This window comes from Lichenostomus cassidix, chromosome 22 (genome assembly GCF_008360975.1).
Source record: "Lichenostomus cassidix isolate B80296 chromosome 22, HeHo_3.0, whole genome shotgun sequence".
Taxonomy (NCBI): Eukaryota; Metazoa; Chordata; class Aves; order Passeriformes; family Meliphagidae; genus Lichenostomus; species Lichenostomus cassidix.
Window position 1 is genome coordinate 3,835,065 of NC_139502.1, and position 65,135 is coordinate 3,900,199.

The window sequence follows — 65,135 nt, forward strand, 5'->3', positions numbered from 1 at the left end:
TTTCCCCTCTAAATCCCATTTTTCCCCAAACCCCATTTCCCCCAAAATCCCATTTTCCCCTCTAAATCACATTTCCCCCCAAAAAATCCTATTTTTTCCTCCCAAAATCCCATTTTCCCCCCAAAATCCCCATTTTTTCCCCCTAAATCCCCTTTTTTTCCGCAAAAAACCCCATTCCCCCCCCACAAAATCCCATTTTTCCCCCAAAACCCCATGTTTTTATCCCAAAACCCCATGTTTTCCCCCAGGGAGGATCCCCGAGCTTTGGCCTCTCGCCTGTTCCGCCTGCAGGGAGTCAGGAAATCCCAAGTGGCTTCGTTCCTGCGGAAAAAGTGAGCGTTGGGGGAAAAATGGGATTGGGGGAAAATTGGGGATTTGGGGTGGAAAAAAATGGGATGTTTTGGGGGGAAAATGGGATTTAGAGGGAAAAGATGGGGATTTGGGGCAGAAAAAATGGGATTTTGGGGGAAAAAAGGGACTTTGGGGCAGAAAAATGGGATTTTTGGGGGAATAAAAATGGGGATCTGGGGAAAAATGGGATTTCAGGGAGGAAAAAATGGGGATTTTTTGGGGGAAAATGGTGGTTTTGGGGGAAAAATGGGATTTTTGGGAGGAAAAATGGGGATTTTTGGGAAAGAAATGGGATTTTGGGGGAAAAAAAAAAAAAAAAGGGATTTTTGGGGAAAATGGGCATTTGGGGCAGGAAAAATGGGATTATGGGAGGAAAAAACGGGATTTTGGGGAAAAATAGGATTTTTTGGGGGGAAAATGTTATTTTTTGGGGGGAAAATGTGGATTAAGGGGAAAAATGGGATTTGGGGGAAAATGAGATTTTGGGGAAAGAGGAGTTTTTGTGAAAAAATGGGATTTTTGGGGGAAAATCAGGTTTTTGGGTAGAAAAGTGAGGATTTTGGGGAAAAATACTGAGGATTTTGGGGGGACAGGATGATTTTGAGAAAAAAAAACTGGATTTTGGGGGAAAAAAATGGGTTTTTTGGGGGAAAAATGGGATTTTGGGGAAAATGGGATTTTTTAGGAGGAAAAATGGGATTTTTTGGGGGTAAAAATGGGATTTTGGGGAGAAAAATGGGATTTTCAGGGGAAAAATGTGGGTCTTTGAGGAGCAAATGGGGATTTGGGGCAAAAAAGGGGATTATTTGGGGAAAAATGGGGATTTGGGAAAAAATGGAATTTTGGGGAAAAAATGGGGATTTTGGGAGGAAAAAAATGGGATTTAGAGGGGAAAAAATGGGATTTTTTTTGGGGAAAAATGGGGATTTGGGGAAAAATTGGATTTTAGGAAAAAATTGGATTTTGGGGGAAAATGGGATTTTGGGGAGAAATGGGGAATTATTGGGGAAAAAATAGGATTTTTTGGGGAGAAAAATGGGGATTTGGGGAAAAATAGGATTTGTGGGAAAATGGGATTTTGGGGAAAAGTAAATTTGTGGAAGAAATGGGGATTTTTGGGAAAAATGAAGGTTTTGGGGAAAAATGAAATAGGATTTTGGGGAATAAAAATATGATTTTTGGGGAAAAAATGGGATTATTTTGGGGGGAAATGGGGATTTGGGGTGGAAAAAATCTGATTTTTTGGGTGAAAAATGAGGATTTTTGGGGTGACAATGAGGATTTTTTTTTTGAGAATTGAGAATTTTTAAATTTTTTTTTAATTTTTGAAAAAGGAGGATTTTTGGGGAAAATGAGGATTTTTTGGGGGGGAAATGAGGATATTTTGGGAATTGAAGATTATTTTGGAGGGAATTGAAGATTTGGGGCAGAAAAATTAGGATTTTTGGGGGAAAATTCGGGTTTTTTTGAGGAGGAAGAAGTATTTTATTCGGGAATTGTGAATTTTTTGGGGGATTTTTGTTGGGATTTTCTCCATTTTTGGGGTTTTTTTTGTGTCATTAGTTTTTTTCGAGCAGAATCCCCTTTTTTGGGGTTTTTCTCGTCATATTTTTTTAAGTTTTTTTTTCATTTTTTAGGGTTTTTTGGGGTGGGATTCCATTTTGGGCTGGGTTTGAAGCATTTTGGGGATTTTTGTTGGGGTTTTCTGGATTTTAGGGGTTTTTTGTGTTGTTAGTTTTTTTTGGAGAAAAATCCCCTTTTTTGGTTTTTTTGTCATATTTTTAAAAGTTTTTTTTCATTTTTTAGGGTTTTTTCGGGTCAGGATCCCATTTTTTCTGGTTTTGGGGTATTTTTTGGGATATTTTTTGGGGTTTTACCTTCAGTGGGAATTGTGAATTTTTTGGGGGAATTGAGGATTTTTGGGAGAAAATGAGATTTTTTGGGGGAAATTCAGATTTTTTTTTTTGAGGGGAAACAACTATTTCGTTCGGGAATTGCTGATCTTTTTTGGGATTTGCAGATTTGGGGTGGGGATTTGGGGTTTGGGATTTGGGTGGGAATTTGGGATTTGGGTGAGAATTTGGGGTTTGGGTGGGAATTTGGGGTTTGGGGTCTCTGGCTGAGGAATTCTCCCCAAATTCCCGTTGTTCTCCTCCCCAGTAACGAGTTCAGCTCGCGAGTGGCTCAGGAGTACCTGCAGCTCTTCCAGTTCCGCGGCATGAGCCTGGAGCAGGCGCTCAGGTGGGACTGGGGATTTGGGATTTGGGGGATTTTTTGGGATATTTTTTTGGGGATTTTGGAGGATTTGGGGAGGATTTGGGGGATTTATGCGATTTTGGGATATTTTTGGGGTGGGGATTTTGGGGATTTTGGGGGATTTATAGGATTTTGGGATTTGGGGGTTATGGGAATTTGGGGAATTTTGGGGGATTTTGGGATTTTGGGAGGATTTTGGGGAATTTGGAGGATTTGGGAGGAATTTTGGGGGAAATTTGGGATTTTAGGGAGGATTTGGGAGGATTTGGGGATTTGAGGGAATTTTGGGGAAATTTTGGGGAGGATTTTGAAGTTTTGAGGTTTAGGATTTTGGGGATTTGGGATTTATGGGATTTGGGGAGTTTTGGGGAATTTGGGGATTTTAGGGATTTTTGGGAGACTTTTGGGGATTTAGAGGATTTGGGGGGTTTGGGATTTTTGGGAAATTTTTGGGAATTTTGGGGATTTGGGGATTTGGGGGATTTGGGGATTTATGGGATTTTTGGGAAATTTTTTTTGGGAATTTGGGATTTTGGGGGATTTATGGGATTTTGGGGGATTTTGGGATTTTTGGGGACATTTTGGGGATTTGGGGAGGATTTGGGGGATTTGGGGGGGATTTCTGGGGATCTTGGGAAGGATTTGGGGGATTTTGGGAACTTGGGGGGATTTGGAGGAGGGGATTTGTGGGATTTTGGGAAATTTTGGGAATTTTGGGGATTTTTGGGGAGTATTTGGGGGGTTGGGGATTATGGGATTTGGGGGAATTTGGGGAGGATTTTGGGGATTTGGGGTGATTTATGAGATTTTTGGGAATTTGGAGGATTTCAGGGAGGGATTTTGGGGAGAATTTGGAGGGATTTTTAGGGGGATATATGGGATTTTTGGGATTTTTTTGGAATTTTTGGGAGGATTTTGGGAATTTTGGGGAGGATCTGGGGGGATTTGGGGTGATTTATGGGAATTTGGGGGAGGATTTTGGGGGGATTGATGGGAATTTGGGGGAATTCTGGAAGATTTTGGGGAGGATTTCTGGGAATGTGGGGAGTTTGGGGGATTTGAGGGGATTTTGTGGGGATTTATAAGATTTTAGTGGGATTTTAGTGGGATTTTGGGGGATTTTAGTGGGATTTGGTGGGATTTGGCCCTGCTGACCCTTTTGGGGTGGTTTTGGGGTGTTTTTGGGGTTCAGGCAGTTCCTGCAGGCGCTGGTGCTCTCGGGGGAAACTCAGGAGCGAGAGAGAGTTTTGGGACATTTCTCCAGGAGGTTCCACTGCTGCAACCCCACAGCCTTCCCTTCGGCTGGTGAGACCCTAAAACTGACCCTAAATCCCTAAAGTGACCCTAAAACTGACCCTAAAACTGACCCTGAACCCCGAAACTGACCCCAGACTGATCCTGACCCCCAAACCAAACCCCACAGCCTCCCTTCTGCTGGTGAGACCCTAAAGTGACCCTAAACCCCAAAACTGACCCTGAACCCCAAACTGACCCTAAACTGACCCTAAAACTGACCCTGAACCCAAAACTGACCCCAAACTGACCCCAGACTGACCCTAAACTGACCCTAAACCCCAAAACTGACCCCAGACTGACCCTAAACCCCAAATCCACCCCAAATCGCCTTTGCCTCCTCCCCACAAATCCCCTAATCCCCCAAACCCCAAATCCTCCCCACAAATCCCCTAAATCCCCAAATCCCCAAATCCTCCCCAAACCCCAAATCCTCCCCACAAACCCCACCAATCCCCTAAATCCCCAAACCCCACAGACTCAGTTCACACTCTCACCTGTGCTCTGATGCTGCTCAACACCGACCTGCACGGCCAGGTGAGGGGGGGAAATACCCTAAAAATACCCCAAAATCCACCCTGAAACAGCCCAAAATTACCCCAAAACTACACCCTAAAATACCCTAAAAATACCCCAAATGGGGTGAATTTTGGGGGATTTGGGGTGAGTTTGGGGTATTTTTGGGGTATTTTGGTGGATTTTGGGGTATTTTGGGCTCTTTTGGGGTGGATTTTCAGGTGAACTTTGGGCGATATTTTGGGTGGAATTTAGGGTAATTTGGGGGTGTCTTTGGGGTGGATTTTGGGCTATTTTGGGGTGAATTTTAGAGTAACTTTTGGGGTGGTTTTGGGATGATTTTGGGATGTTCTTTGGGGTGATCTCGGGGTGGATTTTGGCATATTTTTGGGGTGTTTTTACAATTTTTTGGGGTGTTTTTGGGGTGATTTTGGGGTGTCTGAGGAGTTCTCAGAGGTGGTTTTTGGGGTGGTTTTGGGGAGTTTTTTAGGGTGGATTTGGAGCGATTTGGGGTGATTTTGGGATGGATTTGTGGGGTTTTTGGGGTGGTTTTGGGTGATTTTGCGGTATTTTTGTGGTATTTTCAGGGTTTTCTCAGGGTGATTTTGGGATGGATTTGGGGTGTTTTTGGGGTGGTTTTGGGTGATTTTGGGGTATTTTTTGGGATGTTTTCAGGATGTTTTCAGGATGATTTCAGGGTGATTTTGGGATGGATTTGGGGTGGTTTTGGGATGATTTTGGAATGTTCATTGGGGTGTTTTGAGTGTGGTTTTGGGGTGATTTTGGGATGTTTCCATGGTGGTTTTGGGGTGATTTTGGGATGAATTTGTGGTATTTTTTGGGATTTTTTTGGGGTGGTTTTGGGGTTTTTTGGGATGTTTTGGGGATGTTCTTTGGGGTGATCTTGGGGTGGATTTTGGGATGGTTTTAAGGCAATTTTTGGGATGTTTTTGGGGTGGTTTTGGGGTGATTTTGGGGCAGTTTCAGGTTGATTTTGGGATTTTTTTGGGGTGATCTCGGGGTGGATTTTGGGATGGTTTTGGGGTAATTTCAGGGTGTTTTCATGGTGGTTTTGGGCTGATTTTGGGATGGATTTGGGGTAATTTTGGGGTGGTTTTGGGATGTTCTTAGGGGTGATCTCGGGGTGGATTTTGGGGTGGATTTTGGGGTGTTTTTGGGTGATTTTGGGGTATTTTTTGGGGTGATTTCCCCATCCCCAGCGGCTGGGCAGAGCCATGAGCAGCTCAGAGTTTGTGACCAACCTGAGTGGGATGATGGATGGAAGAGATTTCCCTCGAGAGCAGCTGAAGGTAAAACCCCAAAAAATATCCCAAAAAATGCCCCAAAACCGGAAAAAATGGGATCCTGACCCGAAAAAACCCTAAAATGGGAAAAAACCAGGATAAAATATGAAAAAACCCAATGAAAATATACAAAAAACCCAAAAAACTCAAAAAAAGGGATTTCAGCCCAAAAAAAACCCCAAAAAATACCCCAAAACCAGAAAAAAATGGGATCCCGACCTGAAAAAACCCTAAAACAGGAAAAAAAAACAGGAAAAAAGGAAAAAAAACCAAAGTAAACCCACAAAAAACGGAAAAGAAACCCAAAAATACCCAAAAAAATGGGGAAAAAAGGGGAAAAAATCCAGAAAAGAACCAATGAAAAACCACAAAAAAACCCCCAAAAAATGGATCCTGCCCCACAAAAAACCCTGAAAACAAGGAAAGCCCCAAAAAAATCTGAATAAAACCATCAAAAGCCCCTAAAAAACCTAAAAAACCTGGAATTCCACCCCAAAAAAACCCCAACCCAAAAAAAATGGGACCCTGCTCTAGAAAAACCCTAAAACAGGAAAAAACACACCCAAAAATCTGAAAAAAAAACCTAAAAATACCCAAAACACAAGACAAAAACCAAAAAAACCCAAAGGTGATTCCGACCCCAAAAAGATCCTAAAAACAGGAAAAAAATCTGGAAAAATCCGGAAAAAAACCCAAAAAAACCCCTAAAACTGGGGGAAAACCCTTTAAAAAATAAGATAAAAAACCCCAAAAAAGGGGATTTTCCAAAAAAAAACCCCAACAACACGAGAAAAACCCCAAAAAATCCCCAAAACACCAACATAAATTCCCAAAATGCTTCAAACCCCAAAAAATGGAATCCCACCCCAAAAAACCAAAAAAAAAAAGAAATAAAAATCCTAAAAAACCCCAAAAATAAAACCTAACGACACCAAAAAAACACCAAAAAATCCTGAAAATCCCCCCAAAATGGGATCCCGCCCCAAAAAACCCTAAAAAATGAAAAAAAAGACCTAAAAAAAAACCAAAAAAGGGGATTCTGCCCACCCAATACCTAACAACACGAAAAAACCCAAAAAATCCCAAAAATCCCCAACAAAAGTCCCCAAAACGCTTCAAAAATCCCCCCAAAAATGGAATCCCACCCCGAAAACCCCTAAAAAAATGAAAAAGAAAACCTAAAAAAACCCAAAAAAGGGGATTGTGCCAAAAAAAACCCCTAACATGGAAAAAACCCCAAAAAAATCCCGAAAACCCCCCAAAAAATCCCAAAACACTTCAAAACTCCCCCAAAGATGGAATCCCGCCCCAAAAAACCCTAAAAGCAGGAAAAAAACCTTTAAAAAATACGACAAAAAACCCAAAAAAGAGGATTTTCCCAAAAAAACCTAATGATGCAAAAAACCCCAAAAAATCCCGAAAACCCCAACAAAACCCCCCCAAAAATGGAATCCCGTCCCAAAAAACCCTAAAAAAATGAAAAAGAAAACCTAAAAAAAACCCAAAAAAGGGGATTCTGCCCCAAAAAAACCCTAAAAAAAATGTTAAAAACCCTTAAAAAACCCCAAAGTGGGGATTCTGCCCCCAAAAAAGCTAACGACACGAAAAAAACCCCAAAAATCCCGAAAACCCCAACAGAAATCCCCAAAACGCTTCAACCCCCCCTAAAAATGGGATCCCATCCCAAAAACCCTGAAAAAAAGAAAAAAACCCTAAAAAAATCCCAAAAAAGGGGATTCTGCCCCCAAAAAAGCTAACGACACGAAAAAAAACCCCAAAAATCCCAAAAGCCCCAACAGAAATCCCCAAAACGCTTCAAAACCTCCCAAAAACGGAATCCCGTCCCAAAAAACCCTAAAAAAATGAGAAAAAATAAGAAAAAACCTAAAAAAACAACCAAAAAAAACCCTAAAAAAAAAAGAAAAACCCTAAAAAACCCTAAAAACCCCAAATCCCCACAGGCTCTCTACGGATCGATCCGCAGCCGGAAACTGGAGTGGGCAACGTGAGTTTGGGGTTTGGGATTTTGGGGGATTTTGGGGGGGATGCTGTGGGATTTTTTTGGGATTTGAGGGGATTTATGGGTGATTTGTGGGATTTTTTGGGATTCTGTTGGGATTTTTGGCAGTTTTAGTGGGATTTTGTTGGGATTTTGTTGGGATTTTATTGGGATTGGGAGGATTTTGCAGGGATTTGTGGGATTTGTGGCAAATTTTGTTGGGATTTTATGGGATTTTTTGGGCTTTTGTTGATTTTTGTTCTGATTTTTGGGGATTTTGTTGGGATTTGTGCTGATTTTTTGGGACTTTAGTGGGATTTGTGGGATTTTTGGGGATTTGTGGGATTTTTGGGGATTTTAATGGGATTTGTGAAGATATGTGGCAAATTTTTGGCTTTTGTTGGGATTTCATTGGGATTAATGGGATTTTTTGGGATTTTGTTGGGATTTTATTGGGATTTGTGGGATTTTTTGGGATTTGTGCTGATTTTTTTTTATTTTATTGGGATTAATGGGGATTTGTGGGGATTTTGTTGGTTTTTATTGGGATTTGTGCTGATTTTTTGGGACTTCAGTGGGATTTGTGGGATTTTGGGGGATTTTAATGGGATTTGTGGAGATCTGTGGCAAATTTTTGGCTTTTGTTGGGATTTGTGCTGATTTTTTGGGACTTTAGTGGGATTCATGCTGAATTTTGGGGATTTTCTTGATTTTCATGCTGATTTTTGGGATTTCCTGCTGATTTTGTTGGGATTTTTATGTGATCATGTTGGAATTCTGTGGGATTTTTTTTTTATTTTGTTGCGATTTTGTGCTGATTTTTTTTGTTGTTGTTGGGATTCCTGCTGGTTTTGTGGGATTTTGTTGGGATTTGTGCTGATTTTTGGGGATTTTGTTGATTTTCATGCTGCTTTGGGGATTTCATGTTGATTTTTTAAAAATTTTGTTGGGATTTGTGGCACTTTTAATGGGATTTCGTTGGGTTGTTTTGTGATTTTGTTGGGATTCTTGCTGGTTTTATGGGATTTTGTGCTGATTTTGTTGGGATTTTATTGGGATTTGCACTGAATTTTGGGATTTTGTTGATTTTTGTGATGATTTTTGGGATTTCAAGCTGATTTTGTTGGGATTTGTGCTGTTTTTGTGGCATTTTGTTGATTTTCATGCTGTGTTTTTGGGATTTTGATGTGATCTTGTTGGAATTTTGTGGGATTTTTTGGGGATTTTGTTGCAATTTGGTGCTGATTTTTGGAATTTTGTGCTGATTTTGTTGGGATTTTATTGGGATTCATGCTGATTTTTTGGGATTTTGTTGATTTTTGTGCTGATTTTTGGGATTTCATTCTGATTTTGTTGGGATTTGTGCTGATTTTTTTGGATTTTATGCTGATTTTTCGGGATTTTGTGCTGGTTTTGTGGGATTTTGTTGATTTTCGTGCTGATTTTTGGGATTCAAGCTGATTTTTTGGGATTTTGTGCTGATTTTTTTTATTTTTTGGGATTTGTGCTGATTTTTGGGACTTTGATGTGATTTTGTTGGAATTTCATGGGATTTTTTTTAGGATTTTGTTGCGATTTTGTGCTGATTTTTTTTTTTTATTTTGTTGGGATCCGTGCTGGTTTTGTGGGATTTTGTTGGGATCTGTGCTGATTTTTGGGGATTCTGTTGATTTTCATGCTGATCTTTTGGGACCTCATGCTGATTTTTCAGGATTTTGTGTTGATTTTTTGGGATTTTGTTGGGATTTGTTCTGATTTTTGGGCTTCATGCTGGTTTTTTTATATTTCACATGACCCCAAACCCCTCAGGGACGACGAGGATGATGAAATCCCCCAGGAAAACCCCAAAGGAGGATCCCAAACCCCCCAAACCCCCCAAATCCCCCCGGAGCTGTGCAGCTCTGCAGCTTTCCCAACCCACCGGGGAACCCTGAGCAGGAAACTGCTGGCTGAGGCTGATGGCAAAAAGGGTGAGTTTGGGAAAATTTGGGGGATTTTGGGGAATTTGGGGTGAATTTGGGGAGTTTGGGATGGGATTTGGGGTGGTTTGGGGAAGATTTGGGGGATTTGGGGTGAATTTGGGGAGGAATTTTGGGGAGTTTGGGGTGGGTTTGAGGGGATTGGGGGTATTTGGGAGGTATTGGGGTGGGATTAGTTTGATTTGAGGAGGATTTAGGGGATTTTGGGGAATTTTCGAGGAATTTTGGGGTTGGGGTGAATTTGGGAGGAATTTTGGGGAGTTTGGGGTGGTATTTGGGGGATTTTGGAAAAATTTTGTGGGATTTTGGGGAATTTGGGGATTTGGGGTGGGAAGAAATTTTGGGGATTTAGGGGTGAGTTTGAGGGATTTGGGGTAAACTTCAAGAGATTTGGGGAGCAATTTTGGGGAGTTTGGGATGGGATTTTGGGGAATTTGGGGGATTTGGGGCAGGAAGGAAATTTGGGGGCATTTGGGGTGAGTTTGGGGATTGGGGTGGGATTAGGGTGACATTGGGGTGGGATTGGGGGGGATTTGGGGGAAATTTGGGGGAATTTGGAGGATTTGGGAAGTTTGGGGTGAGTTTGGGGGTATTTGGGGTAAATTCAGGGGATTTGGAGGGAATTTCGTGGAGTTTGGGATGGGATTTCGGGGAATTTGGGGGATTTTGGGAAATTTGGAGTAGTTAGGGGAAAACTTGGGAGATTTGGGGTGAATTTCAGGGGGTTTGGGGTGGGATTTGGGGTGCTTTGGGGAAGATTTAGGGGATTTGGGGAGGAATTTTGGGGAGTTTGGGGTGGGATTTGGGGAAATTTGGGGAATTTGGGGGGATCTGGGGTGGGATTTGGGGTGGGAAGGGGAAATTTCAGGCAGTTTGGGGTGAGTTTGGGGGATTTGGGGTAAATTTCGAGGAATTTGGGGTGGGATTGGTGGATTTGGGGGATTTGGAATAGGATTGAATGGATTTGAGGAGGATTTAGGGGATTTGTGGTGATTTTGGGGAAATTTGGTAAAATTTGTGGAGATTTTGCAGGAATTTTTTGGGGACAATTTTTTGCTAACTCAGCCCTACATGAGATCCCCCTTTCTAACTCACATTTTCCCTATTTTTGGGGGTTTTCCCCCATTTTTGGGGTTTTTTCCCCCATTTTCCAGCTCTGTGGGGCCTGCAAGGCTGGAAGCATTTCCAGGCCTCATTTGGGGTCTGAGGGGACAGATTTGGGGCAAACATGAGGAGATTTTGGGAGAATTTTGGGACAAATCTGTGCCAAATCATTCCTATACGTAATCCCCCTTTCTAACTCCCATTTTTGGAGTTTTTCCCCATTTTTTTCCCAATTTTCCCCCATTTCCCCCCACTTCCAGCTCCAGTGTTTCCATGCCTCATTTGGGGTCCAGTGGGGCAGATTTGGGGCAAACACGAGGAGATTTTGGGAGGAATTTGTGGGGAAATTTGAGGATATTTTGAGGGGAATTTGAGGGCATTTTGAGGGAATTTGGGGGCAGATTTGTGTGGAATTTTGGGGATATTTTGGGGTGGATTCTTGTGGTGATTTGGGAGTACTTGGGGTGATTTTGGGGGAATTTGTGAAGATTTTGTAGGGATTTTGGGACAAATTACTTCCAATTCACTCCTACATAGACTCTCCCTCTCTAACTCCCATTTTTCCCCCATTTTTCCCCCATTTTTTCCCCATTTTTTCCCCATTTTTCCCCATTCTCAGTTCCGTGGGGCAGATTTGGGACAGACATGAGGAGATGTGGAGGGAATTTTGGGATCTATTTTTGCTGACTCAGGGATAAATTTTGCTACATGGAATCTCCCTCTAACTCCCATTTTTTTGGTTTTTTCCCCATTTTTCCCATTTTCCCCATTTTTCCCCAGCTCTGTGGGGCTGGCGGGGCTGGAAGCATTTCCAGGCCTCATTTGGGGTCTGAGGGGACAGATTTGGGACAAACATGAGGAGAGTTTGAGGGAATTTTGGGACAAATCTGTGTCAATTGACTCCTACATGGAATCTCCCTATCTAACTCACATTTTTTGGGTTTTTTCCCCATTTTCCCCATTCCCAGCTCCATGGGGCCAGCGGGGCTGGAAGCATTTCCAGGCCTCATTTGGGGTCCAGTGGGGCAGATTTGGGGCAGATGTGAGGAGATTTTGGGAGGAATTTGTGGGGAATTTTGGGAATATTTTGAGGGGAATTTGGGGGCAGATTTGTGGGGGATTTTGGGGCCATTTTGGGGTGGATTCTTGTGGTGATTTGGGAGTACTTGGGGTGATTTTGCAGTGATTTTGGGGGGATTTGTGGAGATTTTGCTGGGATTTTGTGACAAACCTGTGCCAATTCACTCCTACATGGAATCTCCCTCTCTAACTCCCTATTTTGTTTTTTTTTTTTTCCCCAATTTTTCCCATTTTTCCTCAGCCCTGTGGGGCCAGCAGGGCTGGAAGTGTTTCCAGGCCTCACTGTGGGGTCTGAGGGGACAGATTTTGGGGCAAACGTGAGGAGATTTTGAGGGAATTTTGGGAGGAAATCTGTGCCAATTTAGTCCTACATGGAATCTCCATCTCTAACTCCCTTTTTTTTATGGGTTTTTTTCCCCATTTTCCCCCTTTTTTCCCATTTCCCTCACCTCTGTGGGGCTGACAGGGCTGGCAGCATTTCCAGATCTCATTTGCGGTCCAGTGGGGCAGATTTGGGGTGATTTGGGGCAAACGTGAGGAGATTTTGGGGGAATTTTGGGAGGAATTTGGGGATATTTTGAGGGGAATTTGGGGGCAGATCTGTGGGGAATTTTGGGATATTTTGTGGGGGATTCTTGTGGTGAATTTGGGAGTATTTGTGGCAATTTTTTGGTGATTTCGGGGGAATTTGTGGCTATTCTGCAAGGATTTTGAGATCTATATTTTTGCTAACTCAGCACTATGTGGAATTCCCCCTTTCTAACTCACTTTTTGGGATTTTTTCCCCCATTTTCCCCCATTTTTCCCCAGCTCCGTGGGGCCGGCGGGGCTGGAAGCGTTTCCAGGTCTCTCTCCAAGGTCCCTTCCTGCTCTTCCTGCGGGGTTCCCAGCCCGACTTGGGGTCCCACGAGGAACCCCCTGTGGGGTTACCCCACGCCCTGGCCCAGGCTGACCCCAAATACACCAAACGGCCCAACGTCTTCCGGCTGCAGACGGCGGACAGGAGGATGTTCCTGTGCCAGGCCACGTGAGGAACCCTAAATACCCTAAAAACCACAAAAATCCTACAGGAAACCACAAAAATCCTACCAAAAAAACCCAAAATCCTACCAAAAACCCACAAAAATGGGGGTATTTGGCAGGGACAGGAGGATGTTCCTGTGCCAGGCCACGTGAGAAACTCTAAAACACTTAAAAACACTAAAAAACCCTGAAAATCCTAAAAAAACCCTAGAAATTTTACAAGAAATCCCAAAAATCCTACTAAAAACCCTAAAAAATCCCAAAAACACAGCCTGGGGGTGTTGAGAGGCACAGGAGGATGTACCTATGCCAGGCCACATGAGAAACCCTAAAAATCCCAAAATCCTACAAGAAAACCCAAAAATCCTACAAGAAACCACAAAAATCCTACCAAAAAGACTGAAAATCCTACAAAAAACCCACAAAAATTGGGGTATTTGGGAGGGACAGGAGGATGTTCCTGTGCCAGGCCATGGAACATTTTTAAAACACCCTAAATCCTAAAGAAATCCAAAAAACCCCCAAAAATCCTACCAAAAAACCCCTAGAAAAACCCCAAAAGCACAGTCTGGGGAAGTTTGGGAGGGACAGGAGGCTGTTCCTGTGCCAGGCCACGTGAGAAACCCTAAAAACACCTTAAAAATCCCAAAACCCCCTGAAAATCCTAAAACAAAAATCCAGAAATCCTACCAAAAAACCCCACAAAAATGGTGGTTTTGGGGTTGAGTTTGGGGCTGGATTTGGGGTGGTTTGGGGATTTGGGATGAGTTTTGGGGCTGGATTTGGGATTTTGGGGTGGTTTGGGGATTTGGGATGATTTTGGGGGCTGGATTTGGGGTTTTGGGGTTGGGGTTGAGGTTGGGGTTGGATTTGGGGCTTTGGGGTTTTGGGGTTGGTTTGGGGCTGGATTTCAGGTTTTTGGGTTTTGGGGTGGTTCTCTGCTTTGGGGCAGATTTGGGGTTGGATTTGGGGCACATTTCGGGTTTTGGGCTTGGATTTGTGGCGGTTTGTGGTTAGATTTGGGGTTTTCTGGTTTTTGGGTTTTCTGGGATTTGGGGTTTTGGGGTTTTGGGGTCTTTTTGGTTTTGGGGCGCTTCTCTGGTTTGGGGGCAGATTTGGGGTTTGGGGTTGGTTTGGGGTTGGATTTGGGGTTTTCTGGGATTTGGGGTGGTTTGGGGCTGCATTTGGGGTTTGGGGATTTAGGGTGGTTCTCTGGTTTGGGGCAGATTTGGGGTTGGATTTGGGGCAGTTTGTGGTTAGATTTGGGAATTTGGGGATTTGGGGTTGGGTTTGGGGTCAGATTTGGGGTTTTGGGGATTTGGGGTTTTTGGGATTTGGGGTTGTTTTGGGGCTGCATTTGGGGTTTGGGGATTTGGAATGGTTTGGTTTGGGGCAGATTTGGGGTGGTTTGTGGTCAGATTTGGGGATTTGGGGTTTTGGGGTTTGGGGTTTTGGGGTTTTTGGGCTTTGGGGTGGTTCTCTGCTTTGGGGTCGGTCCCAGGTCGGTCTGTAGGCTATGGGGGCTCGGTGACGTCACGATGATGTCACGATGACATCACTCTGACGTCACTGTGTCCCAGGAGCACGGAGGAGCTGCACTGGTGGGTTTGGGGGATCAACCTGGCAGCAGCTCTGAGCTCATCTCCCCCTCTGCCTGCTGCTGTGGGGTCACAGCGCCGCTGCGTCAGACCCACCCTGCCCTCGGCCCCGAGCCGGGCAACACCAGTGAGTGACCCCAAAAATATCCTAAATGTACCCCAAAATATCCTAAATGTACCCCAAAACCATCCCAAAACCATCCCACCCTGCCCTCAGCCCCCAGCAGGGCAACACCGGTGAGTGACCCTAAAATATCCTAAATGTACCCCAAAATATCCTAAATGTACCCCAAACACATCCCACCCTGCCTGCGGCCCCCAGCCGGGCAACACCGGTGAGTGACCCTAAAATATCCTAAATACATCCTAAATACACCCCAAAACCATCTCAAACACATCCCACCCTGCCCGCGGCCCCGAGCAGAGAGACATCCGTGAGTGACCCCAAAATGTACCCCAAAATATCCTAAATACACCCTAAAACCATCCCACCCTGCCCGCGGCCCCAAGCTGGGAAACCCTGGTGAGTGACCCCAAAAACATCCTAAATACACCCCAAAAACATCCTAAAACCATCCCAAACACATCCCAAAACCATCCCAAACACATCCTAAATGTACCCCAAAACCATCCCAAGCACATCCCACCCTGCCATCGGCCCCGAGCAGGGAGAGCCCCGTGAGTCACCCCAAAAATATCCTAAATGTACCCCAAAAACATCCTAAACACACCCAAAAATATCCCAAAAACATCCCAAAAATATCCTAAAAATATCCTAACCATCGCCCCAAGCTGGGACACCTGGTGAGACCCCAAAAAACCCCGAATATCCCAAAAATATCCCAAATCCCACCCTGCCCTTGATCCCCAGCTGGGACCTCCTGGTGAGACCCCAAAATATCCTAAATGTACCCCAAAAATATCCCCAAAAAATCCCAAAAATATCCCAAAAATACCCCAAAAATATCCCAAAAATATCCCAAAGTGTCCCCAATGTCCCCAGGAGCAGCAGCTGTGTCACCTGCAGCGCTGGCTGCACTCAGTGTCACTCTGTCCCCATGTCCCCAGGAGCAGCAGCTGTGTCACCTGCAGCGCTGGCTGCACTCAGTGTCACTCTGTCCCCATGTCCCCATGTCCCCAGGAGCAGCAGCTGTGTCACCTGCAGCGCTGGCTGCACTCAGTGTCACTCTGTCCCCATGTCCCCATGTCCCCAGGAGCAGCAGCTGTGTCACCTGCAGCGCTGGCTGCACTCAGTGTCACTCTGTCCCCATGTCCCCATGTCCCCAGGAGCAGCAGCTGTGTCACCTGCAGCGCTGGCTGCACTCAGTGTCACTCTGTCCCCATGTCCCCATGTCCCCAGGAGCAGCAGCTGTGTCACCTGCAGCGCTGGCTGCACTCGCTGTCACTGGAGCTCCAGCAGCACCTGCGGCTGCAGCCTGAGGGACGCCGAGATATGGAGCTGCACCGCCAGCAGGGGGAGCTGCTGGGCAGCGAGGTGCGACTGGGGACAGCGGGGACAATGGGGACAGCGGGGACAATGGGGATAATGGGGACATTGGGACAGTGGGGACAATAGGGACAGCGGGGACAATGGGGATAATGGGGACAATGGGGATAATGGGGATAAAGGGGACATTGGGGACAATGGGGACATTGGGGACAATGGGGACATTGGGGATAACAGGGACAATGGGAACATTGGGGGACAGTGGGGAAAATGGGGATGACAGGGATAAAGGGGACATTGGGGACAATGGGGACAATGTGGACATTGGGGACAATGGGGATAATGGGGACAATGTGGATATTTGGGATAAAGGGGACAATGGGGATAAGCAGGCACTGGAGCTGCACCGCCAGCAGGGGGAGCTGCTCGTCAGTGAGGTGGGACTGGGGACAGCGGGGACAATGGGGACACTGGGGACAATGGGGATATTGGGGACAAGGGGGATAACAGGGACAATGGGGACAATGGGGATAATGGGGATATTGGGGACAAGGGGGATAACAGGGACAATGGGGACAATGGGGATAATGGGGATGACAGGGATAAAGGGGACATTGGGGACATTGGGGACAATGGGGACAAGGGAGAGGTCGGGGACAATGGGGACATTGGGACAATGGGGATAATGGGGACAATGGGGATATTGGGACAATGGAGACATTGGGGACAATGGGGACATTGGGACAATGGAGACATTGGGGACAATGAGGACAATGGGGATATTGAGGTATCGATAGCTGGGCACAGGAACTTCCTGCTCCAGGAGGTAGGACAGGGACAGTGGGGACAGAGTGGACAATGGGGACATCATGGGACAGCAGGGACAGAGGGAACAGCAGAGACAAGAGGGACAAGGGGACAGCGGGGACAATGAGGGGACCAGGGGCACTGGGAGAGCAGGGCACTGGGGACACTGGGGACACTGGGATGTCCCTGTGGTGGCTGACCTTCCCCATGGGGCACACGGGGGTGACATGGGGACACTGGGGACATTGCTGTGGCAGTGGCTCTGCCCCGACCTGCACTTGTCCGTGGGATGGGCGCCAGTGTGGGACAGGGAGGGGACATGGGGACACGGGGGACAGAGGGATGGGGGACACTGGGACATGGGGGGACAGACAGGGTGGCACTGGGACACTGGGGGTGACACAGGGGTGCCTCAGCAACATCGGGGGGTGGCACGGGGCTGACAGTGACACCAGGTGCCGCAGTGACCCGGGGGGTGACACAGCAGCACCGGGAGGTGCCCCAGTGACCCCGCGGTGTGACCGTGCTGTCCCCATGTCCCCAGCGCCGGCGCTGCCAGACCTACGTGACAGTGCTGCGCTGGTGGCTGCGGGGGGAGCGCTGGCCCGGCGCTGTCACGGGTGACACCGGTGACCCGGATGACCTCGGTGACACGGGTGACACGGGTGACTGTCCCGCTGTCCCCACGCTGGCCAAGGCGCACTCCAGCCCCTCGCTGGCCGCAGAGCCACCAGCGGGTCACTCGAGCCGCGTGCGACGTCACATCTCGGAGCGCAGGGCCAGCAGGAGGGTTGTCCCCAGGAGACACCTGCTGTGACACCTGCTGTGACACCGGGGGACACCTGAGGGTGACAGCTGGGGACAGCTGGGACAGCCCCGGGTCCCTCCAGCTGCATACGGTGACACATCCCTGAGCGCACGGCTGTCAGGATTGTCCCCAAGTGTCACCAGGACCTGATGTGACACCTGGGGACACCTGGGGGTGACACCTGAGTGTGACACCTGATATGCCACCTGGCGGTGACATCCCGGTCCCCCCGCCACCTCTCCAAGTGTTGACCTGTGCTCAGGATTGTCCCCAAGAGACACCTGGCTGGGACACCTGGGGACACCCCCGGGACCTGCTGTGACCCCAGCCGCGACAGGGACACTCCCAGTGCCACCTCCCCCCGGCGACAGGGACATTCCCGAAGGGCTTTAACCCCTGAAGTGCCACCCCAGTGACAGTGACATCCCAAAGCGACACCCCCAGTGACAAGGACATTCCCGATGTCCCCCCTGTGACAGGGACACCCTAAAGTGCCACCCCAGTGACATTCCCGATGTCCCCTCTCGGTACGAGGCCACCAGGGCCAGGGAAACTCAGGGATAATTCCCAAAAATCCCAAAACCTCATCCCAAAATCCTTCCCCTTCCCAAAACCTCTTCCCAAAAATCCTCTGCTTTTCCAAAAATCTTTTCCCCAAATCCTCCCTTCCCAAAATTCCCAAAATCCTCCCTCCCCCCGCCATTGTGCAATAAAGGACATTCCCGGGAATTTTGGAGATTTGGGAATTTTGGGGATTTGGGAATTTTGGGGATTTGAGAAATTTTGAGATTTGGGAATTGTGGGGATTTGGGAATTCGATGGGGGTTAAAATTCTGGGGGTTTCGGGAATTTTGCTGGTTTGGGAATTTTTGGAGGGGTTTTTTTTGGAATTTTGGGGGCTTTGGAATTTTTGGGGAGGGATTTGAAAATCCTGAGGGTTTTAGGAATTTTGGGGAGGTTGGAGATTTTAGCAGCATTGCAGTTCTGGGGGTTTTGGGGAATTTTGGCAGTTTTGGAATCCTAGGGATTTTGGGATTTTGGGGACTTTGGGGGCTTTGGAATTTTTGGGGAGGGGATTAAAATTCCGGGGGATTTGGGAATTTTGCTGGTTTGGGAAATTTGGGGGCTTTGGAATTTTCGGGGGGGGATTAGAAAATCCTGGGGGATTTGGGAATTTCGGGGAGGTTGGAGATTTTAGCAGCATTGCAGTTCTGGGGTTTTTGGGACTTTTGGTCGTTTTGGAATTCTAGGGGTTTGAGGAATTTGGGAATTTTGGGGGCTTTGGAATTTTTGGGGATTAAAATCCTGGGGGGTTTTGGGAATTTTGGTAGTTTTGGGAATTGTTTTGGGGGCTTTGGAATTGGGGGGGATTTTAAAATCCTAGGGAATTTGGGAATTTTGGTGCTTTGGGAATTCTGGGCGTTTGGGAATTTTGGGTTTTTTTGGGAATTCTGGGAAGGCGCAGAGGGGAGGAGCTACAACGGGAGGAGTTTATTAAAAACAACAATTCCGACGCTCATTAGGGGGGGAGGGGCGTTAATGAGGAGCTAATTGGGATCAGGGATTGATTAACTCCCAGCTTTTCCCCAATTCCCCAATTCCCGAGGGTGATGGAGCCTCAAAATCCCAAAAAAACTGCCCAAAATCACCTTTTTGAGCCCAAACCCAAAATCCTGGCAACTCTGATCCAAATTCTCGGAATTCCAACCCAAATCCTGGGAATTCCAACCCAAAACCGAATTCTGAGCCAAATTCTGGGAATTCTGACACAAATTCTGGCAAGTCTGACCCAAATCTCAGGGAATTTTGACTCCATCCTGGGAATTCTGATCCCAATCCCAGAATTCCAACCCAAATCTTGGGAATTCAAACTCCAATCCTGGGAATTCTGACCCCAAATGCCGGGAATTCTAACCACAAATTCCAGGAATTCTAACCCAAATCCTGGGAATTCTGAGCCAAATCCTGGGAATTTTGACCCCAAATCCCAATTCCAACCCAAATCCTGGGAATTCTAACCCTAAATTCCAGGAATTTTGACCCAAATCCCACAATTCCAGCCTCAGTCCCGGCAATTCCAGGTCAGGATCCTTTTTTTGGGGAAAAACCCCCAAAAAAGGTGACATTGGATCCCAAACCATTCCAGGCAGAGCATCTGGAGTGGATAAAAAATGGGAATTTCCAGGTGTTTTTCCTTGTTGGGATGAGGAAATTATGGAATTTCCTTGTCCCTGCTGGGAATGGGATCGGGAATGGGACAGGGATGGAAGCTGGGGATCATTCCTGCTTTATTCCTGGATTTTTCCTGGTTTTCCAGTATTTTTCCCACTTTTTCTCAGGTGATTCCTGATGTTTTCCCAGAATTTTTCCTCACCGGGATGAGGAAATGATGGAATTTGGGAATGGGAATGGGAACAGGGATTGATCCTGGGATTGCAGATCCTGGCTGGGTTTATTCCTAGTGTTTTCCCATTCTTTCCCAGATTTATTCCTGGATTTATTCCCACTGTTTTCCGGGGTTTATTCCCATTTTTTCTGGTTTTATTCCTGGTGTTTTCCCATCTCCATTCCCATATTTTCCCATCTCCATTCCCATTTTCCCGGCTGGTTTTATTCCTGGTGTTTTCCCAGCTCTACTCCCATTTTTCTGGAGTTTATTCCCATTTTCCTGGCGTTTATCCTGGTGTTTTCCCAGCTCCATTCCCATTTTTCCTGGGTCATTCCCACATTTCCCAGCTCCATTCCCACGTTTATTCCCGGTTTTCCTGGCTCAGGCGTACTCCAGCCGGGCAGTGCCGCGGGGCTCGGCGCCCTTCTGGGGCTGTTGGGGTTGATTTTGGGATTGTTGGGATTGATTTTGGGATTGCTGGTTTTGGGATGAGGAGAGATAATCCCGAACTTCCAACTCCATCTTCTTGGCTTTCAGCGCCGCAGCGTGCAGCTTGGCCAGGAACTCCGGCATGCCTGGCAGGGAGGGAGGGAATGAGCTGAATCTGGGAATCTGACGGGAATTCTGGGAATTCTGACCCCAATTCTGGGAATTCTGACCCCAATTCTGGGAACTCTCAGCCAAATCCCAAGAATTCTGACACGAATCACAACAATGCCGACCCAAATCCTGAGAATTCCAATCCCAGATCCTGGGAGTTCTGAGCCAAATCCCAATTCTGACCCCAAATCCCAGGAATTCTGACCCAATTTCTGGAAATTCTGACCCCAAATGCCAGGAATTCTGAGCCAATTCTGGGAATTCTGACCCCAAATCCCAATTCCGACCCAAATCTTGGGAATTTCAACCCAAATCCTGGAAATTTGGATCCCAAATCCAGGGAATTCTGACCTGAATCCTGGGAATGCTGAGCCAAATCCCAATTCCAACCCGAGTCCTGGGAATTCTGAACCAAATCCCAGGAATTCCACCCCAAATTCTGGAAATGCTGACCCCAATTCTGGAAATTCTGAGCCAAATCCTGGGAATTGTGAGCCAAATCCCAATTCTGACCCAAATCCCAATTCCAACCCAAATCCTGGGAATTCTGACCCCAATCTTGGCAATTCCCACCCCAAATCCCCATTTTCCCCTCCTGTTTTTCCTTTCCCTCCCCGTTTTCCCTTTTCCTTCCCCTCATTTTTTCCTCCCGATTTCCCCTCTCCCTATGCAATTCCTGCGGCAATCCCATGGAATTCTGTGGAATTCCACGGAATTTGGGGAATTTGGGGATTCTCTCACCGCTGGACACCATCCAGCTGAGGCAGTACCGCGGGAACACCGTCTGGGGGTTGTCGCTGTACGTCAGCAGGTAGTCGAAGCCGTTCTGGAAAACAGGAATTCCCTAAAATTCCCAACAATTCCTGAGGAGGATTCACCCCTGCAGCCACCCCGATCCCAAATTCCCCAAAATTCCCCAGAATCCCCAGTGGGAATTCCCCCAGGAGCTACCCTCGACCCCAAATCCCCCAAAATTCCCGAAGGGAATTCCCCTAGGAGCAGCCCCACACTGGGATTGGGACCAGGCGAGGCTCCCCAGGATCATTCCTGAATTTTCCAACCCTTTTTCCCCAATCCCACCTTGGAAAAGGACCCTAAATCCCCCAAATCCCACCATTTTCCCGGTTTTTGGGCTTTTTCCACCAGCCCTGCGTTGGGATCAGGAGCAGGATCAGCTCCCTAGGCTCATTCCCAGCTTTTCAAACCGTTATCCAAATCCCACCCTAAATCCCACCCTAAATCCCACTCCAAACTCAGCATTTCCCATGATTTTCCCAGTTTTTGGGCTTTTCCCATGAGCCTAGTGGCTCATTCCCAGATTTCCAGCCCCATTCCCAGATTTTCCAACTCTTTCCCCAATCCCACCTGGAAAAAGGACCATAAATCTGCCAAATCCCATCCCAAATCCCGGGGTTTTCCTGCTTTTTTGGGGTTTTCCCACCAGCCCCGCCCCTCTTTCCCAGATTTCCCAGCCCCATTCCCAAATTTCCCAGCTTCAATCCCAGATTTTCCAACTCTTTTCTCGATCCCACCTTGGAAAAAGACCCCAAATCCCCCAAATCCCACCCCAAACTCAGGATTTCCCGTGATTTTCCCAGTTTTTGGGGTTTTCCCGCTAACCCAGTGGCTCATTCCCAGATTTCCCAACTCTTTTCCCAATCCCAACTTGAAAAAGGACCCTAAATCCCCCCAAATCCCAGGATTTTCCCAATTTTTGGGATATTCCTGCCAACCCAGTGGCTCATTCCTGATTTCCCAGCCCCATTCCCAGATTTCCCAACAGTCTCCCCAATCCCACCTAAGAAAAGGACCCCAAATCCTGCAATTTTCCCTTTTTTTTTGGATTTTCCCAATTTTTGGCATTTTCCCACCAACCCAACACCTTGTTTCCAGATTTCCAGCCCCATTCCCAGATTTTCCAACCCTTTTCCCAATCCCACCTTGGAAAAGGACCCCAAATCCCTCAAATTCCATCCCAAATCCTGTGATTTTCCCAGTTTCTGGGTTTTTCCCAGATTTCCAGCCCCATTCCCGGATTTTCCAACTCTTTTCCCAATCCCAATTTAGAAAAGGACCCCAAATCCCTCAAATTCCACCCCAAACTCAGGATCTTCCCGGGTTTTGGGGTTTTCCCACCAGCCTAGTGCCTCATTCCCAGATTTTCCAACCCCTTTCCCCAATCCCACCTTGGAAAATGACCCCAAATCCCCCAAATCCCACCCCAAATCCCATGATTTTCCCATTTTTTAGGGTTTTCCCATCAGTCCAGCACCCCATTCCCAGATTTTCCAACCCTTTTCCCCAATCCCACCTCAAAAAAGGACTCTGAATCCCCCAAATCCCACCCCAAACTCAGGATTTCCCGTAATTTTCCCAGTTTTTGGTCCTTTTCCATGAGCCCAGCAGCTCATTCCCAGATTTCCAGCCCTGTTCCCAGATTTTCCAACACTTTTCCAAATCCCACCTTGGAAAATGACCCAAAATCTCCCAAATCCCACCCCAAATCCCACGATTTTCCCAGCTTTTGGGGTTTTCCTATCAGCCCAGCTCATATTTCCTGCATTTCCAGCCCCATTCCCAGATTTTCCAGGCCCTTTTCCCAATCCCACTTTGGAAAACTACCCCAAATCCCCCAAATCCCATGATTTTCCCAATTTTTTGGGTTTTCCCACCAGCCCAGCACCTCATTCCTAGATTTTCCAACCCTTTTCTCCAATCCCACCTTGGAAAAGGACCCCGAATCCTCCAAATCCCACCCCAAATCCCCCCAAAAATCCCCGGATTTCCCCAATGTTTTGGGATTTCCCCAGGTTTGGGGATTTTCCCAGGTTTCCCGGCCCAAAATCCTGGATTTCCCAGTTTTTGGGATTTTCCTGGATTTCCCAGATTTCCCGGATTTCCCCAAATCCCGGATTTCCCAGTTTTTGGGATTCCCCAGTTTTTGGGATTTCCCAGTTTTTGGGATCCCCCTCACCTCGTCGAAGGAGCGATGAGGTCTGATCACCATGTGTGACTCGTAGCTCCTGACCCTGACGTGAGCCGGATCCTCGGGAACGCCGGGGTGATCCACAGCCCTGCCGCCGGGAATGGGGAAACGGGAAATGGGGAAAATCAGGGAAAATCAGAAAAATCGGAACGGGGAAAATGGGAAAAAATTGGGAAAAATGGGGGGAAATCGGGGAAAATAGGGGAAAATAGGGAAAAATGGGGAAAATTGGGAAAAATTGGGAAAAATCGGGAAAAATGGGGAAAAATGGGGAAAATCAGGAACGGGGAAAATCAGGAAACATCGGGGAAATTGGGGAAAATTGGGGAAATCAAAATGGGCAAAATGGGAAAAAATTGGGAAAAATTGAGGAAAATCAGGGAAAATCGGGAAACATCAGGGAAAATTTGGAAAGATCGGGGCAAATCGGGGAAAATGGGGAAAAATTGGGGAAAATCGGGAAAAATGGAAAAAATGGGAAAAATGGGGAAATCAGGGAAGATTGGGAAACATCAGGGAAAATCGGGAAAGATCAGGAAAATTGGAAAAATCGGGAAAGATCGGGGAAAGATCGGGGAAAAATCAGGAAAATCGGGGAAATCAGAGCAGGGAAAATGGGAAAAAATTGGGAAAAATCAGGGAAAATCGGGAAAAATGGGAACGGGGAAAATCGGAAAAATCGGGAAAAAGGGGAAATCAGGAAAAATTGGGAACAATTGGGGAAAATCGGGAAAATCAGGAAATCGGGGAAAATGGGGGAATATCAGGGAAAATGGGAATGGAAATAGGTAAAAATGGGAATGAGGAAATGGGGAAAATGGGAGTGGGGAAATTGGGAATGGGAATGGGGAAATGGGAATGGGGAAAAATGAGAATGGGAATGGGGAAATCAGGAATGGGGAATCCCAAAATCCCAACCCATGGGGAAACCATGGGGTAGGGAGGGAGAAATGGAAAGGTTTCTGGAATGCTGGAATTCTTGGAGGTTCAGTGGGGTTTTGGGAATGGGGGTGTTGGGAATTCTGGAAGATGTTGGGGATGGGAATTCTGGGAATTTTAGTGGTTTTTTGGGGATGGGAACATTGAGAATTCCGGAGGGGTTTGGGGTATGGGAATTCCGGGAATTCCGGAAATCCCAGTGGATTTTTTGGAGCTGGGAATGCTGGAAATTCCCAGAGGCATTTTGGGATGGAACTGCCAGGAATTCCAGTGAGGTTTTCAAGGTGGGAATGTTGGGAATTCTGTAGGATTTGTCAGGAATTCCAGTGGGGTTTTGTTGGGAATGCCAGCGGGGTTTTGGGAATGGAAATATTGGGAATTCCAGTGGGTTTTTGCAGCTGGGAACACTGGGAATTCCAGGAGGGTTTATTGGGAATTCCATGGGGTTTTGCTGGGAATTCCATGGGGGGAATTCCCAGGAATACTGTGGGGTTTTTCTGGGAATCCCAAGGGGGTTTTTGGGGAATTCTGTGCGGGTTTTTCCAGGAATTCCATGGCGGTTTTGTCAGGAGTTCCATCGGGGTTTTTAGGGATGGGAAGATCAGAAATTCCGGCAGGGTTTGTCAGGAATTCCATGGGAGTTTTCTCAGGAATTCCATGGGGGTTTCGTTGGGAATTCCACAGGGATTTGTCAGGAATTCCATGAGGATATTCTGCAGGGTTTTTCCAGCAATTCCATGAGAATTTTCCCAGGAATCCCATGAGAGTTTTGTCAGGAATTCCATAGGAATTTTGGGGATGGGAAGATCAGAAATTCTGGCGGAGTTTGTCAGGAATTCCATGCAGGGTTTTCCAGGAATTCCATGAGAATTTTCCCAGGAATTCTGTGGGGATTTTATCGGGAATCCCACAGGGATTTTGTTGGGAATCCCACAGGGACGTTGTGGGGATGCCAAGGGTTTCCCTGAAGCCCAGGCAGTCTCACCGGGACACGAGCACCATCAGGTTTCTCTCCCGATCGACGCTGAAGCGACGAACATAGACGTAATCCCGGGAATACATGGGATACTGCGGGGAATGGGAATGAATGGGATTGGGACAGGGAACAGCCCTGATCCCAACCCCAAATCCTGGGAATATATCAGATACTGCAGGGAAATGGGAATGGGATCGACCCCGAGCCTGGATCCCAAATAAATCCAAGAGAGAATTCCCACGGAGCAGGATCAGATTGCTGGGGATCCGGGAATGGGATCAGTCTGGCCCCGAGCCCAAATCCCAGGGAATTCCCAAATCCCAGGACTCACCAGGAATCGCGTGACCCAACGGATTCCCTCGGATCCTAATCCCAAATCCCAAATAAATCCCAAATCCCAGGATAACTCACTCGGAATTGTGTGACCCAATGGATCCCCTTGGATCCCAATCCCAAATAAATCCCAGGGAATTCCTGAATCCCAGAACTTACTGGGAACTGTATGACCCAATGGATAACCTCTGAACCTGATCCCAAATCCCAAATTAATCCCAAATCCCAGAGAATTCCAAATCCTGGGATGACTCAGAGGATCCCCTCAGATCGATCCCAAATAAATCCCAGGGAATTCCCAAATCCCAAGCTCATCAGGAACTGAGTGACCCAGTGGATGACCTCTGACTCCAAATCCCAAATAAATCCCAGGGAATTCCCATACTCACCAGGAACTGGGTGACCCAATGAATGACCTCTGACCCCAGATCCCAAATCAAGCCCAGGGAATTCCCAAATCCCAGGATAACTCACCGGGAACTGGGTGACCCAGTGGATGAGCTCTGATTCTAAACCCAGATCCCAATTCCTAAATAAATCCCAAATCCCAGGAAATTCCCGAATCCCAAAACTCACCAGGACCTGCATGACCCAATGTGTGACCTCAGATCCCAAATCCCAAATCAATCCCAAATCAATCCCAAATCAATCCCAAATCCCAGGATGACTCTCAGGGACCTGGGTGACCCAGTGGATCATCTCAAATCCCAAATCAATCCCAGGGAATTCCCAGGACTCACCAGGAATTGTGTGACCCCATGGACCCCCTCAGATCCCAGATCCCAAATCAATCCCAAATCCCAGGGAATTCCCAGATCCCAAATCAATCCCAAATCCCAGGGAATTCCCAAATCCCAAATCCCAGAAATTCCCAGGATAACTCACAGGGAACTGGGTGACCCAGTGGATGACCTCTGACCCCGAGCTGGGATCTCTCTCGATCACATCCAGTTTGATCACCAGTGAATCCCATTTCTTCCTGTACTCTGTGTCCAGCTGCAAACAGAGAAATTCCAGAAAATTCTGGGAAAATTCCAGGAAAAACAGGGAAAATTCCACGAAAAACCAGGGAAAATTCTGAGAAAATTCCAGGAAATTCCAGGGAAAACCAAGGAAATGCTGCTTTCCCCCCTAAATCCCACGGGGATGATGGATGGAAAACCCTGGGAAGTTTGGAGAGCTGGAATGTTGGCAGTGGGATTGGGAATTTTCCAGGATCTCGAATATCCCAATGGTTTGTTCCCAGCGGGAAATCCAGGAGAAAATCCTTGGGATTGGGTGTGGAGAGTGGGAGTGGGAGAGAAATGGGAGAGAAATGAGAATGGGATAAAATTGGGAATGGGAGAAAAAATGGGATAAAAATGAGAATGGAATAAAAAAATCGGAATTAGATAAAAATGGAAATGAGATAAATATGGGATAAAAACGGGAATGGGACAAAATTGGGAATGGGAAAAAAATGGGAGAAAAAATGGGAGAAAAATGGGAATGGGAGAAAAAAATGGGAGAAAAAAATAGAAAAAAATGGCAGAAAAAATGGCAGAAAACTGAGAATGGGATAAGAAATCAGAATCAGATAAAAATGGGATAAAAAAGGGAATGGGAGAAAATTGGGAATGGAAGAAAAATTGGGAATGGGATAAACTTGGGAAAGGTCCTGGTTTTTCCCATCCCACTCCCAGGAAAAGCTCCTGGATCCAAATCCTGACCAAATTCCAACCAGGAATTCCAGGGAATTCCCACCCCAGTCTCCAGAAGTGACTCTTGGAGCCAAATCCCACCCGGAATTCCAAGGAATTGCCATCCCACCCCAAATCCCACCCGAAATTCCCATTTTTCCCCATCCCAGCCTCGGGAAGAGGCTCCCAAAGCCCCAAATCCCAAAGAATTCCCGAGGCATTCCCGAGGCATTCCCTCACCTGCACGTTGAAGAACTGCCTGGGAGTCACGTCGGTGTAAGAGCCAAACACTGCGGGACAGAAACCCTGTCAGCAAATCCTGGGAATGCAGAGAGCCAGGGAACAGGAATCCCAGGAATCCCAGGAAATGGCAGATCCCAGAAACTGAGAGATCCCAGGAACCAAAAAATCCCAGGGATTGAAAAAATCCCCAAAATCAACAGATCCAGGGAATTAGCAAATCCTGGGAATTGGAAATCCAGAAAACAGAAAAATCCCAGGAATCCCAGGAAATGACAGATCACAGGAATGGAGAGATTTTTGGAATCAAAAAATCCCAGGGATTAAAAATCCCCAAAATCAGCAGATCCAGGGAATCAGCAAATCTCAGGAGTCAGAAATCAGAAAGTCTCATGAATCCAAAAATCCAGAAAACAGGAAAATTCCAGGATTCAAAAGATCCCAGGAAATGACAGATTCCAAAAACTGACAGATCCTGGGAATCAAGACATCCCAGGGATTGAAAAATCCCAAAAATCAATAAATCCAGGGAATCAGCAAATCTCAGGAATTGACAAATCCAGGAAATTAAAAATGTGAGGAATCAACAGATCCCAAAAATCGACATGAACTGACAAATCCTGGGAATCAGCAGATCCTGGGAATTGGAAATCCCAGGAATCCAAAAATCCAGAAAACAGAAAAATTCCAGGAATCAACAGATCCCAGAAATGGACAGATTCCAAAAATTTACAGCTCCTGGGAATCAAGAAATCCCAGGGATTGAAAAATCCCAAAAACAAACAGATCCAGGGAATTAGCAAATCCTGGGAATCCAAAAATCCCAAAACCAGAAAAATTCCAGGAATCAAAAGATCCCAGAAAATGAGATTCCAAAAACTGACAAATCACAGGAACTGACAGATCCTGGGAATCAAGAAATCCCAAAAACCAACAGATCCAGGGAATCAGCAAATCCCAGGAATCCAAAAATCCAGTAAATAAAAAAATGTGAGGAATCAACAGATCCTGAAAATCGACAGATCCCAAATCCTGGGAATCACCAAATCCCAAAAAACCACCAAATCCCAGGGATGGAAAAATCCCAGGAATCAACAGATCCCAAAAATCAAAAAATCCTGGGAATTGACAGATCCCGAAAATAAAAATTCCTGAGGATGCAAAAATCCCAGGAATGAACAGATCCCAAAATATCAACAGATCCTGGGAATGAGGAATTAATTCCCCATGGCAGGGCAGGAAAAATGGGATTAAATCCCAGGAAAAGGATAAAAAACGTTGAAAATTCTGGAGGTTTTGGGGATTTTCTGCAGACAGGGATTAGGGAGATATTCCTGGGATTTCTGGGACATTCCCAGGATTATTTCTGGGGCATTTCTGGGGATTTCGGGGACATTCCTGGGGGATTTGAGGTGGGAATCCCGGGAGGATTTTTGGGACACTCCCAGGAATTATTTCTGGGACATTCCTGGGATTTCTGGAACATTTTTGAGATATTCCCAGGGGATTTTGGGGAGACATTTCCCAGAATTTTGGGGACATTCCTGGGGATTTGGGGTGAGAATCCCAAGAAGATTTTTCGGACATTTCTGGGGATTTGAGGTGGGAATCCTGGGAGGATTTTTGGGATATTCCCAGGGATTTAGGGTGGGAATCCCAGGGGGATCTGGGGCACATTCCCAGGGGGATTTTTGGGACATTCCTGGGGATTTCTGAGGGATATTCCCATGGATTTCTGGGTCATTTCCCAGGATTTCTGGGGGATATTCCCATAGATTTCTGGGAGCCATTCCCATGGATTTCTGGGGGATATTCCCATGGATTTCTAGGACGTTTCTGGGGGACATTTCCATGGATCTCTGGGCCAATTCCTGGGATTTCTGGGTCATTTCCCAGGACTTCTAGGGGATATTCCCTATTTCTGAGGATTTCTGGGCCATTTCTGTGGGACATTCCCATGGATTTCTGAGGGACATTCCCATAGATTTTTGGGTAGTTTCCCAGGATTCCTGGGCCATTTCTAGGACATTCCCCTGGATTCCCAGCCCCTCCCCGGTCCCTGTCCCCAGCCCGTACCGCGGTACTGGAAGAGGTGGGATCCCGGGATGGCTCTCCTCCAGAGGCGGAACTGTTTGCGCTCCATCACCAGCTCCCAGCGCTGCTCCCACTCCGGGAATGCTGCAGGGTTCTCCAGCTGCTGCAGGGCCTGGGCCGAGCTGGGAGAGGGGAATCCATGGGGGTGGGGGAATCCCACAGGGAATGGGGAAATCCCAGAGGGAATGGGGAAATCCCAAAGGGAATAGGGGAAATCCCACAGGATTGGGGGAAAACCCACTGGGATTGGGGGAAATCCCATAGGGTTGGGGAGAATTCCCAAGGGGATTGGGGAGAATTCCACTGGGAATGGGGAAATCCCAAAAGGATTGGGGAAACCCCACTGGGAGTGAGAAAATCCTGAAGGGATTGGGGAAATTCCACTGGGACTGGGGAAATCCCACAGCACTGGGGAAAATCCCACAGGATTGGGGAATTCTGTCTCTTTGGAGGCCTCGGGAAGGGGGGGGGTGTCCTGGGAATTTGGGGATCCCGACAGTGCCAGGGCTGGGGATGTCCTGTTCCCGGGGATTCCCATTCCCGATGTCCCTGCTGCTCCCGCTGCCCCATTCCCAGCATTCCCACTATCCCTGATGTCCCCACTGTCCCATTCCCATATTCCCGCTGTCCCCAGTGCCCCATTCCCGGTATTTCTGGTATCCCCGGTATTGCCGGTGTCCCCACCGTCCTGTCCCCCGTACGCCCGATGTCCCCAGTGTCCCCTCTGCCCCATTCCGCTGTCCCACCATCCCATTCCCGGCGCTCCCGCTATTTCCATGTCCCACCCGCGGCACCCCCTGTCCCCACTGCCCCAATCCCGCTGTCCCCACCGTCCCGGTGCCCCAGTCCCAGTATCCCCAGTCTGTCCCCATCCCGCTGCTCGCGCTGTCCCGTTCCCAGTACTCCCGGTGTCCTGTGCTCGGTATTCCCGGGCTCTGTCCCAATCCCGATCTCCCCGCTACTCCCGCTGCCCCGGTAACCCCGGTGTCCCCGCTGTCCTCAGTGTCCCCAGCTCGATACCCCCGGTGTCCTAGCTGTCCCCATCCCGGTCATCCCGGTAACCCGGTGTCTGCCCCGCTGCCGGTGCTCCTCGCTGCCTGTCCCAGCCCCGCTATTCCCGTGTCCCCATATTGATATCCCCAGTGTCCCCCTGCCCGGTTGTCCCAATCCCGCTGTCCCCGTGTCCCGCTCACCGGCGCAGCTCCTCCTCCTCGATGCGCTGTCCGTCCCACACGAACGCTCCCCCCGCTCCCAGCGCGGCCATCAGCCGGCCCGGCCCGGACAGCGCGGCGCGGCCCCGGCCTGCTCCCCAGCGCCACCACCACCACCACCAGCCCCCGCCCGAGCCGCCCGCCGCTCCCGCCGCGCTGCCGCCGCTCCCGGTGCCGCTCCCGGTGCTCCCGGCGGTGCCGCTCCCCGCCCCGCGGCCCCGCTCCCAGCCCCGCCGCGCCCGCCGCGCCGGCACGCAGCTGCAGTGGCGGGCCAGCAGGGCCAGCAGCGGCCTGCCCCGCGCGGGAGCCCCGGGGGCGGTGCTGGTGGCCCCGGGGGCGGTGGCGGGCCCCGGGCCGGCTCCGGTGGCGCCTCGGGCGGCGAGCGCGGCCAGCGGCCGCCACATGCCGCCCCCCGCTCGGCCGCCGCGCGTCGCGCCCGGCAGCGTCATCACGGCGCGCCGAGCGCCCATTGGGCAGCGCCGCACCGCCCCGCGCGATGATTGGCTGCGGAGGGTGGCCACGCCCACCTCGGGAGGTGGAGGCGCGCAAGGGCGAGAGGGAGAGGGGGCGTGGCTAAGGGGCGTGGTCAGATGAGGGGCGTGGCTGTGTATGGGCGGTGCTGGTTGGGGGCGTGGCCTGTGTGTGACCACGCCCACCGCGGGGTTCTGGGGCTTTTGGGGGCTCTGGGGGTGTTGGGGTTATGGGGTCTGGGCACTATGGGGGTTATAGAGGTTATGGGGTCTGCGGTTATTGGGAATTACTGGGGTTATTGGGGTTAGGGGGGCTTATAAGGTTATTGGGGGTTATGGGGTCTAAGGGGTTATTGGGGCTCCTTGGGCTCTGGGGTTTATTAGGATCATTGGGGTTACGGGGGGTTATTGGGGGTTACAGGGTCTGGGGGCGTTATGGGTGGTTGTTGGGGTTACAGGGGGTTGTTACGGGTTATAGGGTTTTATAGGGTTATTGGGGGTTACGAGGTCTGGGGTTTATTTGGGTTATTGGGGTTACAGGGGTCTCTGGGGCCTGGGGATTATACGGGGTTAATGGGGGTTATAGGGGTTTATAGGGTTATTGGGGGTTATGGGGTCTGGGGGTTATTTGGGTTATTGGGTTTATAGAGGGTTATGGGATTTGGGGGTGTCATGGAGTTATAGGCGACCATGGGGTCTGGCGGATATAAAGGGTTAATAGGAGTTATAGGGGCTTATAGGGTTATAGAGTTTATGGGGTCTGGGGGCTCCTTGGGGTCTGGGGTTTATTGGGATTATTTGGGTTATTGGGGTTATTGGGGTTACGGGGGGTTATGGGGTCTGGGGTTTATTTGGGTTATTGGGGTTATTTGGGTTATTGGGGTTACAGGGTCTGGAGGGTTAGTGGGGTTACAGGGTTTATAGGAGCTTATGGGGGTAATTGGGGGCTCTGGGGTTATAGGGTGGTTATAGGGTTATTGGGGGCTATGGGAGATTATGGGGTCTGGGAGACTATAGGGAGACTATATGGGGTGTTACAGGGCATTATGGGCTCTGGGGGTTATTGGGGTTATAGCGGATCATTAGGGGTTTACGGGGTCTGGGGGTTATAGGGTCTTGGGGTTATTGAGGGGTTATGGGGTCTGCAGTGTTATGGGGTGTTACAGGGCATTACAGGGTCTGGGGGTTATTGGGGATAATTGGGAGGATATGGGGTCTGGGGTTATGGGGTCTGGGGTGGTATTTGGGGTCTGCAGGGTCATGGGGTGTTATAGGATGTTATGGGGTCTGGGAGTTATTGGGGGTCTGGGGGATCACTGATGGGTTATAGGGGCTTACTGGGGGTTATGGGGTCTGGGGGGTTATCAGGGGTTATGGGATCACTGAGGGGTCTAGGGGATTATTGGGGGTTATGGGGTCTGGTGGTAATAGGGAGTTATGGGGTCTGGGGGGTTTTTGGGGTCTGCAATGGGGATTTGGGGCTGTGGGGCAGTTATGGGCTCTGGGGCTCTATGGGGTGGGCAGGTCAGTTTTTGGGGTGCACAGCTGGTTATGGGGCACAGCGAGTTCTGGGCTCAGGGCAGAGCTTTGGGGTCCCAGACAGGGCTTTGGGATGCAGGGCTGTTCTTTGGGATTCAGGACAGGTGTTTTTGGGGTCCAGGTCAGTTTTTTTGGGTTCAGGACAGATTTTTGGGGTTCAGGACAGTTTTTTTGGGATAAAGGTCAGGTTTTTGGGATCCAAGTAAGTTTTTTAGGATCCATGAGAGTTTTTGGGGTCCAGGACAGTTTTTCGGGATAGTTTTTTGGTATCTGGGACATTTTTGGGGGAACCCAGGCCAGTTTTTTGGGCTTCAGGGCTCTTTTCTGGGATCCAGAACATTTTTTTAGGATTCAGGACTTTTTTTTTTTGGGATTTGGGACATTTTTTTGGGATTTGTGACACTTTTTTTAGGACACCCCAAAACCCCTTTCCCCAAACAAAACCCACAACTCCCCCAGCACTCTTTGCACCTCTTTATTCCCCAACAATCCCAAATCCCAAATCCTCCCGGGAATCATCACCCTCCATCCCTTTTATTTAATTTAATTCAATTTCATTTTTTGGGGAATTCTTCCCCCAAAACCCCCATTTTTCCCAGATTTATTCACACCCAACCTCCCCTTTGCATATCCAGGGAATCCCAAAGTTTTTCTCAGGATCCCAAATCCCAGATTTAGGGGTTTAGGGGTTTAGGGTCGATTCGGCTCCTCGGAGCCTTTTCCGGGATTTTTTTAGGATTTTTTTGGGATTTTCCTGTGATTTCAGCCCGGGGAGCTCTTGCATAGCCAAGGGGAAAGGAGGAGTGGGAAAATGGGGAAAAAGAGCAGGGAAAGTGGGAATTTTGGGGGGAAAAGAGGAGGAAATGTGGGAATTTTGGGGGAAATAAAGTGGGAAAAGTGGGAAATCTGGGGGAAGAAAAAGTATGAAAATTGGGAATTTTGAGGGAAAAAAGCAAGAAAAGTGGGAATTTTGGTTGAAGAAAAAAGTGGGAAAAGTGAGAATTTTGGGGGGAAAAAGCAGGAAAAGTAGGAATTCTGGGGGAAGAAAAAGTATGAAAATTGGGAATTTTGGGGGAAATAAAGTGGGAAAAGTGGAAATTCTGGGGAAAGAAAAAGTGGGAATTCTGGGTGAAGAAAAAAGTGGGAAAAGTGGGAATTTTGGGAGAAAAAAGTGGGAATTCTGGGGAAGCAGGAAAAGTGGGAGTTCTGGGGGGTAAAAGCGGGAAAAGTGAGAATTTGGGGGGAAAAAAGCAGGAAAAGGGATTTTGGAAGAAAAAAGTGGGGAAAAGTGGGAATTTTGGAAGAAAGAAGCGGGAAAAGTGGGAATTTTGGGGGAAAAAAGCAGGAAAAGTGGGATGGGTGTGGAGGGATTTGCATAAACGCTCCAGGTTTTCCAGAGGGGCTGGAATTGGGGTGGATTTGGGGTGGATTTGGGGTGAAATTCCCGGTTTTTGCTGGGTGGGGATTGGGATGATCCCAAATGAAGCCCCAGTGGGGTTTTCCCGGAATTCCCAGAGCCTGGAATAAAGTGCAGAATGTCCGTGGGGGAAATGGGAATAATGGGAATAATAATAATGGGAATCACGGGAATTCCTGGGTTTATAAATAGGGGAGAAATATTCCCACGGGAATGGGGTGGGACTGGAGATCCCAAAGGGATTGATCCCAACTGGGGATCCCAAAGTTCTCATTCCATGGGGAACTGGGGATCCCAAAGGGATTTGTCTGTGGGGAATGGGGGATCCCAAAATTCCTAATCCATTGGGAATTGGGGATCCTACAGTTCTCAGTCCATGGGGAATTGGCGATCCCAAAGCTCTCAGTCCATAGGGAATCATGGATCCCAAAGGGATTGATTCCAGTTGGGGATCCCAAAGTTCTCATTCCTTGGAGAATTTGGGATCCCAAAGTTCTCATTCCTTGGAGAATTTGGGATCCCAAAGTTCTTGTTCATGGGGAATTGGGGATCCCAAAGTTCTGATTCCAGGGAAAAGTTCTCGATCCATATGGAATTGGGGATCCCAAAGGGATCAGTCTGTGTGGAGTTGGGGATCCCGAGGTTCTTGTTCCTTGGGGAATGGGGGATCCCAAAGTTCTTAATCTGTAGGGAATTGGGGATCCCAAAGGGATTGATCCATGGGGAACTGGGGATCCTACAGACCTCGTTCCATCAGGAATTGGGGATCCCGAGGCTCTTGTTCATAGGGAATTGGGGATCCTAAAGTTCTTAATCCATAGGGAATTGGAGATCCCAAAGCTCTTGTTGACTGGAAATTATGGATCCTACAAAACTCATTCCATAGGGAGTGGTGGATCCCACAGTTCTCATTCCATGGGGAATTGTGAATCCCAAACTCTCATTTTTATAGGGAATTGTGGATCCCAAACCCTCATTTTTATAGGGAATTGTGGATCCCAAACCCTCATCCAAAGCAGAATCACAGATCCCATGAGTCCCACAGCTCTCATTCCCAGAAATCCCCCATGGAGCACAGTGGGACAATTCCCACCACTGGTGTCCAAATCCCACTGGAGTCATGGAATGGGGAATGATCCCAGAATCCTTCCTGGATCCACCCCAAATCCTTCCAGATCCACCTGGGGAGAATTCCTGGGATCCACTGGGAGAAGTCAGAATGGGAAATTGTTCCTGGGATCCACCAGGAGAAATCCTTCCCTGGGAGAATTCCCGGAATCCACCCCAAATCCTTTCCAGGGAGAATTCCTGCTGGGAGAAATCCTTCCCTGGGAGAAATCAGTCTGGGAATTATTCCTGGGATCAACCAGGACAAATCCTTCCCTGGGAGAATTCCTGGAATCCACGCTGGGGAAATCAGTTCAGGGAATTGTTCCTGAGATCCACCGGGAGAAATCCTTCCCTGGGAGAAATCAGTATGGGAATTGTTCCCAAGATCCACCGGGAGAAATCCTTCCCCAGGAGAATTTCTAGGATCCACTCTGAGAAATCAGTTCGGGGAATTGTTCCTGGGATCCACTGAGAGAAACCCTTCATGGGCAGAATTCCCAGGATCCACCCCAAATCCTTCATGGGCAGAATTCCCAGGATCAGTCCGGAGAAATCCGGAATTTGCTCCAAGTCCTTTCCTGGGGAACTCCTGGGAATTCCCGGAATCCCTGCTGAGGAAATCAGTTCAGGGAATTGTTCCCAAGATCCACTGGGAAAAATCCTTCCCTGGGAGAATTTCTGGGATCTGCTCCAACAAATTCTGCCCTGGTAGAGTTCCTGGAGAAGTTTTTCCCTGTGGGGTGGGGAGGCCTCGTTCCCTTTGGGATCAGGGCTGTAGGATCAGGACAGGAAGCCTCGTTCCTTTTGGGATCACGTTGGGAAGTCTCATTCCTTCCGGGCTTGGGGTGTGTGGGATCAGGGTGTGACGCCTCATTCCTTTTGGGATCAGGGTGTGAAGCCTCATTCCTTTTGGGATCAGGGTGTGAAGCCTCATTCCTTTTGGGGTCAGGGTGTGAAGCCTCATTCCTTTTGGGGTCAGGGCCAGAACCCACATTCCATTCAGGCTCAGGTGGTGAAACCTGTTATTCCTTCCGGGCTTGGGGCAGGAAGCCTCATTCCTTTGGGGTCAGGTCATGAAGCCTCATTTCCTGTGGGCTCAGGGCCATAATCCCCATTCCTTTTGGGATCAGAGCACCAAGCCTCGTTCCTTTTAGGCTCAGGGTGTGTAGGATCAGGGTGTGAAGTCTCATTGCCTGTGGAATCAGGGCTGGAATCCCAATCCCATTTGGGATCAGGGCCAGAATCCCCATCCCATTTAGGATCAGGCCGACAATCCCCACCCCACTGGATCTCAGAGCTGTAGGCTCACGGTGTGAAGTCTCATTCCATTTGGGATCAGGGCTGTAGGATGAAGGTGTGAAGTCTCATTGGCTGTGGGATCAGGGCTGGAATCCACATTCCTTTTGGGATCAGGACCAGAATCCCCATTCCTTTTGGGATCAGAGCATGAAGCCTCCATTCTTTTAGGATCAGAGCTGTAGGATCATGGTGTGAAGTCTCGTTCCTTGTAGGATCAGAGCTAGAATCCCCATTCCTTTTAGGATCAGGCCCACAGTTCCCACCCCATTTAAGCTCAGGATGTATAGGATCAGGGTGTGAAGTCTCAATCCTTGTGGGATCAGAGCTAGAATCCACATTCCTTTTAAGATCAGGTCCACAACCCCCACCCCATTTAATCTCAGGATGTGTGGGATCAGGGCATGAAGTCTCAATCCTTGTGGGATCAGGTCCACAATCCCCATTCCTTTAATGATCAGCGCTGTAGGATCACGGTGTAAAGTCTCAATCCTTTTGGGATCAGGCCCAGAACCCCCATTCCTTTTACACTCAGGATGTGTAGGACCAGGGCATGAAGTCTCAATCCTTTTAGAATCAGGCCAGAACCCCATTTCTTTATCCTCAGCACTGTAGGATCATGGTGTGAAGTCTCAATCCTTTTGGGATCAGGCCCAGAACCCCCATTCCTTTTATGCTCAGGATGTATAGGATCAGGGCATGAAGTCTCAATCCTTGTGGGATCAGGCCCAGAACCCCATTCCTTTACCCTCAGCACTGTAGGATCATGGTGTGAAGTCTCAATCCTTTTGGGATCAGGTCCACAATCCCCATCCCTTTATCCTCAGCACTACAGGATCACGGTGTGAAGTCTCAATCCTGTCAGGACCAGCCCATAGCCCCGTTTCCCCCATCCCCACCCCGCTCAGATCACGGTGTGTAGGCAGGCGGCGGCTGGAACTGGTTGATCACCTCGTACTCGGCGCTGTAGGGCTCAGCCTCGTCCATCTCCTGCAGCAGCTCCAGCGCCTGCTCCTCCTCCTCGCTGGGGTAGTGCCGCAGCAGGTTGGCCGCCGTGGCCAGGATGGAGGCGCCGCCCGCCCCGGCCACCAGGTAGAAACTGACGGCGAAGGTGACAAACACCTGCGAGCCGTGGTACTTCTTGTGCTGCTGCTGCTGCGCCAGGAGCAGCTCCGAGCACCAGTAGCAGAAGCCGATCACCGTGGCGCACTGCAGAACTGGGGAAAATGGGGGAAAATGAGAGAAAATGGTGAAAATGGTGAAAAAATGTGGAGAAAGTGAGAGAAAACAGGGAGAAACTGGGTGGGTTTGGGGTCTGGGGTGAGCAGGAGCAGCTCCGAGCACCAGTAGCAGAAGCCGATCACTGTGGCGCACTGCAGAACTGGGGAAATACAGGGAAAAAATGAGAAAACACAGTGAAAATGGCGAAAAAACGGGGAGAAAATGAGAGAAAAAGGGTGTGTATGGGGTCTGGGGTCACCAGGAGCAGCTCCGAGCACCAGCAGCAGAAGCTGATCACCATGGCGCACTGCAGAACTGGGGGAATATGGGAAAAAAGGTGAAAAACGGTAAGAAAATGAGAAAAAAATGGGAATAAATGGGAAAAAACAGAGAGAAACAAGCAGAAAATGACAAAAAACTGGGTGGGTTTGGGGTCTGGAGTCACCAGGAGCAGCTGTGAGCACCAGTAGCAGAACCTGATCACCGTGGTGCATTGGAGAACTGGGGAATATGGGGAAAAATGAGAAAAAACGAGAGAAAGTGAGAAAAAACGGGGAGAAAATGAGAGAAAAATGGGGAGAAAATGGGGAAAATGGGGAGAAAATGAGAGAAAACTGGGTGGGTTTGGGGTCTGGGGTGACCAGTTGCAGCTCCGAGCACCAGTAGCAGAACCTGATCATATAGCACATTGGAAAACTGGGGAAATACAGGGAAAATGGGGAGAAAATGGTGAAAAATGGGGAGAAAATTGGGAGAAAATGAGAGAAAATGGGGAAAAAAACGAAAGAAAAACGGGGAGGAAATAAGAAAAAAAATGGGGAAAATGGGGAAAAATGGGGAAAACTGGGTGTGTTTGGGGTCTGGGGTGACCAGGAGCAGCTCTGAGCACCAGCAGCAGAAGCTGATCACTGTGGCACATTGCAGAACTGGGGAACACATGAGAATGAGAGGATCTTTTGGGGTATTTTCTGCAGGATATATTTTTTTGGACTTTGGAAGGGATTTTGGAGGGTTTTTTTGGGATTTCTTCAGGATTTTGGGGATTTTTGGGCAGATTTTAGTGGGATTTTTGCAGAATTTCTTTGGGATTTTGGGGAACTTTGGTCAGATTTTTTGTGGAATTTCTTGTTGGATTTTTAGCAGCAGTTTTGCGGGATTTCTTTGGGATTTTGGGGATTTTTGGGTAGATTTTTGTGGAATTTCTTGTGAGATTTTTTTGCGGGATTTTTGCTGAATTTCTTGGGGATTTTAGGGATTTTTGGGCAGATGTTTCATGGGATTTTTGTGGGATTTCTTTGGGAATTTCTGGATTTTTGGGCAGATTTTTTGTGGGATTTTATGCAGGATTTTTTCGACTTTGGGGCAGATTTTTTGCAGGATTTCTTGCGGGATTTCTTTGGGATTTTGGGGATTTTTGGGCAGATTTTTTGCAGGATTTTTTGGGGGTATTTTTTGTGGGATTTCTTGTGGGATTTGGGGTATTTTTAGGGTATTTCCTGCAGGATTTTTTGCAGGATTTTTTCCGATTTTGGGGGGTATTTTCTGCGGGATTTCTTGCGGGATTTTGGGGATTTTTTAGGGTACTTTTTGGGGTATTTCCTGCGGGATTTCCAGCAGGATTTGGGGTATTTTCTGCGGGATTTGGGGGATTTTTTTGGGTATTCTTGGGGTATTTTCTGTGGGATTTCTTGCGGGATTTTGGGGATTTTTAGGGCATTTTTTGGGGTATTTTCTGTGGGATTTTCTTTGGGATTTTCTTTGGGATTTCTCACGGGATTTGGGGTATTTCTGGGTGGTTACCCACCGGTGAGGATGTGTGCAAAGGTGGAACTTTGGGCAGAATTTTTGTGGGATTTCTTGTTGGATTTTTTCGACTTTGGGACAGATTTTTTGCAGGACTTCTTGCGGGATTTCTTTGGGATTTTTGGGCAGATTTTTTGAGGGATCTTTTGGGGTATTTTCTGTGGGATTTTTTGCAGGATTTTGGGGATTTTGGGGGTATTTTTGGTAGGATTTTTTGCGGTATTTGGGGGATTTTTGGGGTATTTTCTGCGGGATTTTTGCAGAATTTCTTTTTGGGGATTTTGGGGCAGATTTTCGGTGGGATTTCTCTGGGATTTTAGGGCAGATTCTTTGCAGGATTTTAGGGATTTTTGGGCAGATATTTTATGGGATTTTTGTGGGATTTCTTCGGGATTTTCAGGCAGATTTTTTGCAGAATGTTTTTGCATGATTTCCTTGGAGTTTTAGCTATTTTCCAGCAGGCACTCACCGGTGAGGATGTGGGCGAAGGCGTATCTCCTGGTGATTTTCAGGGCAGGGTGTTTGGGGCCGAAGACGTCGAGCAGGAACGCCGCCAGGCTGCACAGGATGCCCAGGAAGCAGAACGCCGCGATCACCCTGAGCAGCAGCACCGTCTGCGGGTTCATGCAGTAGTCTGGGAGTGGGGAAATGGGAGATTGGCCAATAAAAACCTGATTTTCTGAGCAAAAATCTGCTTTTTTCTGCAGAAAAATAATAAAAAAATTGGCTTTTCCGCACCAAAAATTGGATTTTCTGCCCCTAAAATCAACTTTGCTGCCCCAAAATCTGATTTTCAAATAAAAAATTCACTTTTCCCCCAGAAAATAAAAAAAAAATCAACTTTACTGCCCCAAAAATTGGATTTTCCAACCAAAAACCCACTTTTCCCCCAGAAAATAAAAAAAAAATCTGCTTTTCTGCCCCAAAAATTGGATTTTCCAATCAAAAATCTACTTTTCCCCAGGAAATCTGCAAGAAATCAACTTTTCTGCCCCAAAAATCTCATTTTCCAATCAAAAAATCCACTTTTTCCACAGAAAATGAAAAAAAAATCAGGTTTTCCACCCCCAAAAGTCAACTTTTCTGCCCCAAAAATTGGATTTTCCAATCAAAAATCCACTTTTTCCCCAGGAAATCCTAAAAACATTGGCTTGTCTGCCCTAAAAATCTGATTTTCCACCCAAAAAAAGCAGCTTTTCTACCCCAAAAATTGGATTTTCCAATTAAAAAATGCACTTTTCCCCCAGAAAATAAAAAAAATAATTTGCTTTTGTACCCCCAAAATTGGATTTTCCAATTAAAAATCCCCAGTTTTCCCCAGAGAAAATCCCCAAAATCAGCTTTTCCACCCCAAAACTCTTGATTTTCCAATCAAAAATCCACTTTTCTCCCAGAAAATTTAAAAAAAAAAAAATCTGCTTTTCTGTCCCAAAAATCTGATTTTCCAACTAAAAAATTCAATTTTCCCCAGAGAAAACACCAAATAAAAATCAGCTTTTCCACCCCCAAAATCAGCTTTTCTGCCCTAAAAATCTGTTTTTCCAATCAAAAACCCACTTTTCCTGGAGAAAATCCCCCAAAAATATACTTTTCTGCACCCACAAATCTGCTTTTCTGCCCCAAAAATAAGCTTTTCCGTCACAAAAATCTGATTTCATAATAAAAAAATCCACTTCTCCACCCCAAACATCAACTTTTCCCATCAAGAATGCACTTTTCCTTCAAAAAATCCCTAAAATGATCTGCTTTTCTGACCCAAAATTGGATTTTCCAAAAAAACCCAAACCATGGGATTTAATGGGGGATGGAAAGGGATGGGATGGGATAATGGGATATGGAGTATGGGGTATGGGATATGGGATATGGGGTATGGGATATGGGATATGGGATGGATGGGATGGGATTTATGGGATATGGGATATGGGGTATGGGATAATGTGGGATATGGGATATGGGATAATATGGGATATGGGGTATAGGATAATATGGGATATGGGATATGGGGTGGGATATGGGATGGGACGGGATGGAGGATTTGGAGGGAGATGGAGAAGGATGGAAGGGGACAGGAGGAATGGAGGGAGATGGCAAGGGACAGAAAGGATGGAAGAGAGCAAAGAGGAACAGGAGAGGAGAGAAGGACATGTCAGGGACTGTAAGGGGACAGAAGGGGACAGAGGAGCTGTAGGGCTGTCAGGGTGTGAGGGCAGGGCAGGGTGCAGGAGGGCATCCATCCCATATCCCATATCCCATCCCATCCCATATCCCATATCCCATATCCCATATCCCATCCCATCCCATATCCCATATCCCATATCCCATATCCCATCCCATCCCATATCCCATATCCCATATCCCATCCCATCCCATATCCCATATCCCATATCCCATCCCATCCCATATCCCATATCCCATATCCCATATCCCATCCCATCCCATATCCCATTATCCCCTCCTTGCTCACCCCAGAGCAACTTGGGCTGTGCAAACCCCAGCACATCGGCCACCCCATAACCTTCCATTCCATCCCATACCCCATAATCCCATCAATCCCATTATCCCATCCTATTCCCTGCACACCTCGTAGCAGCTCTGGCCACAAGAACCCCAGCATGTCTGCCACCCCATAACCTTCCACCCCATCCCACATCCCATATTCCATATCTCATACTCCATATCCCATATATTATCCCGCACTCACCCCGGAGCAGCTCCGGCCACATGAACCCCAGCACATCAGCCACCCCATATCCCATATCCCATACTCCATACCCCACCAATCCCATATCCCATACCCCATATATCCCATACCCCATAACCCATCATTCCCACATCCCATACCCCACATCCTATACCCCATATATCCCATACCCCACACTCACCCCGGAGCAGCTCCGGCCACATGAACCCCAGCACATCAGCCACCCCATATCCCATATCCCATATCCCATATCCCATACCCCATATATCCCATATATTATCCCATACATTATCCCACACTCACCCCTGAGCAGCTCTGGCCGCACAAAGCCCAGCACATCAGCCACCCCCAGCTCCTGCCGGCCGCAGGTCCCGCCGTGGATGTGCAGCCCATATATCTCATACCCCATATCCCATATCCCATATACCCCATATATCTCATACCCCATATCCCATATCCCATATACCCCATATACCCCATATACCCCATATCCCATATATCCCATACCCCATATCCCATCATTCCCACATCCCATACCCCACATCCTATACCTCATATATCCCATACCCCACACTCACCCCGGAGCAGCTCTGGCCGCACGAAGCCCAGCACATCAGCCACCCCCAGCTCCTGTCTGCCGCAGGTCCCGCCGTGGATGCGCAGCCAGGCGGGCTCGGCCAGCGCGGTGCAGAGCGCGGTGATGGACAGCGCCCCGGGCAGCGCCGAGGCCAGGCTGCGCTCCGCCTGCTTCGGCAGACCCGCCGCGCCGCGCCGCCGCCGCGACACCGAGCCCGCCGCGCCCGCGTACATCGCACCGGGAGAACGGGACAGCCGGGACAGCGGGGAGAACCGGGAGAACCGGGACAGCGGGGCACCGGCCCCGGGATAACCGGCAGCCGCACGGGGAACGGGACCTCGGGGACACGCGGCTCCGGGTCACCCGGGCGGCGGGAAGGGGAACGGGATAACCGGCAGGCGCTGCGGGTCAGCCGCACGGGGAACGGGAATCCGCAACGAGCTCAGCGGGGCACCGGCACCGCTCAGGGGTGTGCGACAGCCGTGCCGGGCTCACCGGGGCACCGGGACCCGCCCCGGGACACCGGGACCCCTGACACCCCCCCGGGACAACCGGGATCTGCCCCGGGATGAGTGATAGCGGCCTCGGGATAACCGGGACCGGCTCCGGGCTAACCGACAGCAGCCCCGGCTCACCGGTACCGGGACACCGCCAGCAGCTCCGCGACAACCGACAGCGGCTCAGGGTTCACCGGCAGCGGGCCCGAGCGCTGCGAACCCCGGCAGCGGCCCGGATCCCCCGGCAGCGGCGGCGGGCTAACCGGTACCGGTTCCGAGGCCCGGCAGCGCCCCGGGACAGGCGATCCCGGCCGGCTGCCCGGAGCACCGACAGGCTGCAGGCGCCCCGATCCCGGCCCGGGCCCGCAGCGCCCCGCCCCGCCGCGCTTCCGCTTCCGCTCTCGGTCCGGTGCATTCCGGTTCCGGTCGGTTCGGTTCCGGTTCCGGTCGGTCCCGGTTCCGGTCCCGGTGCCGCCATGCCCGAGGCGCTGTCGCTGCTGTGCCGGCTGGCCGCGCACCCCGAGTCGCGCTGCTGGGCGCTGGCCTGGAGCCCCAGCGGGACCCTGCTGGCCTCCTGCGGCGGGGATCGCACCGTGCGGGTGTGGGGCCGGGAGGGTGAGCGGGAACCGAACGGGAACGGGAATGGGAACGGGAGAGCACCGTGCGGGTGTGGGGCCGGGAGGGTGAGCGGGAACGGGAACGGGAATGGGAATGGGAGCGGGACTGCACCGTGCGGGTCTGGGGTCGGGATTGTGAGGGGATAACGGGAGAGGGGAACGGAGCCGCACCGGGCGGTTGTAGGGCCGGGAGGGTGAGCGGAGAACGGGAGCGGGCAGGTGAGGGATAACGGGAGAGGGGAACGGAGCCGCACCCGGTTGTAGGGTCGGGAGAGTGAGGGGAAAGTGGGAGCGGGCAGGTGAGGGATAACGGGAGCGAGGGAATAACGGGAGCGCACCGGGCTGGTGTGGCAGGGCGCGGTTCGGGGCGGGGTCACACACCTGTATGGGCGTGTCCGGTCTGGGCCATGGTCACCCCCGGTGTGTCGGTGTCCCCGTGTCCCCATGCTGACCATGGTCACCCCCCGGTGTGTCTGTCCTCCCACGCTGACCATGCTCCCCCCCATGTCCCCGTGTCCCCGTGCTGTCTGTCCCCAGGGCCGGGCTGGGCGTGCCGGGCGCTGCTGTCGGACGGGCACAGCCGCACTGTCCGCAGGGTGGCCTGGTCACCGTGCGGCTCCTACCTGGCCTCGGCCAGCTTCGACGGCACCACCTGCGTCTGGAGGCGACACAACGATGGCTTCGAGGTGACCACCCGGGGACTCCTGGGGACCCCTGGGGACCATCCACTGACCCACAGTGAGCCCTGGTGACCCACAGTGGCCACCCAGTGCCCACCCAGTGACCCCTGGTTACTCCCAGTGATCCCCAACGCCCCCAGTAACCCCCCAGTGACCCCTGGTGACCACCCAGTGACTTCCTAGTGCCCACCCAGTGACCCCAGTGACCACTGGCACCCACTCAGTGATCTCCCCCAGTGACCCTTGGTGTCCACTTTGAGGCCCCCAGTGCCCACTCAGTGCCCACCTGGTGACCCCTGGTGACACCCAGTGACCCCTGGTGACCACTGGTGACTCCCAGTGATCCTCAATGCCCCCAGTGACCTCCCAGTGACCTCTGGTGACCAGCCAGTGCCCTCCCAGTTACCCTCACAATGCCCACCAATGACCCCCAGTGCCCACCCAGTGACCCCTGGTGACCCCCAGTGACCCTGGTGACCGTGCCTGTCCCCGCAGTGTGTGGCCACCTTGGAGGGGCACGAGAACGAGGTGAAGGCGGTGGCCTGGGCACCCTCGGGGTCACTGCTGGCCACCTGCAGCCGCGACAAGAGTGTCTGGGTGTGGGAAGGTGAGCAGGGGACTGGGGGGGCTGGGGGGGTGAGGAGGGGACAGCAGGTGACCCCTGTCCCCTCACTGTTCCTGCTGTCCCTCACTGTCCCTCACTGTCCCCTGCTGTCCCTGCTGTCCCCGCAGTGGACGAGGAGGAGGAGTACGAGTGTGTCAGTGTGCTCAACGCTCACACGCAGGACGTCAAACACGTGGTGTGGCACCCCAGCCAGGAGGTGAGGGGACACAGACCTGGGGACCCTGCGGGGACAGGAGACACCCTGAGAGCCCCCAGACCCTGCCGGGGGACAGAGGACACCCTGAGACCCCCTAGTCCCCCAGACCCTGCCGGGTCCCCTGGCAGCTCCCCCAGAGCAGTGCCCACCCCCTGTCCCCAGCTCAGCCTTCCTGTCCCTCCCAGTTCATCCCCCATGTCACCGCCATGTCCCCACTGTTGTCCCCAGCTCAGTCGCTGTCACCCTCTGTGTCCCCACTGTCCCCTGTCCCCAGCTCCCCCCTCACGTCCCCTCCAGTTCATCCCCGGGTTCACCCTCTGTCCCCACTGTCCCCACTGTCCCCAGCTGTCTCCTGTTCCCAGTTCACTTCCTGTGTCCCTGCTGTCCCCAGCTCATCCTCATGTCACCCCCCTGTGTCCCCACTGTGCCCAGCTGCTGGCTAGCGCCAGCCGTGATGACAGTGCAGCCCCTGACCACCATGTCCCCGCTGTCCCCTTGTCCCCACCATGTCCCCATGTCCCCAGCTGCTGCTCAGCACCAGCTACAACGACACACTGCAGCCCCTGTCCCTCACTGTCCCCATGCCATCCCAATGTCCCCGCTGTCCCCAGCTGCTGACCAGCGCTAGCTACAATGACACAGTATGGCCGCTGTCCCCCAGTGTCCCCACTGCCCCCGTGTCCCTAACGTCCCCAGTGTCCCCATTGTCTCCAGCTGCTGGCCAGTACTAGCCATGATGCACAGTGTGGTCATGTCCCCACCATGTCCCCTGCTGTCCCCAGCTGCTGGCCAGCGCCAGCTACGATGACACAGTGTGTTCCCATGTCCCTCACTATCCCCAGTGTCCCCTGCTGTCCCCATTGTCCCTAGCTGCTGGCCAGCGCCAGCTACGATGACACAGTGTGTCCCCATGTCCCCTGCTGTCCCCAATGTCCCTTGCTGTCCCCTGCTGTCCCCAGCTGCTGGCCAGCGCCAGCTACGATGACACAGTCCGTCTGTACCGCGAGGAGGAGGACGACTGGCTGTGCTGTGCCACCCTGGAGGGTCACACGTCCACCGTGTGGGCAGTGGCCTGGGAGAGCTCCGGCCAGCGGCTGGTGTCCTGCAGCGATGACAGAACCCTGCGCGTGTGGCAGCAGTTCCTGCCCGGCAACCAGGAGGGTCAGCAGGGAAATAACGGGAAATGGGGAAAAAACGGGGAAATTGGGAAAATGGGGAGAATGCGGAGAATAGGGAAAAAAGGGGAAAATGGGGAAAATAGAGAAAAATGGGGGAAAAAGGGGAAAATGGGGAAAAAGGGGAAAATGGGGAAAAATTGAGGGAAAATGGGGAAAATGAGGAAAAATGGGGGGAAAATGGGGAAAAAACGGAAAAATGGGGGAAAATGGGGAAAACATGGGGAAAAACAGAAAAATGGGGGAAAATGGGGAAAAACCAGAAAAATGGGGGAAAATGGGGAAAAACGGGGAAAAAAGTGGGAAATTGGGGGAAAAATGGGGGAAAAGAGGGAAAAAATGAAGAGGAAAAAAATGAAAAAATGGAGAAAGGAGGGAGAAGGAAAAGGGAGAGGAAAGAAAAAGGAGAGAGAGAAAAGTGAAGAGAAAAGGGTAAAGGGAGAGGAAAAGAAGAGGGGAAAAGGTGGAGAAGGAAAAAAGGGAAAGGGAAAAGTGAGGGAAAAAGAGAAATGAAGAAACGGAGAGGAGAAAGAATGAAAAATGGAGAGGGAGAAGAGCAAGGAGGAGAAAGGAGAGAGAGAAGGGAGGGGAAGAAGAGGGAAGGTTCTGATGTCACCAGTGTCCCTGCTGTCCCCAGGCGTGGCCTGCAGTGGCTCTGAGCCCACCTGGAAGTGTGTGTGCACCCTGTCGGGGTACCACGGGAGAACCATCTACGATGTGGCCTGGTCAGTGACACTGGGGACACCTGGGGGGAACTGAGGACACTGGCAGCAGCCCTAAGACACCTGGAGGCACCTTGGGGGACATCTGGAGACACCTGGGGACACCTGTGACCCTCCAGGGCCACTTCACAGGGTCCCTGTCCCCTCCCTGGGACCCTCACAGTGCTCCCTGACCCCTCTGTCCCTCCAGGTGCCACCTGACCACTTGATGACCCCCCAGGTGCCACCTGACCCCATCCCTGACCCCCCTGTCCCCTCCCCAGGTGTCACCTGACAGGCGCGGTGGCCACGGCGTGCGGTGACGACGCGGTGCGAGTGTTCCAGGAGGTGCCAGCAGCCCCGGGCACCCCTGTCACCTTCAGCCTGGTGGCACACGTGCCACGCGCCCACAGCCAGGACGTCAACGGCGTGGCCTGGAACCCGCGGGAGCCCGGGCTGCTGGCGTCCTGCGGGGACGATGGGGACATCGCCTTCTGGCAGTACCAGCCCCCCGAGGGGCAGTGAGGGACGTGGGGACATCGATGGGGACATTGGGGACATCATCTTCTGGAGCTACCAGCGCCCTGAGGGACTTAGGGACTCTGAGGGACACCAGGACCTGCCTGGCACCTCCAGGACACCCCCAGGACTACCCCAGTGTCCTCCAGGACCTCCCCATGGCTTCTCAGTGTTCTCCAGGACCATCCTTGTGACCTCCAGGACCTCCCAATGGCCTCCACGATTCTCCCCAGTGTCCGCCAGGACATCCCAGTGTTCTCCAGGACCCTCCATGTGACCTTCAGGAGCCCTCAGTGTCCCCCAGGAACACCCAGGACCTTCCCATGTCCTCCAGTGATCCCTCGCACCTGTTGTAACACAGGAGTGTTTTGCAGCAGCTTCAACAAAGCGGCTGCTCCAAACATGGTAAAAATAAAAAATGCCTTCACCCTGATGGAGCCTTAAGAAGCAGGAATTCTTTCCTGGGCCTGATGCATGAGGGAATCCTTCCTCTGGAATCTCCTGCGAGCTGAGCACAGCAAAGCTCCTGTTACTCTCCTGGATTTTCCACAGAGATTCAGTGATTGTCCCAGAAGAAACATTTGATTTTGCCTCGCTCCCTTCAATGTCCTTGTTGGAGGCTCTGCTTCTTGATGGAAGCCCTCCTTTCTCTTACACCAGGATGAAGACCCATTCCATGAATTCCGCAGCTTATCGGTGTTCCGCGCTGGAATCTCATGGAACCAAGACTCCATTGTGACACAGCAGGGCCTGATGGAAGCCAGGAGAACATTGGGATGCAATGGAATCCCATGGATTCCGTTGCATTAGTGTTAGCTAATCTTATTAGCACTGTCAAACAGCTTCTATAAAGATGAGCAATGAGCATGGGAGTCTGGGCTATCAAATCAGCTACAGCCACCCTGGGCAGGGAGAAGGAGCCGTGTTCGCGGTCCCTCTCTCCTCGGGGCATGATCACGAGGGTCTCCATCCTTCTCAAGCCGGGGAGAGCCTGGGAGCATCTCCACGCCTCTCACCTCGTGCCCAGGACACGCTGGCTGGATTCTCCATCCTTCTCAATCCAGGGGATGCCTGGGGGGTCTCTGTCCCTCTCACCCCTGTGGTGACCCAGCCGAGGTCACGCCCCCTGCAGGACAGCCCGCAAGATCCCCGAGCATCCCCCGGTGCAAGAGGCAAAGAGACAAAGCAGGGCCAAGAGGGATGGAGACTCCCAGGGAGAGAAGAATGGAGCCACCAACAGCCACCGAGCAGGTGCAGAGGGACAGAGACACGCCCAGGACTCCCCAGGCAGGAGAGACATAGAGAGAACGCTGGGCCATCCTAGCTCCCTGTCCTCAATGAGGGCCGGGGCATTGTTGTCATCTTTGATTTTGGAGGGCTTGGGGGTGCTCAGCGTCCTCCTCACCCGGGGCGGGGCTCCTTCCTCCTCTCCCGTGGGGAGGTGTGGGGCTTTGTGATTTCCTTGCATGGCAGCTGACTCATTGGGAGAGCAAATAGCAGGCAAAGCATTTGAGGTGTTTTGAAGTTCGAGTTTATTTTGTCCAGTGTCCAAGGGATGCCCTGGGGCTCTCCGTCCTCCTCCCATTTGCTCGGGCCCCTGTGCTTTCCATCCTCATTGCCCCGGCGCTGCTCCGACCGCCTTACCTTTGGCGAGCCGGGGTTGGTGTCCGACCCCCTCCCATTTGGGGGCGTCAGTGCAGGTAAGCGAGAGCGGTGGCGGCGACAAGAGGCGCATCGGCTCCGGCTGGGCTAAATATGCCGTTGGCATCGGGGAGGGGCTGGCTGGAGAGCTGCCATTTGGACTGCCTTGCCATGGCACTGGGGCTCCCAGGGGGCTGGCAGCGCAGCTCAGGGCGGGGATACGGCCCGGACTGGAGTGTCACGGTCCACTCATAAGCAGACGCGTGACGGTTCGCACCAGCTACGATCTCAGAGTGCAAAAAGAAAAGAAAGCACAAAATTCAACAAGTCAAGGGATTTAAATTTCGATCCAAGGAGGAACTTTATTAATTTAGCCCATAATGCGGCCTGCGATAGAGAGAGAAAGAGAGAAAATTGGGAAAAGATGGGAAGGAAAGGGGACTATAGCTACCACCACGGCTCCACAGACGTCCGGCGTCTCTGGGGTCCCGGTCAGTAGGCGTTCCTTTGCCTCTGCAAAGATCCACGTGATCTTTCGGTGGGGAAGATCTTCGGAGTTCAGTCACTCCAGAGCTGTCTTTTATGCTAGTCCATACACCTGGTCCCTCCTTGCCACCCGCCTTTGCTCTCCCTTAATTCTTGCGGAGATATGCTAAACTCCACCTGGCAGGGCCAAGGGAGGAGCGTCCGAGGCATGCTCGGCAGCTTTTTCACAACGGCTGTCAGGGCGACGGGTGCAAAGCCTTCGTCACGTACCAGCTTTGGCAGCACAAGGCCTTTGCTGTACCAACTCAGGCAGGTGCAAAGCATTCGCTCCGTCTCTGCACCTGTAGTTTCTGATGAGAAATGTTGAGACAGAACTCGATTCTTTCATCGACCCTTACATACCCCAAAAGAGGAGATTTCAGACCCTGACAGCTCCCTGCCTCCTAGAAAGAGTGACAAAAACAACAGGATGGCAGGACCAGAGCTCGGCTTGGGCAAAATGAGATTCTCCACTTGCCAGACAACCCCTCCCCCGAGCCTGCTCTCTCAAACTCCCCTCCCAAAAAGTTTCCCAATCCCTCACGCACCCCCCAAACCTCCCCCCCGTTTCCCTCCACAGTTTCCTGCCCTCCAGGACCACCCCATTCCCACTCCTCATCCCACCTGAGACCCTCTCTCCCTGCACCTTCCTCCAATGCTTCCTCCTAAAAGTCCACTACGTGCCCAGGCCTTCCACTCCTGCCCATATCCCTCAAGGGCCTTTCTTCTCAGCCTCTCCTTGGACATTCTCAACGACTCTTTTCAAGGCCTTCCCTCCTCCACACACACTCTGCAACCTTCCCAAGCCCCTGCTGAAACCCCCAGCACAAACCGCTCCACCACTTCCCCTAAACCTTCCCCTAAGAGCCCCGCTTTGCCTTCCTCAGCTCCTGGGGGCCTCTCAATCTTCCCCTCCATCTTCCTCAAAGCTTAGCACTCTCCTCGAAAATCCACACACCCCCTCCCCACCAGCGGCACCCAGCAGCCCCCTCAGAGCCTCCCCAAAATCCCTTCCCTCCTAGACCCCCGCAAAGAACAGCCCCCCCTCCAGCCCTCCCCAAACGCTTCCTCCCCCAAATAATGGGGTCTCCCACACCAAGTCCAAGTGCTCCTCCAGCCCCTCCCAGCCGAGCTGGGAGCCCCTCGGGGCCGCCCCCAGCACCCTCCCTCCCGGCGCCCAGGCACTCACCAGAGGAAGCTCACGGCCAGAGGGGCCGGGCCGGGCTCGGGGCAGCGGCAACGGGATGAAGGAAGCGGCAAGGCTTGGAGGCAGCGAGAGGAGCGGCGGGAAGCGGCAATGAGCTGAGGGAGCGGCAAGGGCTGAGGGAACGGGCGGAGGGAAGCGGCGCCGGGGTGCCGGACCCGGCGGAGGGAAGCGGCAAGGGTTGGAGGGAGCCGGCGGAAGGAAGCGGGGCCGGGATCCGGGATCCGGGAGCGGGAAGGGGCGGAGGGAAGCCGGGCCGCGCTGAGGCAGCGGCAGCTCCCGGCGGGACTCGCCGGGCGTGTCGAGAGCTGCGGCAAGGGGCGGGGAGTGTGGCGAAGGGGACGTAGCTCCGCCCCGAGCCCGAGGGCAATGGCCCCGGCCCCGAGTCACCTGCGGGGTGGCACCCGCAACCAGCCTGGGCCCCCGCAATGGGGCTGGGACCCCCAGAGAGCCCTCCCGGTGGGCCTTCCTCCCGCAGACAGCCCCCAAGTCACAGGCTTTTCCGCACCCCCAACCCTCCCTCAGTCGTCTTTCGCCCCCCCCCCACCGCCACCCCCGATACATCGAGGTGCGGTGCATGAGGAAGGGTGGGACAGTGCCAGGGACAACCTCCAGTGTCGTGCGCCCTATCCGGCTGGGTGCGCACTCAGTCCCAAAGGCAAGCATGATGCTGAGCTCCATCTCAGCGCACATTTAGACAGAGCCGCAGTCCCGTGTTTAATGTCATCCCAGTCCCAGACACGTCTAGCCCCAGACGCAATCCCAACTCCGGCACTAAAGCCAATGCCACGTTTAGCCTTGATCCCGACGGCAGTTCTAATGGAAGCCTCAGCCCCTCCCTAAATGCTCAACCCTAACCCAAATCCCCCATTTCGCCCTAACTCCAAATGCGGCCCCATTTGCAGCCCTAAGCCCCATACCGTTATAGACCAAACCCCAATGCCATTGCCAGTTGCACTCCCCTGACGCCAATGCCACACTTAACCCTGACTCCAGTCCGGGCCGTATCCCCGCCCTGAGCTGCGCTGCCAGCCCCCTGGGAGCCCCAGTGCCATGGCAAGGCAGTCCAAAGGGCAGCAGCTCTCCAGCGAGCCCCTCGCCGATGCCAGTGGAACGTTTAGCCCAGCCGGCCCCGGCCCCCCCACCGGCCCCGCCCCCAAAGCCGAGAAGCTACGCCCACTTCTGGGCCTCGTCCCCACCCACCGGCCTCCCGGGCAGCCCCGAAACAGCCAATCAGCGCCGCCAAGCCTAATGAGCGCGGGAAACCCCCTCCAGACCGGCCAATCAGATCGCTTGTGCTTGCCCCGCCTCCTGTCTGTGACATCACAAGAGCCGAAGACAGGTGGTGCCTGCACGCCACAATCGACACTGAGCTCTCATTGGCTGAAAACGACGGGGGCGTGGCTTGTGTCGCCTATAAAAGCAGCGTGCCAAGCCGGCTCACCGGCACGGCCGGCGGCAGTGGAGACGGGCGGCGGCGGAGACGACGGACTCTGGCGGCGGAGCGGCAAGCGCGGGAGGCGAGGACGAAGGACGTCGCCGGCGGATCAGCCGCGCCGAAAGGCGAGGACCACGGACGGCGCCGGCGGAGCACCGGGCGCGCAGGGGGCCGTGACGACGGACGACGCCGGCGCAGCTCCCGAGCTGGGGAGACGACGACGGACGCGGCTGCTATAGCAGCTGGCACCGGGGAGGGAGGACGGCTGACGCCGCCGGCGATTCGATGCCCCGGGAGGCCAGTAGGACGGGCGCTGCCGGCGGAGAACCGGAGGCGGCAGGGCAGGATGCCGGCCGCCGTCGGCGGAGCAGCCGCCCCGGGGAGCTGGGACGACGGACGCCACCGGAAAGGATCAGGAATGGGAGGGGGGACACGGGACGCCGCTGGCGGAGCAGCCGCCCCGGGGAGCTGGGACGACGGACGCCACCAGAAAGGACCGGGAGGGGGAGGTGGGGAGGGGAGACACCGGACGCCCCCGGCGGAGCAGCCGCCCCGGGGAGCTGGGAGGGTGGATGCCGCCGGCAAAGCACCTGGCGGGGAGGGGAATGACGACGGACGCCGCCGGCAAAGCACCTGGTCCGGGCAGGAGTGCGACGGATGCCGCCGGCGGAGTACCCGCCCCGGGGAGCTGGGACGGCGGACGCCGCCGGCAAAGAACCCGGTGGGGAGGTGGAGGCGCCGGCGGCGGGGAACCGGGCGCGGGGGGCCAGGACGACGGACAGCGGCGGCGGGGAGGGCGCCCGGGGCAGCAAAGACGACCGACGGCGGCGGCAGAGCACCGGGCGCGGGGGCCAGAACGACAGACGCCGGCGGCAGAGCACCGGGCGCGGGAGGCCAAGACGACGGACAGCGGCGGCGGGGAGGGCGCCCGGGGGACCGAGGACGCCGGCAGAACGCTTGGCCGTGGGGAGGAGGACGATGGATGCCGGCGGCAGAGCACGGGGTGTGGGGTGCCAGGACGACGAAAGCCGCCGGCAGAGAGGGCACCTGGCCCCGGGGGGAGGACGACGGACGGCGGCGGCAGAGAGGGCGCCCGGGGGAGTCAGGACGCCGGCGGAGCACTTGGCCCGTGGGGAGTTGCCGATAAAGCACCTGGCCCGGGGGGTGGAAGAGCCACGCCGGCGGCGGAGAAGCGGGCACGGGGGGCCGGGACGACGGACTCGGCCGGCAGAGAGAGCGTCACGGGGACTGAGGATGACGGCCGCCGGCAGAAAGCACCGGGAGAGGGAGGAGGACGACGGCCGCCGCCGGTACGGCACCTGGCCCGGGGGTGCGAGGACGACAGACGCCACCGGTAGAGAGGGCGCCCGGGGGAGCCAGGACGGCGGACGCCGGCGGCAGAGAGGGCGCCCGGGAGAGGCAGAACGCCGGCGGCAGAGAACCGGGCTCGGGGGGAGCTGGACTACGGACGCCGCCGATAAAGCACCTGGCCCGGGGGGTGGAACAGCCACGCCGGCGGCAGAGAACCGGGCGCGGGGGTCGGACGGGCGCCGCCGGCGGGGAGGGCGCCCGGGGGAGCAGGGACGGACGGGCGCCGCCGGCAGAGAGCGCACCTGGTGCACCGGCGGAGAACCGGGCGCGGGGGGACGGACGGGCGCCGCCGGCACAGAGCGCACCTGGCCCCGGGGGGAGGACGACGGACGCCGCCGACGCAGCACCGGGCGCGGACCGGGGCCAGGACGACCGTGCCGCCGTCAGAGAGGGCGCCCCCGGGACCGAGAACGACGGCCACCGCCGGTGTGCTTCTTTCCTCTGCCCCTCGGTGTTCAGCACTCGACTCCCATAGGCGGCTGCGGGCTCATGCTCCTTTCGGGATGCGGCACAGCGGCGGCAGCTGCCGAGCGGCGCGGGCCGACAGCAGCGGCGCCGCCACAGACGAGCGCGGCTCCGCGCCCTCGGACCCCGCAGCGCTGGAGCCCCGGCACCGGCCCTGCCCCTCTGCGCCGCCACCATGGAGCCCTGGTGTGGGGGTGCGGTGGCCCGATGCTGCGGATCCCGAGTCCCCGAGGCCGGCGGTCGGCGTAATCCACGGGGACGCTGCCGATGATGCCATCGCCTGGGACTCGGAGGAGGCCGGGCCGTAAACCGCTCTCTCCCTCCCCTGGAAAGTTTTCCTAAGCTTATTGGTTTAAGGTTTGCTTCCCCGCCCCTATCACCGCCCCCGCTGCTTGCCCTCACTAGAATGTTCTACTGCCGGGCTTTCCCCATGAGTTGCTTGTAATCCCCTCCCTACTTATATTTCATTTGCTCCCCCGCTTGTCCCTCATGTTGTCCCGGAGCCCCCTTGGCTCCGCCCCTGCTGTTCCTCCCCGGGAAACCCCGTATTTCCCCCTAAAAACCCCCTCCCTTTGTTCTCTCGGCGTGGTGTGGCCCCGACCCTAGCCCCGCCGGGTTCTGCGCCCGGCAGCTGCGTGGACCGCCCCACCCGAGAGCCCCCAGTGTGCCTCCCCCGCGCCGCTTCTCCTGAATAAACTGCACACTGCTGACTCTCAACTCGTAGCACTCTCTTTATCACGGGAAGCGACCAGCGACTCCACGGCGTTCCTGCCCGGCAGGCACCCGCCTCCGCCGCGCGGTCCCTGCCGCTCCAAAGGAGCGACCCTGGGAACACCGAGGCTGACCGCAGCCGCCTCTGGACAGAGCCGAACAGCCGGGAGGGCTTAGAGCTTGGGCCAGGTGAGGCCCCCGAGGTCTCCCGAAGCCCCGGAAGCTCGTTGGGGCCAGGCGGCCGGACCCCGCCGGACCCCTTACAACTTCAAGTGGCGCCGTCAACGTGACCCTCCGAACCTGCCTTCGCTCCTTGGAAGGGAAGAGTGGAGATCTGTTGTTCCGCCACCCGGCGAGTTGCAGCACCCTCCCTGGACTACATCGAGAGGTGCTCCTCGCCGGCACCGTCAGCCCCGTGAGCCCCGTGAACCGACCGCGCCGCTTTGTGTTCGGGTGAGTTGGTAGGGAAAGGGGTTCCCTAGCTTGCCCTCTTTTCATTTAATTTTTCGTTCGGATCGGTCGGGTGAGAGTTTGGTTCGGCTAACCTTTATCTCGGGTGGAAAAGATGGGAGTTAACCTAACCAAAGAGCAACGAGAATTTTATGTTTCCGTTAAAACCTCCCTCCGAGTAGCGAAATTTTCTTTTCCCTCCCCGCTCCTAAAACGCTTTGTTAAATTTATTTTTGCCGAATTTCCCGATGTTTCTCCCCAAGATGCTAATTCCATCGATTTTTGGCGTGGGGTCCGCTCGCGCATGAACCAGCTTTTGTCCCGGGGGGACAAGCGAGTGGACCAGTTTTTCGGGATTTTAACACAGATTTTCCACGCTTTCCGTCCCTCCCTTCGGAGCGCGGGAGTCCCTGCTAACCCTTCCCCGTCTGCCCGTTCCTCAACTAACGCCAGCCCCTGTCCTTCTCGAGGCGACCGCGGCGGCTCAGAACGTCCGCGGACACGGAGTTCTCATCTAGTCTCCGGCGCCCCCGCGGTCACTTCGTCCCCTGCCTGGGAGGGAGAACGCGCGACCCTCTCGGGCACCCCCGGTTCTGTCTCTCCTAACCCCTCTTCCCGAGTTGATTCGTCCCTGGTAGTCCCCCGCAATCCCCGCTGTGTATCCTTTTGTCTCCCCGGAGAGCCACGAAGGAGTGGCGGCTGGCAGCAGGATGGCGCCTGCCGCGTGGCTTTCCCATCCCCCACCCCTTCTCCCTATAATTCTCCCGTTCCCGCTGCTTCTTCGGCTTTCCCGCCGAGCCCCTTCCCTGATCCCTCCCCCTGGGCAGCCTATCCATCACCGTGCGGGCACACCCCCTCCCTCGGACCCTCCGCCCCTGCGCCCAACCCCTTTATCCCTACCCCGCCTACCTCCCCTTTCCCACCGAAACCCCACCTCTTCCTCGACTCCTCCCCGGGACCTTCATCAGTCGCCCCTCCCTATGATCCGCCCCTTCCTAACCCCTCCCCGGAGGCGGGTCTTCCCGGTTCCCACGGCTACCCTTCCGGCGTCCGCCGGAAGGACGCCATCTTGGATCCCCTTTCCCACGATGACCGGAAGGAGGCCATCTTTGTTGGTCCTCCAACGGTCCCTGACCGGAAGGAGGCCATCTTTGTTGGTCCTCCAACGGTCCCTGACCGGAAGGAGGCCATCTTTGTTGGTCCTCCAACGGTCCCTGACCGGAAGGAGGCCATCTTGGATGGGTCCTCCGGCTGGGCTGGGAAAGGTTGTCACCTAGATCCGGAACCGGGGAGCCTCCAGGCCCCCTTCGCCGCACCAGTCCGCGTTTCGGGGCAACGCGATCACCCACGGTGGGAGCCCTTTGATAGGGCCGCGCTCAAAGACCTGGCCAAAACGCAAAAGGAGTTTGGCCGGGACTCAAACTATTTCAGAGCAGTCCTTCACGCCACTCTCACCGGCGTCCCTCTAGTTCCCTCCGACATCAAATTAGTGATGTCTTGTCTACTGTCCCCCGTTGAATACCAAGAGTGGGAGGACGAGTGGAAAAGGCAGATCAGGGGGCTAGAGCGACTGCTTCCTGGGCACGGCACTCCAAACGGCCCCACCTTCGAGGTGTTGTTGGGTGAGGGGGATTACTCTAAACCCCAGACGCAAGCCCGAGAGATACCCATAGACATTCTGGTGTCTCTCGCTGGTGCAGCGGAGAGGGTACTGCTTGGTATCCCTCCGGTGGATGCCCCTACCATCCCCTACTTGGAGATATTCCAAGGGCCTGACGAGGCCTTCCCCAGTTTTGTTGACAAACTCAAACAGGCCATCGATCGTCAGGTCCCCGACCACACCATCAGGGAGCAGCTGCTTGTGGACGGGGCAATCACCAGATCCAACACCATCTGCAAAGAAATCATATTGTCCCTGCCACATGACCCACGGCCGACCATCGCCCAGATGGTCAGTGCCTGTCGGCGCCTGGCTGCGGTCAAGGCGCTGAATGTTAACACCTCTCAGGCACTGGCCATCCGAAACACCTATGCCACCTGTAACCGGTGTGGCAAAAGAGGACACTTCGCCGCAGACTGCCCCACGCCGGTCGAGGAAATTTCCAAGTTCTCCCACTCTCCTGCTCCTGCCCCTGCCCGCGCCCAGCGTCCTTCCCCCATGTCCCTAACTGACCGTTCCTCGTTTCCACCTCCCTTCCCTGCTGGCCAGGGAAACTGAGAGCGCAGCGTGAGATGCCGGCCTCACGCTGCCAACAGCCACCGGCCGGCCTCGACCCCACGGATTTCCAGCAGGCGTGGGTCGACGATGACTGTACCATACCCGGATGTGACTCCTTTCTTGTTAAGCTAAAGTGTGACTTTCCTGACGCTCTTGTCCTTGCCATTTCAGATGCGGACGCCGGACCCAAAGGGATTGCCATCATCCCTTCCTTGATCAGAGTGGATGCAGAGGGGTTCTTTCCACTCCAGGTTGAAGTTGCTGACCCCCCTCTTATCCTCTCTAGGAATCAGGTCGTGGCCAGGATCAAGGTCATCCCGTTCCACGCTATCCTCACGGAACGACCGCTGGTTGCCTGGTCCGAGGCGGTTGGTAAAGAGAGGCCAATGCTTACTTGTGGCCTTTCCCAGAAGGGAAGCAACATCTCCCTTACTGGCATGATTGACACTGGTGCGGATGTCACGGTCATCTCCTCGGCGAGTTGGCCGTCGGCATGGGCCAAGGAGCCTGTGGCTCAGTCGTTGAAAGGTGTGGGAGGATATACTCCTGCAGAGCGGAGTTCCATCCCCGTTCTAATTGAAGGCCCCGAGGGTCGCATCGCCACCGTGCGGCCATTCATCATCAACTCGGGATTCAACCTGTGGGGGAGAGACACTATGTCCCAATGGGGTGCCCGAGTTGAATTGGCTCCGGCTCGGGATTTTTGATTGGGGTCACTGGTGAGCGCCCGACCCAGCCATTGAATTGGCTCACTAATAAACCTGTCTGGGTCGACCAGTGGCCTTTGCCTATACACAAATTAAGAGCGCTCGAAGAGCTCGTTGAGGAGCAACTGGAGAAGGGGCACATCGTGCCCTCGACCAGTCCATGGAACTCGCCCGTCTTCGTTATCAAGAAGGCGGGAGGGACCAAATGGAGGCTCCTCCATGACCTCAGAAAAATAAACGAAGTCATTGAGGACATGGGGCCTCTCCAGCCCGGGTTGCCATCACCTTCAATGCTCCCGTGGGACTGGAAGATTGCAGTGGTGGACATAAAGGACTGCTTCTTCCAGATCCCCCTGCACCCAGACGATGCGCCCAGGTTCGCCTTTTCAGTTCCCTCCACCAACAGGGAACGCCCAATGCGCCACTATCACTGGCGAGTGCTCCCGCAAGGGATGAAAAACTCCCCCACCATTTGCCAGTGGTATGTGGACAGCATTCTCGCACCAGTGCGAGAGGTCACGGGTGAGTCAATCATTGTCCATTATATGGATGATGTATTGGTCTGTTCGCCAACCGAAGCCATCTTGCGGACAGCACTCTCTAGAGTCGTGGGGGCCCTAGAGAGCGAAGGGTTTGAGATCCAACCCTCCAAGGTCCAGGTGACGGCGCCGTGGAGATACCTGGGAGCAAAAATTGAGGAGCAAACAATAACACCCTTGCCGATCAAAATTATTGACAATCCATCTAACCTGCAGGAAATGCACCAGCTCTGTGGTGCCATCAACTGGATTCGGCCCCTGATCGGCATCTCCTCGGAAGACCTGGTCCCGCTGTTTTCCCTCCTGTGTGGAGATCGCGACCTGACCTCCCCAAGGACATTGACCCCGGAAGCGCGGGAATCCATCAGAAAGGTACAGAACGCCCTGAAAACATGTCGCGTTCACCGATGCGACCCCAAATTGCCCTTTAATTTGGCCATCCTAGGTAAAATGCCCCACCTGCACGGGCTCATCTTTCAATGGGACCTGAAAGACATGGAGAACCGACTGCTCATTGTTGAGTGGGTCTTCCTGCCTATCTCGTCCCCCAAAGTTTTAGTTTCGCCACTGGACAAGGCGGCGCAGCTTGTTAGACGAGCGAGGTCCCGCCTGTCCACCCTAGCAGGACGTGAGTTCGCATACATCCACGTTCCATTCGACACAAAATCATTCGAATTTGCCTTGCTAAAGAGTGAGGAGATGCAGCTAGCACTTGAATCGTTTCCCGGCCAGGTTGTTACCTGGTTTCCAAAACATAAGATATTCGCAATATCTGAACTAAAAATTGTTCTTGACCGGGTCCAAAGTCGGAAACCCCTCAGTGCTCCGACACTTTTCACTGACGGCTCGGGCACATCAGGAAATTCGGTGATCGCCTGGTGGAACCCCTCGACAGAGCGGTGGGATTGCGATGTCGAGATCGTTTCTGGGTCCGCCCAGGTGGCCGAGCTCGCAGCCGCCGTCAGAGCATTTGAGCGCTTTCCTGGACCCTTCAATCTGGTTACTGATTCGGCCTATGTAGCGGGGATCGTTTCAAGGGCTGAGGACAGTTGGCTGTCCGGCTCTTCCAACCCAAAAATTAATTGCTTGGTCAAGAGGCTCAAGACAGCCATTTCCCACCGTGACCAACCCTTCTACGTGATGCATGTGCGTTCACACACTGACCTTCCGGGTCCAATCACGGAAGGGAATAGGGTGGCAGACGCGCTCGCTGCGCCCGTGCATGTTGCCAACGTGCCTGATCGATTCCAGCAGGCATCGCTGAGCCATGCACTCTTTCACCAAAATGTCCCGGCCTTGAGGCGAATGTTTGAGTTAACAGTGGACCAAGCCAAGGCCATTGTGGCGGCCTGTCCCCATTGTCAACCCCTCCAGATTACATCCATGGGGTCTGGAATCAACCCCAGAGGGCTTAATAGTGGGGAGCTTTGGCAGTCAGATGTCACGCACGTGCCTGAATTTGGCCGACTAAAATATGTACACGTGAGCGTAGACACCTTTTCAGGCGCGATCTTTGCCACTGCACATTCGGGGGAAAAGGCGAAGGATGCGATTTCGCACTTCCTGCAGGCCTTCGCCGTCCTGGGTATTCCTAAAGAGGTTAAGACGGACAACGGTCCGTGTTACACCTCTGGACCAGTGAGGAAATTTTTCCTCCAGTGGGGCATTTCCCACACCACCGGGATTCCCCACTCAGCCACGGGTCAGGCCCTGGTGGAAAGGGCCCATCGGTCCCTCAAGAGGGTGCTTCAGCAGCAAAAGGGGGGACCAGAAACAGAGACCCCGGCAAATCGGCTCGCCAGGGCTCTTTTTACTCTAAATTTTCTCAATTGCTCCGATAAGGAGCCAGACCCCCCGGTGGTTCGCCACTTTGCCAACCCCAGGCGAGCCAAGCTGAAGGAGCGCCCCCTTGTCCTGATCAAGGAACCGGACTCCCTAAAGATCGTTGGCCCCTTCCCTCTCGTCATCTGGGGGCGTGGCTATTGCTGCGTCTCCACCTCTGAAGGGCCACGATGGGTCCCAGCTAAATTTGTCAAGCCTTTCCTAAAAGCAGGGCCACTCTCCCCGAGACCGGAGCCAAAGGACGTGACATCGGCCCACTGGCGCCGCAAGAAGAAGGCAGAGACTCCACCTTCCTCACCTCGCCGCCTCCGACCCCACACTCGCAAGCAGAGCGTCTGAGTCACCAAGAGTCCATCCCGCAGTTCCCTGAGCCAGCCTCCCACTTCCCTTCCCCCTCTTCCCTATGGCCTTCCCGTCCTCCCTCCTCCACCTGCCCCAATCTTTATCGCTTTGGTTAATGCTGTTTTGTTTGCTCCCCCATTCAAAGGCCAAGATGCGTCCTACCATCCTCGCGTCATTCCTTCTCTTCATGCCGACCATCATCCCAGTCCAATCGTGGGTTGTGAGGCAGCCGAGCTCCAACGTCTGGGTGACATTAGCCCGTGCCATGAACAAGGAGCAAATGTGTATGTCTACAGATGCGGTCCGAGATCCGCTCTCGTCTGCCTTGGTAGGAGCTCCGGTGCAGGTAGATGCGTTCCCGCCATCCCTCATCTCCTTGTGGAGGTCCACTTTCAATTTGAGCCAAAATGTCTATAAATTTTACAAGGACCGCCAAGAATTTTCTCTCCCTCTTCCCATTCAAAGCCCTCTTTTGCTGTGGCAGAAGTGGGTTATGGGTGAAGCGAAGATGGAGAAAGAGCCCCACGAGTTTCAGCTTATTGGTTCTCTAAAAGCTCTCGCCTGTGTCCAATTCGATTACCAAACTCCGCATAAGTTGGATCTAAAGCTGTACCAGGGGCTGAGACAGGGCAATCCTAATTACGTTGCGAAGAATTGGTGCACCCATATTACCCATGTCAAAGCGCCCTCGTCTTCAAATCGGCACTATGCTCACCCGATTCGGCTCCCGGAGGGAATGTTTTTAATCTGCGGAGAACGCGCCTGGGCCAGGGTCCCCTCTCACCTTGTGGGGGGTCCGTGCACTTTTGGCCATCTGACTCTTGCTTCTCCCAACATGACCCACCTCCCGGTGTGGTCAAACAATTCGATCCCAAAAAAGCCTGATGAGGAAGATTGCAGCACTGAAATTTATCATTGGAGTAAAGAAAAAAGGATAGCAGTGTCCGCCTTCCTGCCTTGGGTAGCTGCAGCCAAGGCCCTTGGGGAGGTCGGCAATTTAGAATGTTGGGTATCAAAGCAAGCCCGATTGACGTCAGAGGCCATTGCTGACCTCTTGCAAGATGAGCAAACAACCAGGCATGCGACTTTACAAAATCGAGCGGCCATCGATTTTTTGCTCCTTGCGCATGGACATGGCTGTCAACAGTTTGAGGGGCTCTGCTGCTTCAACCTATCCTCCAGGAGCCGTAGCATCCACCAGAGGCTGCAAGATATGGACGCCTTGATAAGAAACATCACCTTCGAGAGCAGCCTCTGGTTTGAAAGCACCGTGGATGGCGTCCGTCATGCTGTGAACTCCACGCTTTCCACCGTCGGAGGATGGGCCCACAAAGCACTGAAAGGACTGGGACTGCCCGAATGGGGAGCCACGCTTTTAAAAGACTGCATTATTGTTTTATTTACTATTGCTTTAATTGCTGCTTCATTTGCATTGATTAAGAAATATTTAGTTACGCATATTCGCTCCTTATTTAGTAAAGAAGGGGGAGGTGTGGGGGTGCGGCGGCCCGATGCTGCGGATCCCGAGTCCCCGAGGCCGGCGGTCGGCGTAATCCACGGGGACGCTGCCGAGGATGCCATCGCCTGGGACTCGGAGGAGGCCGGGCCGTAAACCGGTCTCTCCCTCCCCTGGAAAGTTTTCCTAAGCTTATTGGTTTAAGGTTTGCTTCCCCGCCCCTATCACCGCCCCCGCTGCTTGCCCACACTAGAATGTTCTGCTGCCGGGCTTCCCCCATGAGTTGCTTGTAATCCCCTCCCTACTTATATTTCATTTGCTCCCCCGCTTGTCCCTCATGTTGTCCCGGAGCCCCGTTGGCTCCGCCCCTGCTGTTCCTCCCCGGGAAACCCCGTCTTTCCCCCTAAAAACCCCTTCCCTTTGTTCTCTCGGCGTGGTGTGGCCGCGACCCCAGCCCCGCCGGGTTCTGCGCCCGGCAGCTGCGTGGACCGCCCCACCCGAGAGCCCCCAGTGTGCCTCTCCCGCGCCGCTTCTCCTGAATAAACTGCACACTGCTGACTCTCAACTCGTAGCACTCTCTTTATCACGGGAAGCGACCAGCGACTCCACGGCGTTCCTGCCCGGCAGGCACCCGCCTCCGCCGCGTGGTCCCTGCCGCTCCAAAGAGCGACCCTGGGAACACCGAGGCTGACCGCAGCCGCCTCTGGACAGAGCCGAACAGCCGGGAGGGCTGAGAGCTTGGGCCAGGTGAGGCCCCCGAGGTCTCCCGAAGCCCCGGAAGCTCGTTGGGGCCAGGCGGCCGGACCCCGCCGGACCCCTTACAACTTCACCCTGGGACGGGCTGTTGTGTGCGGGTGGATGGGAGGGAGGGAGGTGGGATGTGCCGCTGCGCCTCTTTCGTGCCGCCGTTGCGCCTCTTGTCGCCGCCGCTGTTGTCGCGTAGCTGCGCTGGCGCCCCCAGATCGGAGGGGGTCGGACACCAGACCCGGCTCGCCAAACCTAAGGAGGTCCTCCGACCAGGGCAACGACGATGGAAAGCACGCCCGCCCCACCACATCGGAGGAGGACGGAGAGCCCCAGGGCATCCTCCGGGCACCGGTCAAAATAAAACTGGCAAAAATCGAACTTCAAAACACATCAAATGCTTTGTCTCCTCTTTGGTCTCTCAATGAGTCAGCTGCGATGCAAAGAAATCACAAAGCCCCACACCTCCCCACGGGAGAGGAGGAAGGAGCCCCGCCCCGGGCGAGGAGGACGCTGAGCACCCCCAAGCCCTCCAAAATCAAAGATGACAGCAATGCCCCGGCCCTCATTGAGGACCGGGAGCTAGGATGGCCCAGCGTTCTCTCTATGTCTCTCCTGCCTGGGGAGTCCTGGGCGTGTCTCTGTCCCTCTCCACCTGCTCGGTGCCTGTTGGTGGCTCCATTCTTCTCTCCCTGGGAGTCTCCATCCCTCTCGGCCCTGCTTTGTCTCTTTGCCTCTTGCACCGGGGGATGCTTGGGGGTCTTGCAGGCTGTCCTGCAGGGAGCGTGACCTCGGCTGGGTCACCACAGGGGTGAGAGGGACAGAGATCCCCCAGGCATCCCCTGGATTGAGAAGGATGGAGAATCCAGCGAGCATGTCCTGGGCACGAGGTGAGAGGCGTGGAGATGCTCCCAGGCTCTCCCCGTCTTGAGAAGGATGGAGACCCTTGTGACCCTCCCATGTCCCGGGGAGAGAGGGACTGCGAACACGGCTCCTTCTCCCTGCCCAGGGTGGCTGTAGCTGATTTGACACATGACTTTCCTTCCCATGTGTGTTCTTTCCTTCCCATGTGTGTTCCCAGCTTTTTGTCAGTTTGCTGACTAGTGTTTCCTGCAGCACTGGATTTTCTGCAGAGCTTGGGTAACAAGCTCTCGCAGAGGTTACATTCCATCATCTGCCCATGTCCATATCGGGAACTTCATCCCACTTCTTCTCCCTTCTACAAAAAAACATGAATTGCCAGATGGAAGTGTCTTGTAAGGTTTCATCCTTCGGCCACTCCTCTGCATCCCCCCATGTGGAAAGTGGCCACCACCCATGACAATG

At 52.6% G+C, this 65,135-nt stretch overlaps 4 protein-coding genes and 1 long non-coding RNA gene across 7 annotated transcripts; 2 read left to right on the plus strand and 3 right to left on the minus strand.

The window, feature by feature from the left end:
- Positions 1-234: 234 nt before the first annotated feature.
- Positions 235-18,294, plus strand: LOC146428076 (PH and SEC7 domain-containing protein 4-like). Its single transcript, XM_085080483.1, has 11 exons — positions 235-332; positions 2,512-2,592; positions 3,800-3,912; positions 4,379-4,437; positions 5,637-5,726; positions 7,682-7,725; positions 9,529-9,689; positions 12,693-12,909; positions 14,486-14,630; positions 15,864-15,998; positions 17,302-18,294. The coding sequence occupies exons 1-11, from the start codon at positions 235-237 to the stop codon at positions 17,572-17,574; spliced, it is 1,416 nt and encodes a 471-aa protein (XP_084936609.1). The 3' UTR covers positions 17,575-18,294.
- Positions 18,295-19,041: 747 nt separating this feature from the next.
- STARD7 (StAR related lipid transfer domain containing 7) lies at positions 19,042-31,496 on the minus strand. Of its 2 annotated transcripts, XM_085080590.1 has the most exons (10): positions 30,995-31,496; positions 29,784-29,923; positions 27,708-27,757; positions 26,701-26,784; positions 26,263-26,289; positions 25,465-25,547; positions 23,529-23,628; positions 21,296-21,380; positions 20,314-20,529; positions 19,042-20,169 (listed from the first exon to the last, which is right to left on the minus strand). In XM_085080590.1, the coding sequence occupies exons 1-9, from the start codon at positions 31,480-31,482 to the stop codon at positions 20,336-20,338; spliced, it is 1,251 nt and encodes a 416-aa protein (XP_084936716.1). In that variant the 5' UTR covers positions 31,483-31,496; the 3' UTR covers positions 19,042-20,169; positions 20,314-20,335. The 2 variants fall into 2 exon arrangements, with proteins under 2 accessions (XP_084936716.1, XP_084936715.1); XM_085080589.1 differs by lacking the exon at positions 26,263-26,289 and having other exon boundaries at positions 26,674-26,784.
- Positions 31,497-35,767: 4,271 nt separating this feature from the next.
- On the minus strand, positions 35,768-37,073 carry LOC146428078 (uncharacterized). 2 transcript variants are annotated; one of them, XR_014856223.1, is made up of 2 exons: positions 36,600-37,073; positions 35,768-36,507 (listed from the first exon to the last, which is right to left on the minus strand). It is a non-coding gene; the product is annotated as an uncharacterized LOC146428078 (long non-coding RNA). The 2 variants fall into 2 exon arrangements; XR_014856222.1 differs by having other exon boundaries at positions 35,768-36,567.
- A 410-nt stretch (positions 37,074-37,483) lies between these two features.
- TMEM127 (transmembrane protein 127) lies at positions 37,484-43,450 on the minus strand. The gene is made up of 3 exons (XM_085080675.1): positions 43,148-43,450; positions 40,338-40,502; positions 37,484-38,061 (listed from the first exon to the last, which is right to left on the minus strand). The coding sequence occupies exons 1-3, from the start codon at positions 43,377-43,379 to the stop codon at positions 37,754-37,756; spliced, it is 705 nt and encodes a 234-aa protein (XP_084936801.1). The 5' UTR covers positions 43,380-43,450; the 3' UTR covers positions 37,484-37,753.
- A 669-nt stretch (positions 43,451-44,119) lies between these two features.
- On the plus strand, positions 44,120-48,589 carry CIAO1 (cytosolic iron-sulfur assembly component 1). Its single transcript, XM_085080673.1, has 7 exons — positions 44,120-44,258; positions 44,798-44,946; positions 45,436-45,547; positions 45,673-45,761; positions 46,721-46,922; positions 47,574-47,661; positions 47,922-48,589. The coding sequence occupies exons 1-7, from the start codon at positions 44,120-44,122 to the stop codon at positions 48,160-48,162; spliced, it is 1,020 nt and encodes a 339-aa protein (XP_084936799.1). The 3' UTR covers positions 48,163-48,589.
- Positions 48,590-65,135: the final 16,546 nt, after the last annotated feature.

Bases quoted from the DNA above. Each gene is read 5' to 3' on its own strand.
- STARD7 (XM_085080590.1), bottom strand. From the start codon at position 31,482: ATGGGCGCTCGGCGCGCCGTGATGACGCTGCCGGGCGCGACGCGCGGC. The intron at 25,548-26,262 runs GTGAGTTATCCT...CATTCCCCGCAG, and splicing joins ACTGGGTCACCCAGTTCCCG to TATCCCATGTATTCCCGGGA. The intron at 23,629-25,464 runs GTGAGACTGCCT...TCCCGGCGGCAG, and splicing joins CTGATGGTGCTCGTGTCCCG to GGCTGTGGATCACCCCGGCG.
- LOC146428076 (XM_085080483.1), top strand. From the start codon at position 235: ATGTTTTCCCCCAGGGAGGATCCCCGAGCTTTGGCCTCTCGCCTGTTC. The intron at 333-2,511 runs GTGAGCGTTGGG...TCTCCTCCCCAG, and splicing joins GCTTCGTTCCTGCGGAAAAA to TAACGAGTTCAGCTCGCGAG. The intron at 2,593-3,799 runs GTGGGACTGGGG...TTTGGGGTTCAG, and splicing joins AGCCTGGAGCAGGCGCTCAG to GCAGTTCCTGCAGGCGCTGG.
- TMEM127 (XM_085080675.1), bottom strand. From the start codon at position 43,379: ATGTACGCGGGCGCGGCGGGCTCGGTGTCGCGGCGGCGGCGCGGCGCG. The intron at 40,503-43,147 runs GTGAGTGTGGGG...CCCCACTCCCAG, and splicing joins GCGGCCAGAGCTGCTCCGGG to ACTACTGCATGAACCCGCAG. The intron at 38,062-40,337 runs GTGAGTGCCTGC...CATTTTCCCCAG, and splicing joins CTTCGCCCACATCCTCACCG to TTCTGCAGTGCGCCACGGTG.
- CIAO1 (XM_085080673.1), top strand. From the start codon at position 44,120: ATGCCCGAGGCGCTGTCGCTGCTGTGCCGGCTGGCCGCGCACCCCGAG. The intron at 45,548-45,672 runs GTGAGCAGGGGA...CTGTCCCCGCAG, and splicing joins GAGTGTCTGGGTGTGGGAAG to TGGACGAGGAGGAGGAGTAC. The intron at 45,762-46,720 runs GTGAGGGGACAC...TGCTGTCCCCAG, and splicing joins TGTGGCACCCCAGCCAGGAG to CTGCTGGCCAGCGCCAGCTA.